General features: G+C 34.1%; 1 protein-coding gene and 1 long non-coding RNA gene across 2 annotated transcripts; both read right to left on the reverse strand.

Annotated features, from left to right (window-relative positions):
* Window positions 1-30452: 30452 nt before the first annotated feature.
* On the reverse strand, window positions 30453-31521 carry LOC107887374 (NAC transcription factor 29-like). The gene is made up of 3 exons (NM_001326739.1): window positions 31356-31521; window positions 30966-31246; window positions 30453-30866 (listed from the first exon to the last, which is right to left on the reverse strand). The coding sequence occupies exons 1-3, from the start codon at window positions 31519-31521 to the stop codon at window positions 30453-30455; spliced, it is 861 nt and encodes a 286-aa protein (NP_001313668.1).
* Window positions 31522-37269: 5748 nt separating this feature from the next.
* Window positions 37270-42333, reverse strand: LOC107887373 (uncharacterized). The gene is made up of 2 exons (XR_001681158.2): window positions 40539-42333; window positions 37270-40465 (listed from the first exon to the last, which is right to left on the reverse strand). It is a non-coding gene; the product is annotated as an uncharacterized lncRNA (long non-coding RNA).
* Window positions 42334-72089: the final 29756 nt, after the last annotated feature.

Consider the following 72089-nt stretch of genomic DNA (forward strand, 5'->3'; position numbering starts at 1 on the left):
GCCCGGTCTTGCTGAATCTTGACTTCTTGGCACTCCTTTCTTCAAGTAGCCCTATTCTATCCCACTGCGTCTGTTCCACTGCAACTTCAGGGAAATAAGGCTAGTGCTTCAACCTGCTCCCCTACTACCTTGGGAAGATAGGATTCGCCATTTTTGATCTGCTCCACTACTGCTTAGGCAGATAAGATCTACAATTTGCTCCCTTGCTACTGCAATCTTCAACCTGCTCTCTTGCTACCTCAGAGAGATAAGGCTGGTGGCTAAAATCTGCTTCCCTACTGTTATGAGGAGACAAGCTCTACAATATTTAGTCTGCTCCCTTGCTACCTTAGGACGATAAGACTACAATCTTCAACTTGCTCTCTTACTACCTCAAAGAGATAAGACTGGTGGCTAAAATCTACTCTCCTGCTACCTCGGGAAGATAAGATTCACCATTTAAGATTTGCTCCAATACTGCTTAGGGAGACAAAATCTACAATCTTCAGTTTGCTTCCTTGCTACCTTAGGAAGATAAGACTACAATCTTCAGCCTACTCCCTTGCTACCTCAGGGAAATAAGGCTAGTGGCTAAAATCTGCTCCCCTACTTCCTCGGGAAGATAAGATTCTCCATTTTTGATTTGCTCCACTACTACTTAGGGAGACAAAATTTACAATCTTCAGTCTGCTTTCTTGCTACCTCAAGAAGATAAGACTACAATCTTCAGTCTGCTCCCTTGCTACCTCAGGGAGATAAGGCTAGTGGCTAAAATCTGCTCCCTTGCTACCTTGGGAAGATAAGATTCCCCGCCTTTGATCTGCTCTATTGCTATATCAAGGAGATAATATCTATAATCTTCAGTCTGCTTCCTTGCTACCTTAGGAAGATAAGAGTACAATCTTCAACCTGCTCCCTTGCTACATCAGAGAGATAAGGCTAGTGGCTAAAATTTGCTCCCCTGCTACCTTGGGAAGATAAGATTCACCATTTTCGATCTGCTCCACTACTACTTAGAGAGACAAAATCTAACTTCACCATGTTACTACACCATCCTCTGAGACATGTCCTGTAGACTTGGTTTTATATGCCTATGTTTATGCCAAATGATTAGGATGCTATGATCGAAATGAATCAAATGCTCCTAACTAGATGTGTTATGAATGATATATGAATGCAGAAATAAGAATGATCCTTTTTTAAATGCTTAAGGTATCATCGCTCGTCATTCATCAGGGCATTATCACTGACGTATTACACTGCCATGTTGTTCGCTGGTATTCTTGACAGAAAACCCAAAGAAACAATCATATTCTACTCAGCAAGCTTGCCCCGCTGTAATTTTAGAGTCTCTTCTACCGTACCTTCTGGCACATAAAGTTTATACCTCCCACTGCAACTTCAGAGGAATAACATTTGGTTTCTTCTATCCATCCTGCTGCAATTCAGAGGTATAGGATTTGTATCATCTTCAATCAATTTAATCTATTACACCATTCCTTGTGTGTAGTGACCAGATGTATATGTTAGAGTATCATTTTTCTCTTCCCTTGAATGACCCCCTTTTACACTTGGGTTGACCTTGCTCATTATTTGTCCAGGTTGTATCATTGACGAAATGTCTTGTCTTTTTGTTCAACCAATAAAAAGGCCCAAAGAGATAACCATCTTTCTCCAATATTTCCAACCCTTAGGCTTGGTGAGTTCTAAACAATAGTCCTGTTTCAGGTTCTTGTATTATTTAGAAGCTTCCAAAGTAATATATGAAACTCCTTTTATGAAAATATTATTAGTCCACTAATCATTATTTCAATACAAAATGCTTGAGAAAGATCATAACAATGGACCAGAAGGAAATTAATTAGGAGTATAGCTCGAAGCAATCAAGGATAGCAAATGCAATTAAGAAGGAAATTTATTGGGAAGTATCTTGAAAAGAAAAAGGTAATCAAAGATAGCAAATTCAAAATAGGTAAAATGGAAAACTAGGTGCCCCAGATATCGCAGCTTGAGCTTCTCTGTACCAACTTCTTGAGGACTATTTTGAGTTCAATCTGTGTTTAGGGGATCCAGAGTACTTTTTCGATACCCCAAGATGTAGCATACTTCTTCATTGTTAATTCAGGCAGAGCAAGACTGTATGCCCCACTTTGATCAAAATTTGAGTTGTCCTTTTCGGGTTTTCAATCAAATCCCCTTTGGTCTCAAGGCGCCATTTACGGGTTTTCGCCTTGGCTTCTCCTTTTCTTTCCTTTTTTTTGATTGATTTTTTATCATTATATATATTGGTCTCAAGGCGCCCTTTACGGGTTTTCACCTTGGCCTCTCCCCTTTTAGGTAGAATACTCTTTATTTATCTCGGTCAATGTCAATGCTCCTCCAGAACAGGCCTTTTTTACTACATAAGGTCGTTCCTATTTGGCATCCACTTTTCTCTGAAGTTCTTTTTGTGTAGGAAGGATCTTCTTTAATGACTGGTCCCGCTGGTGGAATTCTCTAGGATAAACCTCTTTGTCATAAGCCCGCATCATTTGACTGTGATGGATATCCTTCAAATTCGACTGATCATATTGGGATTGGGTCCATTCTGCCTCATCTAACTTTAGTTCTGAAAAGACTCAAAGAAAAGGAATCTCGACTTTAATGGACAAAATGCTTCCATTCCATAAACTAATGAGAAGGCGTTGCCTTGATGAAGGTCTTGGTTGACGTTCGATAAGCATAAAGGGTAAATGGTAACTTCTTTATGCCAATCTTTACAAGTCTCGGCCTTCTTTCACTATGACCTTTGTTTTATTATTTTTATTTATTTTTTGTACTTTTGTTTTTCTTTTTCTTTTAGGCTGCCTTTGCCACACTGTGATATGGTGTCTGATCTTTGAACAGACTGTAAGCTTTTGACATTGCACAGTTGTATTAGATATGATCCTTTCTGACATTCCTTATTGGCACCTGATTTGATTTTTTTTTTGGAATTTGATGACTATCGACTTTGTAACATTAGCATATGAAGCGACTTTCACCCTCTTCGTGAAGTAATCGATGATTGCCAGGATGAATCGATGTAAATAAGACGAGAATGGCCTGATAACATCCATGACCCATATAGAGAAAGTCTGTGAAGAAATGAATGAGGCACATGAATCTTGTCTCCCTAAATACAGCCTAACTGATACAATCCCCTTCCATGGTGGATCAACAGTACCCGAACTTCATGATTAGCATGGCTACCGTGAAACCATTAACATGTGTCCTTCTGATACCTGCATAGACATTTTTTAGCGTCCACGGGTCTTAGTATCCCAGGTATATCTTGACATGATTATTAAAAAACATCCTTGAATTCTTGGAATAACTCAATAATGATTCTCTTTGTCTTTTTAGTGACTCAGGCTCCGATCTTTGCCTCTTGCTCACAATGTCTACTGACCCTTTGTAGAGTAAGATCTGTTTTCCATCTTGTTCTACCATCCTTAACAAATCAGGAGATAAATTACAACCTCTGTCATCTTCAAAGACCTGAAATCCCCCTAAACACATATCTCACCCAAAAAGAGACTCTGAGTCAGTGACAGCGTCGCTCATGTCATTGATATTTGGGGACCTGTTGTAGGTAAGAAGGCAGATTCCAAAGAATAAATGAATCTAAGAATGATTATTTGTATGGTATGATCATGAATGAAGTATAAAAGAATATTACTCTAGATTAGCTCTAAGAAATACAAGGATCTCTTCCACAGTCCCATTATTCAAAACACCCTAAGTACGTAAGGGCAGAAGCTTGGAAAATTCTATTCCCCAGTTTCCCGTTTGGATACATCGTTCAGATTCCCTGATATTCCTTCCAGGCTTTTGACTTGTTCAAGGAATCACAATTCTTTTGCCCACCACTTTAAAATATCGCATTTACTGCATTGTCAGAGTGATTAGGTTCTGAGGAATCATCGAACTTCACAATTCCCATTTCAATGAACCTTTCAACCAACTTTTTAAATGTAGTACAGTTTTCGATTGAGTGTCCTGTTATTCCTGCATGGTACTCGCATTGAGCATTCTCATTATACAATTTTGGGAAAGGAGGTTGTACGGATTCCAAGTAGAACGGAGACACCACATGCACATTAAAAAGATTCTGATAAGCTCCTTATATGACATGGGTATAAGTGTAAACTGTAATTTTTATGCTTGTCTCGGAGGGGCCTGATGATTGGTGGTTACTATCTTCGACTAGACTACAGTAACCGATTTGGAATACCCTTTGCTCATATTATTCACTTCATTTTAATTTCTCTTTTGGGTTGACCTCTTGGCGTTTTCTCCTGCGTCTATTTTCCCACTCTTTATTGCGTTTTCAATCATTTTGCCAGTCATCACTATATTTGAGAAGCTTTTAGTGGCGCTCCCCAACATATGAGTGATGAATGGAGCCTTTAAGGTATTGATGAATAGCATGGTAGTCTCTTTTTCTAGGAGAGGTGGCTGGACTTGTATGGTAACTTCCCTCCACCTTTGGGCATATTGCCAGGAACTCTCATTCGGTTTCTTTTCCATGCTCTGTAAAGTGATCCTATCAAGAGTCATATTCGTAATGTGACTATACTGTTTCATGAAAGCTTATGCTAGATCATTCCATGAATTGATCTGGGTAGGACTCAATTGATTGTACCATTTAGATGCTGCCCTAACCAGACTTTCTTGGAAGCAGTGAATCAATAATTGGTCGTTATTGACATAGCCTACCATTCGTCTACAGAACATGGTGATGTGAGCTTCGAGATAGCTAGTCCCGTTATACTTCTCAAACTCTGGAGTATTGAACTTGGGGGGAAGAACTAAGTCCGGAACTAAGCTCAAATCCTTAGCATCGACTCCACAGTGATAGTCAACACTTTTCATTACTTTAAACTTTTCCTCTAACCACTTGCATCGGTATTCCAATTGTTTTGAGAACTCTACCCTTGTTTTTTCTATTTCTTCATTGAGATTGGGTACAATGGGATTAATTGAGTTATTCCCTGATTAAAGCCTGAGCTGGCTTGGTAATTCATAGGTGCCGAATCACCAACTTGAAGCTGTTGGGACCTGATTGTAATAGATGGCCTTCGTGTGTACATCTCGGGTTGTGTCTGAACATATTTTGGGGTAAAACCCGGGGGGTAGAGAGGATTATCATTCCTAGTATTAACCATAGGGCTTTTTCCTTTTCCTTGCTCCCGAGTCAACAACTGTTTCAATTGGTTCATCATGTTATTTTGGGATTCTAATATCTGGTCCCTCATATCCTGTTGGATCTTAACCAGTTGTTCTTGCATTTGTGTTTGCATCTGTTCTTGCGTTTCTTTTTGCATCTATTCCAACCTTTTTAGTTTTTCATCCATCGCTTTAGTTTTTCTTCGTGTACTGTAAGGATTCGTACTTGGTAGGCTTTTATCGGTTTCCAAATTAATTGAAATAGTTTTTTTAACTAATTAGGGCCCTTTTGTAACATTCAATGCATATGATGAAATGCAATACAAATGCATGAAATGAATGTAAAAAGAGACATTGATTCTGGTTCAATTCTATTAGAACAACTTTTCTAGATAACAAATCTCTTTACATAAAGCGGAAACATGTACAGCCTTGCCCGTATACCCCAGGCGAAGACATCGATCTTGTTCTTCATATTCGGATGCTAAAATCAAATCTTGCAAACTCTCGAAAAGATGTCTCTATTATATCCTTCTTGCTTGATCTAGGCTGCGACTCCTCACTCACTCATCCTCGTGATGCTTGTCAGCTTCTTTAAGTAAGTTAGGACGTTGATGGCTCCAGAATAATCTTTGTTGGCTTGAATCTTGAAGCCAAGTCGTGCACTCCTCTGTAGACTCTCATCCTTCTCTTGTTGTGTTTACTCGGACCATATTCAGATAGTCGTATTGTATTTCACTTTATCAAGAAATTCATTTCCCATGACAAGCTATCTATGTAGCAACTAAATGTGAATCAACACCTCTTTTCTATGATGAAAATGCAATGCAATCATAACCAAAACAAAATAAAACACATCAGTACAAATACATAAATAGAAAATAGGAGCACCTATGTGGTTGACCACTAGAGTTTGGAGCGGCTCTACCTAGGGTGGGCTCTTAGGGCTTACTATATGTGGTTTGGTTCTAAAGAAGGGGTAATTGAACCAGCAGATTCCTCAATCTTCACCCGTTATAGGCTGATATGGGTCGAGTTCAGTTCAGAGGAATACATTTCCCTATGACTATGCAGAGATAAAAATCTCACGAAGACATAGGTACAGATGTATCCCAAAAGCAATCCACTATCTCATGCAGAGGTGAAAACCTCACGAAGGCATAGCTTCTCACTCCCACTTAAAAGGTATAACAGCAACGGTCATGCACTGTAATGCTAGAGTATTCTACGAGACTCAAACCACAACAATCATAAAGTTCACAAACAAATACAACAAAAGAATCATGATTTTTCAAATAGAGTTTTCAACTTTCAACAAAAGGACAGAAAATAATCAATTTTACGGCTTGACTCTCTTAAAGTTCCCAGTGGAGTCGCCAAGCTGTCGAAACCATTTTTTGCTTTGGAAAAAAAATGGGGATCGACTTTGAAATGAAATATAGAGTCGCCACCAATCCTTTTTAGTTTAGGTGTGATCGGATCACCTATAAAACATTTTATTCTATTCAAATATTGATTTTGGCCTACAAAATTCATAAAAAAAAGGGTTCGGGAGTCGGTTACGCGCGAGGAAGGATTAACACCCTCGCAGCGCCCAAAATTGGTACCTTATTGATTAATTAAAGTCTTAATGTCGAAAATTTGAAAAGATTTTAAAATACAATCCCTTTAAAAAATGTTTGGATAACTCGAATTGAACGCTAAGACTCCCTTGTTCCAAAGGAATAAAATGTCATACCCAGCACGTTAGGGTACAATTTTCAAACCCTCGATACCAAGATCATCATATGATTTCCCAAAATTCATGCATTGAAAATTTAAAAGGATATTTGGTTATTTGGTCAACGGAAAATTGAAACCTAGCAAGTTAGGGTACGATTTCTTGAATTTCCAAACATGAAATAGTGCCTTGTTTTGAGAAGTTTTAGAATAAGCAATTATAAAGCCGGCTCAAAATGCAATTATTTGGTTTGTTTGAAGTAAAAATGAAATGACCAATTTTAAACCAATAAGTTGGAAATTTCAATTACAATGCGATACTTAGAAATGAAAGATAAAATTACAAACATGGAACAATATACATGGATAAAATACTATATAAATGAATGACAATAATATGAAAATAAGAAAAGAGCAAGTTAAGATACACACAATAGCAATAAGTTCACATAATACATTATGCAAATATTAACGTTAACATTCAACAACTTATGAATCAAAGGATCGATTTTAAAAGAAATATAAAGCCAATTAACACAAATAAAATGCAACAAGTTTTGAAACAATGATAAATGAGTTTGGAATTAATAATGTGAAAAAATAAAAAATTTGGAATTATAATACATACAATAATTTAAAAATAACTTATATATATAATTTTAAAATAAGTAATAAACGTGAAAGTTTGAATTAAATCAGATGATAAAATAAGTAAAATAAATAATATACGAAGTAGTAATATATCAATGAATTTTAAAACCAATATCGAAAGAAGAAAATTAAAGTAAGTAATATACAAAATAATTTACATTAATTTAAATAAATAATATACATAAATTAAAAAATAGTGTAATATAAATAATATATATAAATAATAATGTATAAGAGCATTTAAATGAATATTATATGAATTTTTAAAACAAGGTAATATAAAAGAGGATTTTAAAATAAATAGCTATATAATAAGACAAATAAAAAATATACAGATGCAAGTATAAAATAACATACTAAAAATGTAGAATCGATAAAAATTATATGTTAAAACAGTTTTTTTTTAAAAAGCTAAGTAAAAAATAAATTAAAAGAAATCAAGAACTATATAAACTAAAATAAACAAACTCAATTGAGATAAATACAAACTAAAAGGGGTAATTAATAAATAAAATAAACCATTGAAACATAATTAAGGACTAAAACCCAATGCGCGCAAATAAAAGAGAATTAAAAATGCAAATAAACCATATCCCTAAAAGAGGCGTTTAAATGAGGACTAAAATGAAATTGACAAAAAATTCCCGGGCAAATTTTTAAAAAATAGAAAAAAGAGAGGAACAGGGGCCTAATCAAACAGCGGCACAAAAGGGAAGGACTAACCACTCAAATTACCCATTTTAGGTAGGAATACGTAGATTCTTACCCCTTTACATGCGTAGATTCTTACCCCTTTACCAAACGACGCCATTCATATAAAGGCTAAAATGGAAATGTGATAAATTGTGGGGTCAATATTAAAAATAAATAAGTAATGAAATAGGACCAGATTGAAGAAGGTAGAAAAAGCGGAGGGACTAGGGGAATAAATATCCCCTTCTAGTAAAACGCGCGGATCCTCCCTATGGAGCGGGTCAAAGAACAGATCAAGAAGGCCAAACAACGTCGTTTAGATGTCTAAAATCTGGCTCCTAAATGGTGTCGTTTTATAACTCTTATATAAACCCTTTTTAAAAAAAAATTCAATTTTGTTTTAGTTTTAAAAAAAACACTTTGAGAGCCTTCCTTGCTCTTTCCTTTCTCTTTCAAACCCCTAGGGTTGGCCTGCGGGTTTCATTAGCACCGGATGTGCCTCCACCTCCATCGTGGCTCATGGCTGGTCACGCCAAACGAGAGGAGTTCCCCTCCTAGGGTTCGATACCCACGCCGGAGAAAGAGTCTCCGACGGTCGAAACCGCGGGTAGATTCTTTGAAACTCTTTCTCTTCCCCCTCTATTTCAAAGAAATATATCTTAAAAGTAGAAAAAAAGGATAGAATATGAATCGTAAACCACCTTTATGATTTCTGTTTGTTTTTTTTATTACTATATGCGCGTATGCGTTCGTCCAAGGAAATACAGGCCTCTGGTATGGCTTTATATGCCCGAATAAAAATTGAATTACAAAAGTTATTTTTCCTCATTTTTCGTTTGTTATTTCTCTGTTGTTGCTGTGCTGTATTCTGTTATTGTGATTTCATTCCTTCTCCCAGGATCTAATGCTGATGTGGAAGCGTATGGAGGTGTAAGGCAGTGAGGAAGCCGTGTGTGGGAGTTACGGCGCAAATGTGACCTAGGGTTTCTGCCGAAAATTTGATTGGTGTTTTGGGCCTAGGGTATTTTGGGCTGTTTGGGTTAATTGGGTTAGATTTAGTTTAGGTTTAGTGCAATTGGGTCTCAAGTCTGGGCCTATTATTTGTAAATGGATTGTTGATTTAATTTAATTTTTTTTTTTTTTGTTTTTGGTATGAGACCGGGCAAAATGGGCCTTCTACATATATCTCAATAATGCTCACTCTCGAGCTATCAACGGGTCTGCTCATACAAGTTGACGGTCATGACGTTGCTACACGGTGCTGCTCACACAAGCTGATGAGAATCCGTAACACATGCTGGATAACTCAGCCACCGGTAGGACGTACGGACCAACACCCAAAACAATAATTACCCCTAATGACATGTCATTCGTATCCTAATCTATTCTGAGGGTTCAACCGGGATTTCCAATGTCGAATCTTCGTTGAAAACGTCTGCAATGTTGTATTCAAAATTTATGCAATATTAAAGTATATAAAACACAAATATGACAATACTTATTACATGCAAACTTACCTCGAATGTAAAAACGACGAATTAAGTCGATTAATCCGAAACTTTGTTCTTTCCTCAATCTAAATCCGTATTTCGCCTTTGTTAATCTAAATGTAATCAAACTTAACTTATTTAATAATTTCTCTATTCAATTTAATGCAAAATATACGTTAATACAATTTTACACATTTACCCCTAATGTTTCACATTTTTACAATTTAGTCCTTATTTCATAAAATCACAAATTCATGCAATTCAACCACAACCCATGCTAGCTGAATTTCAATTAGGTCCTAGCAGTCCATATTTTTCATTTATTTCACAATTTAACCCCAAAAATTACACATTTCACATTAAATCCCTATTTGGACATTTTACTAAAAATCACTTAACAAAAGTTGTTTAGCTAACAACAACCATACATTTTCTATTATTAGACATCAAAATACAAATAGATTCATCAATGGAAAAACCCTATACGTTTAATAATTTTGCAAATTAGTCCCTGGGCTAGCTAGTTTAAGCTGTAACGATCTCTAAAACATAAAAATCAATAAAAACGGGACAAAAATACCTCACCTCTTGAGCTAGGAAGCTTGGCCGAATACAACATGCATCCATGGAGTTTCTATTTTCTTAATTTCGGTGGAGGAGTCTAAACAAAGATGACAACTTTGTTGTTTTATTATTTTACTTATTTATTTCACTAAATTACCTTTTTAACCTTTAATAAAAAAACATTATAAAACATTTAATTTATGTCCATAATTTTCCACTCATACTATTAATGGTTTAATTACAATATAAGGACCTCCACTATTTAATTTCATAGCCATTAATACTTCTAGCTATTAAAACATCACTTTTGCACTTTACGCTATTTAGTCCTTTTTATCAAATTAAACACTTAAACGATAAAATTTCTTAACGAAAATTTCAGACAATCATACTATCATACTGTAAACCTTAAAATAATAATAAAATAAATATTTTGACATCGGACTTGTGGTCCCGAAACCACTGTTCTGATTTGACTAAAGACGAGCTGTTACACCTGTGTGCTAGGCCGTGTGCTAAAACCTGAGTATTCTGTTTCAAAATTTTACAGTGCAGGGGACACACAGCTAAACCACATGCCCATGCGCATGGCTGTGTCACAAATAGCTGAGACACACACCCGTGTCTTTGCCCGTATGGACGAAAATAGGTTATTTTAAGGGCCCATTTCTCACCCCATCTTGGTATCAACATATGCACAACAAAATTCTCATGTATAAGCTATAAAAAAATCTCTAAACAACCAATTTCTATCATATTTTGATCATATAATCACATATATTTTAACAATCTAAGCTATAACATAATGTAATTTATATATGCAACCACCTATATTAACATGCTTTATTAATTCATTTATTGCCCATACCAATACTTATATCAAACATGAAAAACCATACATATATAAGTTGATATGAAACATAACCAAAATGTAATTTTTTTAACATTTACACAACCATTTCAAACCCTATACATGCCATATAAATCATAGTAAGCTTAGCAAAATCTATTGACAAGTTGGATAGTGTGATTCGATGTGTTGATCCAACCTCCTGATTTCTCGTAAATCTACAAGAACATTAAACAACACAAGTAAGCTTACTGAAACTTAGTAAGTTCATTAAGTTAAACATCGATCTTACCGAACTTAATATAATAAATTAAATAGTAAATAAATCATACATTCTCCCTGTCAAAAACAATATAAATCGATGGACACACTTCCTTCAAATCAATATCAATAAAAATCAATAAATCTTTCAATTTCAATCATATACATATTTTACCAATTCTTATTTAATCAAAGAACGACTTACGGATATAAGTACATCGCTTTCTTTGTGTTGCAGTTCAACTATGGTCTTACATATGCATTGCCATGGGCCCGCCATGGTCTTACATTGGTAGTGCCATAACCCAGTTATGGTCTTATCACCAGGAGCCATAGCCTAGCTATGGTCTTACATATAAACACTATCGTGATCTAACCATGGTATTATGTTCATAGTGTCATAACCCAGTTATGGTCTTATCCGTCAATTCATCCTTTACATTAATGCCATAGCCCAGCTATGCTCTTGCATATAAACACTGCCATGGTCTAACCATGGTCTTACGTTTATAGTGCCATAACCCAGTTATGGTTTTATCTGTCAATTCATCTTGAGCCACAAAGCAACTGTACTCAATCCCGCTTTCTACTCAATTTAAACATTCAATTTGATTTCATAGTTTAACAATAATTTTATTTTCAACAATAAAAATATGACTAATTACATTATAACATTCATTAATTTAGTAATTAATCATTAAAATTTAACCATATGAACTTACCTGAGCTGAATTGTAAGTTTGTAGTAGTTAAGGACTATTCTGCTAATTTTCCTTTTTCTCGTTGATCTGCAGGCTCTTGATCTAAAATGTAAAATTATTCATACTTAGCATACACTTCAATTTCAATTCAATTTACAATTAATACCCCTAAATTTTTGAAATTACACAATTAGCCCAACTTTTACAATTTTTACAATTTAGTCCCTTACTAAGTATCCTATCAATTGAGCTTATTTTTATCAATTGACAATTTATTCCATTATTCTAAGCTATCATTGACAATTTATTCCATTATTCTAAGCTATCTTACAATCTTTTATTTATAGAAATTTAATATAAAACCCTAATTCTTTTATTCTTCACAATTTAGTCCTAAAAAACAATTTCTATTGAAATCACTTGATAAAATCATCACATAACAAAATTAGAGCTTCAATTCCATGTTAATTCATCATAAACATCCAGCACTCATCAATGGTAACTTTCAAAATTACCCATGAAATAAAAAACTAATGAAATAGACAATTGGACCTAGTTATAAAAATCTTAAGAACACAAAAATTTCAAGAAAAGAGCAAGAATTGAACTCACTTGTAGTAAAATATGAAAACCAGCTTCTTAAGGGTTCTTCAATGGTGTTTTTGGCTGAGAATCATGAAGAAATTCTCTAGAATTCTCTTTTTATTTAAATTTGTAAGCTAAATTTTTCAATTTTCCAGTTTTCCCCTTATTGCACATGATATTTTTGATTTTTCTCTTCCTTTTAAGTCCTCCCTCAGTTAACACTTGAGCTATTTAGTCATTTTAGAAAACGTTGCTCCTTTTTCAATTTAGTCCTTTTTAATTAATTAACTATCAAACGTTAAAATTTTCTAACGAAACTTTAATACTAACTTAATGAGACTTTGTAAATATTTATAAAAATATTTATAGCTTGGTTTATGAAATCGAGGTCTCGATTCCTCATTTTCGAAACCGTTTTACCTATTAAATTCTTCTAAATCACAAATTACTAATTCAAAAATCTTCCTAAATTCACATTTAACTCATAAATAATAAATAATAAAATTTTTAAACTCACTCATCGGATTTAGTGGTCTCGAACCACTATTTTCGACACCACTAAAAATTGGGTTGTTACTACTCTCCTCTTTTAGGAAATTTTGTCCTCAAAATTTATTTCATGGGAATAAGTTTGGATATTGTGATCTCATCGATTCATTTGTTTCCCAAGTAGCCTCTTCCGAACCATGACGGTTCCACAATACTTTTACTAGCGGTACTCGTTTTTCGTAATTCTTTAACTTCTCGAGCCAAAATCTTCACCCGTTCTTCTTAGTACGTCATGTCTGGTTGTAGTTCAATTTCACTATGAGGAAACACGTGTGAATGATCGAATCCGTATCATCTCAACATTGATACAATAAACACATTATGAATTTTCTCAAGTTCTGGAGGCAGAGCTAATCTATAAGCTATTGGACCGATTCTTTCAATGATTTCATACGGTCCGAAAAATCTTAGATTCAGTTTCCCTTTTCTACCAAACCATAGTACTTTCTTCCACGGTGAAACTTTTAAGAACACTTGATCACCCAGATCAAATTCTATTTCTCTTCTTTTCAAGTTTGCATATGTAACACCCTTTACCTGAGTCTGAGTTGGGATGGGGTACGAGGCATTACTCGACTTAAACATAAGCACATGAGCATAACCAAACATAAAAGTTTGACCAAATTTATAACTTTTCAATAATTGTCTATAAGACCTTAACATTGGCCTACGAGGCCCAAATCATGCTGTGAAAACGGTTCGGGGATAGTCTTAACATTTTTGGAAACATTAAAAAATACTACTTGAAATAGAGGTACACGCCCGTGTGGTCAGTTTGACACGACCATGCTGAAGGCCTGTGTGACTCACATGGCCTAAGCAAAATAGGGACACGCCTGTGTCCCCTACCCGTGTGGATTTATTTTGTAATTTGAACCTACAAGGGTTTTTACATGGTCGCTCACGCGCCTGTGTCCCTTACACAACCATGACACGCCCGTGTAGCAGCCCATGTGTAAAAACCTTGACATTTTGTTTTTGACGTCAGGAACAAACTAGGGGCACACGGCCAAGGCACACGCCCGTGGCCAGAGGCCGTGTCTTTAACACGGCTGAGACATACGGCCGGTCTCTTCCCGTGTGTTTACTACTATGCATACTAACTCTCAAATTTGAGGTGCAGGGCACACACGGTTGGAGAACATGCCCGTGGGGCTGATCGTGTGTCGCATACGGCCTAGACACAAGCCCGTGTGTCTACCCGTGTGGAAAAAATAAGGCTATCTACCAAGCCTTTTTGCCACCCTTACTTGCATTAATTCATACCACATTAAGACAAACCAATTTCATACACAACCACATGGCTAAATCAGCCCCCAACTGAACATTCCACACATTAGGGTCACTCTACTTATTCACAAACAACTTAACAACATTCAAAATCATTCAATTTACTCATTCCTAAAAGAAGATCATCATTTGCATTTATCAATAACCAATATTAGCCACCATCCCTGGCATTATACAAAATGACTCAATAGCTATGACAAGCCACTCGTTTGGCCCAAAATAATGTGATCATTACAAAAAGACTAGTTCCTATACATGCCATAATCAAAAGGATAAAACTAGCTATACCAAATGCTTCAGGGATAGTGTGGTTGGCTTCTCCGATGTAAGGCGATGATCCACGAGCTACTTTGGCGACACTATAAGAAAATGGAAAGGAAAAAGGGTAAGCATAAAGCTTAGTAAGTCGCATGTAAATAATGAAATAACTACAAATTACCATAAGGGATCATACTCCCAAAATAACTCAATTTGTACACAAAGGTGAGGATTCATAAATATTATTTGTTCGTATTCATCTCTCACCAAGCATACAATGATGATTTAATTCACATTTCATACTTCAGGTAAAATACACAAGTGGTCATAAGCATAACTTACTCACTTTCTTTCCTTACTAAACATACAACGTAAATGAAGCTCGTATTTCGTAATTCTCATTTAGGTACCTGTACCACTCACCACATGGTCATAATTTCTCTCATTTCGATATATATGCCATAAATCTCTCGTTGAACCATTTGGAATACTACAGGATATTCATTAGCCCACAAAATGGGATAAGATGCCGACGCCATGTCCCAGACATGGTCTTACACTGGCTATTACGTCAAAGTCGATGCCATGTCCCAGACAGGTCTTACATTGACTTTCATATATCAAAGTCGATGTTGTGTCCCAGGCTGGTCGTACACTAGCTCTTATCTATAGGTGTCGATGCGATGTCCCAGACAGGTCTTACACTGACACACAACAAGTTAACGCCACGTCCCAGACATGTCTTACACTAGCTCTCGTCTCAATGTCGATGCATGTCCCAGACATGTCTTACACTGGCTCTCATAATGTGGCCGATGCATGTCCCAGACATGTCTTCCACTAGCACACATATCACTCAATGTCATGGCAATAATATTCAAATCTAGTCCTAATGTTCAACCGGGAGTCTTTATTACATTAATTTCTCAACATGCATACTCATATTCACAATCAAAACAATTTATATGATATCAATTTAATCACACATCATGACAATATAGTTGCATTATTAACATACAACTTACCTCAGATTACAAAATGTAGGCGACTAGTCGATTTAATCTACTTGCTTGGCTTTCCCCCGGTCTAAGTTTGGATTTTGTATTTCTTGATTTAAAATAATAAAAATTCACTCATTTAATCACTAAATAAATTTAGACAATTAAAATTCACATTTTTGGCAAAATGACCATTTTGTCCCTAGACTTTCACAAAATGACCATTTTACCCCTAAGCCCGAAAATCGATTTTTATCAAATTTATTCATGTATTAATCCTAGCCGAACCCTTCTTACTCTTATAGCCACCCAAAATTCCCATTATTTCACAACATTACTATCTATTTTACAAATACTACAAACTAGCCCTTTTTAGGTGTTTTTCATGAACACCACTTCACAAAAGTTGTTTATTAAACAACTAAGATTAATTTTCTTCCATAAAATTTCAGAAAATGTCATAAATGCTCTCATGGTGAATCTCTAAGCTTTTAACCATTTTGAAAAATAGTCCCCTCAATAAGTAGCTCATGCTAGAAGGGTTTCAAAAGTAGCAAAATCATAAAAAATAACCATCTAAATCACTTACTGGAGAGAGGAATAAGTGGTTGAAAGTTTCAAGCTCCCATGGATATTTCCTGGAGGAAAAAATTAGTAAAAGAAGGAAGAGAGAAAAAAAAAAGATGACAACATTTTCTCTTTATTTTATTTATTAGTCAAATACATCACCTAATGCCAACAACCCTTGATTTTTTTGACTTTCTTTGTCTCAATGGTTAGCTATGCCTTAAAAATTGGCCTATTAGCATATTAAATACCCCAACTTTATAATGTATGGCCATTTAACACCATTTGCTAGCAATTCACAACTTTTTCCCTTTATTTGATTTAGTCCTTTTTCAAAATTAAGCTTCCAAGCGCTAAAATTAATCCATCAAAATTTTCATGCACTCATATAATCATGCTATAACACCAAATTAATAATAAAATAATTTCTCCAACTTTGAATCTGTGGTCCTGAAACCACTGTTTTGACTAAGCCTAAAATCGGGCTATTACAGCATATGATTTCTGATTGTCAGAAGCACCGTTCAAACTGTCCCGAATGATTCGAACCTTATCTTCAATTTCTCGGATCAAAACGACTCCCACTAACTTGGATTCACTCAATTTAGACCAATACAATGGAGTATTACATTTTCTTCCATAAAGAGCTTCAAACAGTGCCATTTTGATACTGGATTGATAGTTATTATTATATGCAAATTCGACTAAAGGTAAGTATCTTTCCCAGCTATCTCCAAACTCGAGTATACAACATCTCAACATATCTTCTAGAATCTAAGTCACTCATTCTGATTGCCCATCAGTCTGAGGATGAAATGCTGTGCTGAAATTTAGCTTAGTAGCCAGAGCTTACTGTAGTTTACTCCAAAACCTTGATGTAAACCTCGGATCTCGATCAGAAATAATAGATGTTGGAACCCCATGCAGTCTTACAATCTCATACACATATAATTTTGCTAACTTCTTAAGTGAAAAGTCTATTTTGAACGGGATTAAATGTGCCCACTTAGTTAATTTATCAACAATCACCCATATCGAATCTTTCTTTCTTGGAGTCATAGGTAATCCAGATATAAAATCCGTTGTGACATGCTCCCATTTCCACTTAGGAATTATGACAGGTTGTAATAAACCTGTTGGTACCTAATGTTCTGCTTTCACTTGCTGACAAATCAGACATTTTGCTATGAACTCACAAATTTCCCTTTTTATACCTGGCCACCAATACATCTATTTCAAATCACAATACATTTTCGTACTACCCGGATGAATGGAATACATGCTACTGTGAGCTTCAAAAAGAATATCATTTTCCAAATTTGAATTATTCAGAACACAAATTCTATTACAATAACATAACATACCATTATCATCAATACTATATTCCGAACTCAGATTATCTTGAACCATCTATCGTTTCAGAACCAATTTCGGATCATCATCTTGCAGTTTCCAAATTTGTTGAAAGAACACAGGTTTTGCTTTCAGCTTTTCTAATACATAACCATCTTCATTAAGAGACAAATGAGAGTTTATCGCTCAAAGTGCAAACAAAAACAGCTTCTGGCTAAGTGCATTAGCCACCACATTAGCCTTTCCCAGGTGATAGTCAATAACCAAATCATAATCTTTTAGTAACTCTAACCACCATATCTATCTCAAATTCAGCTCTTTCTGAGTTATCAAGTATTTTAGACTTTTATGATCTATGTACACATAACATTTCTCACCGTATAAATAGTGTCTCCAAATTTTAAAGCAAATACAATTGCAACCAATTCAAGATCATGCGTAGGATAATTCTTCTCGTGTGGTCTTAATTGTTGAGAAGCATAGGCCACCACTTTTCCTGACTGCATTAATACGCAACCCAAACCATTCATAGATGCATCGCTATAAACAATATACGGTATACCTGATTCTGGCTGAGTCAAAACTGGAGCCTCTGTCAACATCTTCTTCAACTGATCAAAACCCTATTGACACTCTTCAGACCAAAAAATTTCTACGTTTTTCTGTAGTAGTCGGGTTATCGGTGAAGCAATTATCAAAAAGTTCTTAACAAATCCTGCTAAACCCAGAAAACTTTGCACTTCTGTTATATTCTTCGAATTTTTCCAATTCACTGCTGCAAATACTTTGCTCGGATCCACTTGAATACCTTTAGCTGATATAATATAACCCAGAAATTCAACCTTATGAAGTTAGAATTCACATTTACTAAACTTTGCATACAACTGCTTTTTTCTCAAAGTCTGTAAGACAATTGTCAAGTGTTGTGCATGCTCATATTCTGTCGTAGAATAAATCAGTATATCATCAATAAACACAACCACAAATCTATCCAAATAAGGTTGAAAAATCTGATTTATTAAATCCATGAAAGCAGCAAAAGCATTAGTCAAGCCAAATTGCATTACCAGAAACTCATAATGACCATATCGAGTTTTGAAAGCAGTCTTTGGTACATCACACTCTTTGACGTTCAACTGATAATACCCGGATCTAAGGTCTACCTTCCAAAATACTGCAACACCTTTCAGTTGATCAAACAAATAATCAACACGAGGCAAAGGATATTTATTCTTAATTGTGACCTTATCCAGCTGTCTGTAATCTATACACAACCTCAAACAACCATCTTTCTTTTTCACAAATAAGACAAGTGCACCCTGAGGAGACATACTCGGTCTGATGAACCCTTTGTCTAGTAATTCTTGCAACTGTGTCTTTAATTTCTTTAACTCAGTTGGTGCCATTCTGTATGGTGTTATTGATATCGGAGCTATTTCTAGAATTATATCAATTACAAATTTAACTTCACGATCAGGTGGTAAACCCGAAAATTCCTCAAGAAACACATCAGTAAACTCATTAACAATTGGTAACTGTTCTAACTTTGATTTAGAACCCCGAGTATCAAGAATGTAGGCTAAAAATGCCTCACTACCTTTTCACATTAATCACTGAGTTGAAAAAGTTGAAATAATTCTAACAATTTCTTTTAGATTTTCAGACTCAACAATAATCACCTCTTCTGTCTGACATTTCAGATCAATTCATTTTTCTCTACAATTTACTATGGCATCATGCTTCATCAACCAATCCATTCCCAAAATAACATCAAATCAGTAGGGAATTCACAGCCTTTTATTTTCAGTGGGCAATCACAACACACTAAATTAACTATTACACTTTAGCCTAATGGGTTAGTGACTTGAACATCATAATCAGTAGGTTCAATAGAAAATTTCTTTTCTAATGCTAATGCAGTGCAAACATAAGAATGTGTAGACCTAGGGTCAATCAATGCATATACAGTAACATCAAAAAGATATAATATACCAACAATTATGTCTAGAGCTATAGCTTATTCCCTTTCTCGGATAGCATAAATACGTGTCGGCGCTTTAGTCTTTGACCAAGCAGCCTTATTTCTCATATTCGAACGAGTAGCCCTAGTAGCACTGCTTTGACCTGAACGTTTACATTTTTGGAAAGTGGCTATTTGCTTTTCTTTTTGTTCTTCCTCTTCTTTTTGTAGTTGAGGACAGTCTTGAATAAAATGGTCAATGGCCCCGCATTTGTAACAAGCTCCTGCCCTACCTATACATTCACCGAAGTGATTTTTCCCACACTATTTACATTTAGGCTTAGGAACATTTTTTTGACTACCCACACTAGCCGTAGGTCTAGTAGTCACCCCGTAATATTGCTGAGTCGCCTTATTCTTATTTAATCGTTTAGGCATTGAAGTAGCTCGATTGAATTCCTCTCTAGGCTTTTTAGCCAGAAATGTTGAAAATGATTTAGAGGAGCTTCTCTTATAGGATTTTTTATTTCATCTTTCTTTCTGTATTTTTCTATTGTATACTTCTTCCATCTTTTGAGCACGATCTGATCGAACAACAAATTCCTGTATCTCATTACCCCCAATCATCATTCTAATTTCATCGTTCAGTCCTTCTTCAAACCGAATACACATTTCTTATTCGGTTGGTACAATTTTCCGGGTATATCTACTAAGGTATACAAATTATTTTTTGTACTCGGCTGCCAATCGATTACCTTGTCGCAAATCAAGGAATTTCCTCTTCTTTTTGTCTAAATACCTCTTGCCGACATATTTCTTTTTAAATTCACTCTGAAAGAATTCCCAAGTGATTTTCTCTTTCGGCACCATAGCCACTATAGTCATCCACCAATTATATGCTTCCTTTTTCAGTAAGGAAACAGTACATCTCAAATAATCATTAGGGGAACAAGCCATTTCTTCAAAAACTCTTACTGTGTTCTGAAGCCAATATTCAGCTTTGACTGGATCATCATCTGACCTACCCCAAAATTCTTCGGCCCCAAACTTTCTAAGTTTTTTTTATAGGATTACACTTACTGGATTCAGTTACAGGAGGAGGTGGAGGTACAACCAGAGGCACTTCGGATGGTATAGCAAGGGGAGGAGGTTGTTGATCTTGATTTCTTTCTTACATAAATTCATTAAACCATTGATTTATAAACCTATAGAACATATTTTTAAGTTAGTGTTCTTGAACTAGAGAAATTGGCACATTACTACTTGTCCCGTGCTTAGATGTTTGAACTCTACTATTACCTTCGTCATCTTTAGCATGTTTGAATCTATCTGACATCTTTACAAACTATAAGAAAAACAAGGGTTAAATCAGATCATACACATCACACTATCACAGATTTATATGACATGTATTTCTAAACACTTTATACACTATATTTGTTTTGAGACTCGGCTAAACTGAAGCTCTAATACCAATAAATGTAACACCCTTAACCCTTATCCGTTGCCAAAAATAGGGTTACAGAGCATTACCAAACTTTAAAGACTAATTACGAATATTTCATTACCTTTATTACACAAATCAAGAATCAATCATATAACACTTATATTGTCCCTTAGATGGACCCTCGAGGCCCAAAATACACCTTAGAAAAGAATCGGGACTAAATCGGACACTTAGAGAATTTTTCCAATATTTTAAAAATTTTTCTTAGGAGTAGGGGACACACACCCGTGTGACCGGCCACACGGCCAAGAGACATGCCAATGTCTTAGGCCGTGTGGGCATTCAATGTGAAGCACATAGCCATGTTCCAGCCCATGCCATAACCCGTGTAACTCTCTGACTTGAGCTACACAGCCAATTACATGCCGGTGTGCTAGGCCATGTGCAAAGTGCAGGGGTCACATGACCAAGCCATACGCCCGTGTGCTAGGTCGTGTGCTAAAACCTGAGCATTCTATTTCAAAATTTTAATGTGCAGGGGACATACGGCCAAACCATACGCCCGTGCGTATAGCCGTGTGGTCACACAAGGCTGAGACACATGCCCGTGTCTCTGCCCGTGTGGACGAAAATAGGTCATTTTAATGCCACTTTTCTCACCCCATCTTGGAATCAACCTATGCACAACCAAGTTCTGTCATATTTTGATCATATAATCACATATATTTTAACAATCTAAGCTAGAACATAATTTAATTTATATATGCAACCACCTATATTAACATGATTTATTAAGTCATTCATTTCCCATGCCAATACTTATATCAAACATGACAAACCATACATATATAAGTTGATATGACACATAACCAAAATGTAATTTTTTTAACATTTACACAACCATTTTAAACCCTATACATGCCATATAAATCATAGTAAGCTTAGCAAAATCTATTGACAAGTTGGATAGTGTGATTTGATGTGTTGATCCAACCTTTCGATTTGTCATAAATCTACAAGGAACATTAAACAACACAAGTAAGCTTACTGAAGCTTAGTAAGTTCATTAGGTTAAACATTGATCTTACCGAACTTAATATAATAAATTAAATTGTAGATAAATCATACATTCTCCCTGTCAAACACAACATAAACCGATGAACACACTTCCTTCAAATCAATATTAATAAAAATCAATAAATCTTTCAATTTTAATCATATACGTCTTTTACCAATTCTTACTTAATCAAAGAATGGCTTACAGATATGAGTACATCGCTTTCTTTGTGCTGTAGTCTAACTATGGTCTTACATATGCATTACTATGGGCCCGCCATGGTCTTACATTGTTAGTGTCATAAACCAGTTATGGTCTTATCACCATGAGCCATAGCCTAGCTATGGTGTTACATATAAACACTGTCGTGATCCAACCATGGTCTTACGCTCATAGTGTCATAACCCAGTTATGGTCTTATCTGTCAATTCATCCTTTACATTAATACCATAGCTCAACTATGCTCTTGCATATAAACACTGCCATGGTCTAACCATGGTCTTATGTTTATAATGCCATAACCCAATTATGGTCTTATCTGTCAATTCATCTTTAGCCGCAAAGTAATTGCACTCAATCCTGCGTTCTACTCAATTTAAACATTCAATTCGATTTCACAGTTTAACAATAATTTTATTTTCAACAACAAAAATATGACTAATTGCATTATAACATTCATTAATTTAATAATTAATCATTAAAATTTAACTATATGAACTTACCTGAGTTGAATTGTAAGTTTGTAGTAGTTAGGGACTATTCTGCTAATTTCCCTTTTTCTTGTTGATCTACAAGCTCTTGATCTAAAATATAAAATTATTCATTCATTAGCATATACTTCAATTTAAATTCACTTAACAATTAATACCCCTCAATTTTTTAAATTACACAATTAGTCCAACTTTTACAATTTTTATAATTTAGTCCATCACCAAATATCCTATCAATTGAGTTAATTTATTCCATTATTCTAAGCTATCTTACAGCCTTTGATTTATAGAAATTTAATATAAAACCCTAATTCTTTTATTCTTCATAATTTAGTTCTAAAAATCAATTTCTATTGAAATCACTTGATATAATCATCACATAACAAAATTAGAACTTCAATTCCATGTTAATTCATCAAAAACATCCAGCACTCATCAATGGTAACTTTCAAAATTACCCATGAAATAAAAAACTAATGAAATAGACAATTGGACCTAGTTGTAAAATCTTAAAAACACAAAAATTTCAAGAAAAGAGTAAGAATTGAACTCATTTGTAGCAAAATATGAAAACCAGCTTCTTAAGGGTTCTTCAATGGTGTTTTTGGCTGAGAATTATGAAGAAATTCTCTAGGATTCTCTTTTTATTTCAATTTGTAAGCTAAATTTTCCAATTTTCTAATTTTGCCCTTACTTCACCTAATTTTTTTTCTTTGCCTATGCCTTCCAAGCCATCATCTTTGGGCTAATTTGCCTTTTAAGTCCTCCCTCATTTGACACTTGAGCTATTTAGTCATTTTAGCAAATTTTGCACCTTTTTCGATTTATTCCTTTTTAATTAATTAACTATCAAAACGTTAAAATTTTCTAACGAAAATTTACTACTAACTCAATGACACTCCGTAAATATTTATAAAAATATTTATGGCTTAGTTTATGAAATCAAGGTCTCGATTCCTCCTTTTTGAAACCATTTTACCTATTAAATTCTTCTAAATCACAAATTATTAATTCAAAAAATCTTCCTAAAATCACATTTAACTCATAAATAATAAATAATAAAATTTTCAAACTCACTCATCAGATTTAGTGGTCTCGAATCACTGTTTCCGACGCCACTGAAAATTGGATTATTTCAGGAGATATGTAAAAATTAGAGATGATTCCATATGAAATACTTTTAAGAATATCTCTAACTGTTTTGTTCTTGAGTTTCCAGATCATATCTTCGAGACATGGTAAGAAGAGATTGTGGGATCAAGTGAGACTGAAAAGGCAAAGGAGAAAGACATGGAAGATGGCACGAATTGAAAGAGGGAATTTTTTTTCTTAGTATTTATTTTTAGGCATTTATATTTTTCTTTTCTTAATTAGTATTTTGCTATCTCACAATAAGTAGGAAATTATAGACATGAATAAAAGGCTCAATGCCTCCCTTAATAGAAAGTAAAGTAATGTGGTAATATGAATGAAAATGTTGAGGATTGGATTGTTAAGAAAGACTTGGTACTTAAGCAGTCTTCTTGACTCACTTCTCTTTTCTTTCAAACCTACCTGTGTTCAGTTCTCATTCATTACTTTGTTTACACAACGAGGACATTGCTTCTTTTTAAAGAGGGTGAAGGGCAATATTTGCATAAATTTTAATTTTTCTTAAGTATGTTTCAATGTTTACACATAAGTATGCTAAAATAAAATGATGTTCAGAGAAAATTTTTGTTCATAAGTTAGCTCAAATGCAAGTATGATTTCTAATTTTATCTGAGTTTTTTTATGTTATCTTAAGTTATGAAATTCTTGTATGTTCTTAGGTCTTATGCAGTCTTTGCCATGAAAATTTAACTTCCTTGGAAATAGGCATGCATGAATGTTTAAGTCTTTAGAATTGACTTAGTAACTTTCTTGAGGCAAAATCCAAGGAGGCATAAGAATCTAAACATGATATAGGCACATTTTCTTTGGATCGTTTGAGCCTTTCAAGCCTACCATATTAATTTAAGCGTTGAAACCTTAGTTTGAGCCTTTAAGCCTATTTTATTGCTATTCACCTACATTATAAGCCATATTACCATCTTTTTTAGTTTTATATTATTTTTGTACCAATCGTAACTATATTTTTCTTGGTGATCAAAATTTGAGGAAAAATTTAGAAAGATGTACGTGTTCTCCATTGTTTTGACCAAAAAAAAACTCTATTCAAATGTCGAGCAAAAATAGCAAAATAAATACTCAAATATTGAGAAGTATTGTTGGGCATAAGCGTCAAATTAATTGGAGCGAATTGCTAAGTTCAACATATGAGTACCACTAATTAAACCTTATGATAGTTTTGTCTCAATTGATAGAGAAACTTTGTTGAATGGTGAATGATATATATGACCTATAAATTCATGCACTCTATGATTTATGTTAGCATTTTCTCACACTTAGTATAAAATCTTGAAATAATGTTTGCACATAAGTGATTTATCAATAAAAAGAGTTTGTGACCATAACTTTGTTGATCTATGATTATGTGCAAAAGTTGATTCTACTTAAACATATTTCAAGATTGCCTTATCAAATTTTTTGTTTTACATGAAACATTACCCGAGACGAGCAATGGATTAAGTTTGGGGGTTAGATAAGTCTAAATTATATAGACTTACGTCACATATTTTCACTTAATATTTGACCAAATTTGAGTATATTGTTAGCAGATTATATGAATTTTATTCATATTAAGACATTGAACATGATTTTAGCAAGTTGTAATTTTATTAATTTTTAGAGTTAATTTTGCATAAAATTAAGTTATATTGTTACATATTTAATAAAGTGCTTAATATATTGCAGTGGGACCATGGAATTGACTAACATGGGAGCAGATTAAAATGTCACACATGAACAAGTCATATGGGTGGCTAGAGCATGATTGGGTTCAAATATTTTACCTTGACCCAAGTGAAGTTGGTTGTTGAAAAGAAATCTAATTGTGTCTTAAATTGGGTCACAAAATCATCCATCAAGGGGAAGAGAAACCCAAATTTGGCAAGTATCATGAGCAGCCCAAAATTAGCTTTTGAAGATTTATTTTAAGGTCTTTGCACTTGAGAAAGAATTAGAAATCAGCTTTCAAACATTGCCCAAAAATGCTAGAATCAAGCAAGAAAATCAAAGAAAAAATTAGCCACTCTTCACATTTTATGGCCAGCAAAGAGAGGGTTCATTTTAGGGATCCCTCAAGCTATTTTTAGCAAACTCTCAAGCTCTCCATCCACTATAAATACCACTATTCACCCCTCACCCCTCACTAAACTTATCCTTCAATTCACAACATTTCTCATCTTTCTCTTCTCTTTTCCACGCATAGGCCTTCCCATTTCCCCATCCCTTTAGCTAGCACTTTCCCTTGAGGAAAAACTCTCTAGGCTGGCCACCTTGAGGAGCATTTTGCAATCACAAGAATCTGAGGAAGCCACCACGATCGATCTTCGGGGAATTGCCGAATCATCAAGAGTTTCTTCTTCCTTAAATCTTATTTTGTTTATTCAATATGTTTGCAATTTGTTTTGATGTTTTTCCATTGACAATGATGACTTAATTTTGTTTAGTTAGAATGATTACATTAATTTGATAAAGTTTATTTTGATTCATAATTGTGATGTTTTGTGCCTTAAACATTCATGCTTCCAATTAAAATCATGTATGTATTTCATGCATTAAAATATGTTTGAATGCATTAGAATTAGTTGATCGATCCTGACCAGATGACAATTAATGAACGCAATAATTGGAAGGTGCATGCTTAATTTATATCATGATCTGATTAAATTAAAGGTTCGTAATAACTCGGGAGAGCTCTATTACCTTGCATAACTTTAGGTTTGTGTGATTCAATTATTTCAAACCTGATCCGCCCCTGTTACTTAGCATAAATTCTAAGGAATTCTTAGTTAAATTATGACATTGGTTTATGGATAGTTTTTCTAAGTATAAGATTCGATTGAACTTATATGAGATTTCCAGTTAATGAAAGATCGAGTTGCCATGGAATATTTTTCGAGCATTGTTAAGTATGATGAAAAATGAATTAAGTCGAATGTCGTAATTATTCTAGCTTATTCATATTATTGTTGTTAAACTTTTGAATTTGCTGCTAAACCATCTCATTTCATTTATTGCATTTAGATTAATTCATTTGCATTTAATTAATTTAATTTAACACCTACCAATCAAAATTATTGCGTTTTCTTACCAACTTGTAATATTTAATTTTGCAATTATTTGATTAACATATACAGTCCCTGTGGATACGATAACTTTTATACTTACTTATCACTTGATAACGACTATGTATACTTGCATAAACCTACGCGTTACAAATACTGCTTAGTATTAGTTAAAAGTTAGATAAACAGTGAGTTAATATTTGCTTCCATTTCGTTTTGCGTGCAAGAAAAATTAAGGACTATACAAAAAGGGTATTAATGTAATTAATGGACATTATTATTAAATCAATTTAATCTTACAAAATAAATTACCGCTACTTTATGGCAAAATAACAATATATAAAACTTATGTGTAAATAGCTCTATTAGTGTCATCTATTTATAAGAAGAGATTAAAGAATCCTTGTTGAATAAGTATAATTTCACATAATATTATTTAAATAGAAAACACTCACTTAGACTAACTGAGAGAGGGGTGCGTGACACATCCTAGAAAATATTACTGGGGTTGTTGCCCTTTCACATTTATGAGGGGTAGTATTAGACATCTAAAGTATTGAGTCTAATTATTTATGCTTCTTGAGACTTTGACCCAATACTTTATAATTTAATTCAATCTAATATTTATTTTTTATCTCTAAAATAAATATTATTTATTTTATTAAATAAATAAATTAATTTCTCAATCAAATAATTTTCTCAACCCAATTCTAATTCCGTTAAAGTCATGAAAACTTTACCGTAAAAGAATTTGTGAGGAAATATATTTAATTTTTATATTCAATGGATTCATAATGACTAATAAATTTAATTCCGTTTTCGAACTTCTATTATTTAATTATAATTAATTAAATAATAATTCGAAAACTTTAAATTAGTTCTCAAGTCATTTCTATACTTAGTGAGAAAATGCATTCATTTGTGAATGCAATTGATTTCTCTAACTTCATCATTTGTATTCATTTATATGTTCATTTGATTTTGCATGCAATTCATTTCTAGTTTCAACAAGCTAGCAAAGGGATCGGTTGAACATATGTAATTAATGTTCAAATAATTTATAAGTAAGTTTTAACTTTTCGCCTTTTAATTATAAATTTATTTAGTCAAAGTTTTAACTTTTCGCCTATTAATAATAAATTTATTTAGCCACAAAGCTATTTAATTAGTGCTCGTCCAATGACCTTACCACTGTTACCCTCATAGGATGTCATAAGTCTCTTTGGGATAAATTTGTTTTCTTAATATGATCTTATTTTATCGTATAGTAACCATTACATCTTCTTTCATGAAAGGCAATTACTATCGAATAATAATCAAGTTATTCATCTACTAATACAAGTTGTCTTTCCATATTACGATCCAACTACATAATACCACTCAGTATTAGTTAAACATTACATAAACAATGAGCTAATATTTACTTCCATTTTGCTTTGCATGTAAAAACATTGAGGACAATATACAAAAGGATATTAATGTAATTAATGGGCGTTATTATTAAACCAATTTGTTCAAAAAATATAAATATACGAAACGAATATACTACACTTAGAGCATCAGATACAACATCATCCGCTCCAATACCCAAGACAAGGCATCTCTCTAATTGGACTTGATAGATGACATATTAGTATTTCAATTGGTTTGCTCATTTTCGATTAAACTAAGGAGATATTTATATTATCTACTAATATAAGTTGTCTTTTCGTATTACGACCCAACCACATAATATCGCTTAGTATTAGTTAAACGTTAGATAATTAATAAGCCAATATTTAATTTTATTTCCCTTTGCAAGAAAAACCGTTGAAGATAATATATAAAGGATACTAATGTAATCAATAAATATTTTATTAAATTAAGTTATTTGAAAAATACAAATATACAAAAATGAAAATACTACAGTAAAAACACAAGATCCAACACCATCATCATTTCGAACACTCTTAGCTATAGGTAGAGTGCTCCCTCGATAGATAATTCATTCAACTCCAGGCGGAGGCATATCCACTTTGAGATAAGAACCAACTATATGCTCTCAACATGCTTTATTTTTTCCAAACACCATTTCATATTTGACATAGGCATCGCACAAGTTTCAGTGCTCCCATAATTATCTCTTGTAACGAAATTGAAACCAATAGATAATACTGATGAAAGACTTAAGTTGGAGTCTCATTCTAAACTCGGAAAAAGGAAATATGATAGGAGGCACTTAGAGGATTAGGCTTAACTAGTTAAAAGCAGAGTCCTCAGATTCCATTCTTGAGTATGACGGCTGAATAACCTATTCATTGCAAATATCAGCATCAAGTGCAGCACAAGGACAAATTTAGCCCTTGCATTTTTATATACAGAGCAATTCTAGACGCATCTTTGACCACCCCCAGCCACCAACTCCCCCATTTAATTGTTTTGTTTTGGATAAGTAAGTGATGCAAAGCAAGCCAGCTATCCCAAAAGTCTGCCAATAGTTTCTAACAACGGTCATGCCAATCTTGTTCCAATATTTTGTCATCTCCTCTGGTCTGTACCTATCCATCTCTAACCAATAATTAAATATCAAAATTGTTACTCATTAAATATCTTCTTTCTTCGCATCATCATTAGCGTCATCTATGCTTACATTCCAAATAAACTTGCTATTTTTGTAAACGATAAACATTATAGTAAACAACATTCTACACGTTCAAATAGGGATTAATATGATATATTTAAGATTTTATGTTTAACTTTGAAGAAAAATTTTCAAGTAACGATGAGATTTATTTATTTTATATGGCCATTTGTTTATTTATTTATTTATTTTTTATAATTAGAGGAGAAGAATGAAGTTACTTTAGATCAAACTCAGATTCTAATGCCTACAACATAATTCTCTTGTCATTAAATAAGTATTATATAAGTATTATGGAATTTGTAATTCCTTTAACCGGGTACCAAATAATAATACTTTCCACATTAATTTAATTGCACTTGTTTTTGTTTTGTTTGTTCTGTTGGTGAAGCCTTATTTCAGTCTATAATAGAAAGCAAATAACCCAGGGATTCGTACGAACAGAGTTAGGTTAAAGGAATGGGTTGTATTAAAAATAAAACATGTAGCCATAATCATCTGATTTGTAAGACTGTTTATTGTTTTGATCATAATCAATCAATATCCATTTAATAAAAATAGAATTGGCTTTCAATTTGATCATCATCGTTTTTGTCTTTTTGCAAATTTCAAGCAAATCATATTACAAAATTCATCATTTTAAAATATCTAATCTATCAGCTAACAGTTTTTACACACACATTTCTTTTTTCTTGTGAATAGACCAATCCAAAATTTTGTCAAGGTGAAAACAGTTCAGTGGAGATCTATTACTGAAATTGATACAGCATGGGATTCATATATACTTGCTGGTTTAAGAACCCACTCTCATTCACTTGAAGCTTCCCTGAATCAGTGTATTGGTAAGGTATTTCTTGTAGCTGAAGTTTCTCAACATGGTCACCTGTGGTATTACTGTCTATGGTGTTAGGGAAATAGTCAAAGCTGGAATTGTATGTATTTTCACCCAAAAGTTGGGAAATTGGACCCATGTAATCCAATTCCAGTAGTTGAGGAATCGAACTATTTGTCCTTGGGAATTTCAACATTTGTTGGGTTTCACTAGCATCATTGGAACACTGTGTCATGTGAATTGGGGCATTTGATTCTTCCACTTGTTGATCCAAACCTCTTCCCCCTGGGTTCTTCTTCTTGTAGATTCTGCAGAGGACCCAATCATCCAGCTGAAATTGTAAAACAAGCCCTGTTTCCACTCAGTTTACTTCTATCATCACAACAATACTTGGAAATATTATTAATGACCAAAAAGAAGACAAACTTACTCTCATGGATCCATTTTGCTTGGTGATTTGTTTACGTGAATCATTTAACCGATATTCATGCATAATCCAGTCAGTCTTGAGTCCCTTTGGTGGCTTGCCCTTGTAGAACACAAGAGCTTTCTTCACTCCAACATATTTGGAACCACTATAAATGGCTTTGTCCGTGCCCGTAGCCTTCCAATACCCTGACACCGTCGCCCTATTCGGTCGAACCCCATTCGGGTACTTCCTATCTCGAGGGCTAAAGAAGTACCATTCCTTTTCACCAAACTCTGCTTTATCTTCAACATCATATGCAGAAATAAAAAATAAAAAATAAAAACAGTATAGTCAGTACTCAGCAGCATAGCATAATAAAATAAGGGAAAATAAATTTATAAATAGACTAACCAGGCAATTGCCATGGATCAAATTTGTAGATATCAACTTCTGGGATAATTGAAACAGGGCATGGCTTTGATTTGGCCTGGTTTTTAAGGTAGAAGGTGATCAATTCTTCATCTGTAGGGTGGAATCTGAAACCTGGAGGAAGGTCAGAGCTGGTTTTTGTTTCCATTCTATTCAAAAAGAAGAAAAAGGGGATTTGAAAAGAAAGATGGTTTAAGGGTGAAGAGGGGCATAGGAAAAGAAGGGTGTTTGAAATGTTTGCAAGGAGAGGGCTACGCCTTTTATGGTTGCAGTATTCTTGTCGTATTATTGTGCGGGAAAATGGAGTGTGATTGGGTGATGCCTTGACTTTGAAGGAATTTAAACATCGTAAGAAGATCAACTGCCACAACCGGTGAGAACGTGGACAACACGTGCCGCTCTATCTACACAATTCCTTCATTACGCGCTCTTCTGCCTGCCTGCCTTCTTTCTACCTTACCCAATCAAATAACGAAAAGTCTTGTATTTCCTTTGGGATAATTATCCAATGAGATACTTGCACTTTGTATATATCCAATAATTTATCACTTTTTTTTTATATAACTAACGCAAACTCTAAAATGTTTAACTGCAAAGAAAATGTTTTTTATTTATTTATAATAGTATACTAATTTATTAAATAAATGGATTAATTTAATTTGATTTTATAGTGGAGTGAGGAGAGTGAATATAAAAACAATTGGGGAATGAGTCATGCAAAGGTGGTATGGAAAGGAGTTAAAAGAGCGACACGTAGTAGTGGGAAAAGTGGTAGAGTAGGATAAGTATGGTATAAATTTTTTAAAGGAAAGAAAGGTAGACCAAGGGATGGGAACAAGTAAAATAAGAAGAAGATTGTGGTTCTTATCTTAGCCACCTCACTAAATGACCCCTTATTTCGTGCTAATCCTTTACATATAAATATATACTAATTATCAATTTCTATTTTATACGTAAGAATTTCAAAGATAGAAACACCACGTGGCAAGTTGACCTTCATTAAACAGACTTTTAGAGTTTTGAGGTATATTCCTTAATTATTACGATTTATTCGACATGATTGAGTTGTACATAAAAAAGGATTCAATTCCTAGCAAACCAGCACTCATGATATTTTTACTCACTAACAGTGAAAGAGAAAAATGGAAGAATATGAGAGAAAATCCGACATTTTGTTTTACAACAAGTAGGAGAAGATACCGCAAGTATTACAACATTTTGCTAAAAAGCCCGACTCATTAAAAATGGAAGAATATGAGAAAAAAATCCCACATTTTGTTTTATAGCAAGTATGGAGAAGATACCGCAAGTATTACAACATTTTCTAAAAAGCCCGAATCATTCCTTATTTAGCAATACGAATATTCAAAATTCAGGGTTTCTTTTAACGAATATCCCATTTTATATCATTTCTCAAAATAGCAGGGAGGGCTGGATCCCCCAAGCACTGTGTTTTGAGCATGCTACTTAGGGGATTAGACCCTCCTCCATTCTTTTTATTTTTTATTTTTAAAACACATCCAACCAACTAACTATATTATTCAACATCTTCATCTTATCTAAATTATTCTTTGAAAAACATACGACCAAGTGTGTCATCTACCTCTCCCCTTATCTTCAGTAACTAGGAATTTTAGATTGGAGGTCAAAACTTTTAAACAAATAAAAAAATTTATATAAATTAATGCATAATTTTAGTAGATTTTTTAAAAATATTTTTCTATTTATGTTAAACATTTAGAACAAATTTATTTAAGCCTTCAATATATAAAATTTTTCATGAAGTCAACATATCACTAGTAATTTTTTTCATAAAAATAAACATCACTTAAATACTTTTTAGTGTCATGAGAATACAACATACCGGATTTTCAAATACAAAATTTACAATAATTATAATAGCAACAATACATTCTAAATAAATAAAAAATACTAATTTTTTAATCAATCCTAATTTTTTTATGCTCCGTTCGAGAACTTGGATTTAGATTTTAATTATTATATAAATAGTAAGAATAAGATGCATATATTATAGTCAAATTAGTTGAAAATTAATCCAATATATATTAGAAAAATATAAAAACGTGGATTTGTCTTAATAAATAGACCTCTAGCAAATCTATGTTTATGAGAAATGATTATGAATGTTACATTTCTAAATAGTTTGCTAGTCAATTTACATTATTTTTTAAATCTAAATTCTGAAAACCTAGTTTCCAAACGCTACTTCAAGGGTTTGTATTAATCAATCCTAATTTCTTTAAGGATTTGTATTAATCATCTTCCAAAAACTATTATACATTCATGATGTTAGGAGTCTCATATAAAATAAATAATCTCAAAATCATTCAATAAATAATAAAAAAAAACTAAATCTTGCATAAAAAATTTAATCTATCATAAGAAAGTCACAATATTAATTTTTTAGATATTAATCAATAAAACATGAAAAGAAAAAGATGAGTTGTTACCAAATTTGAAGAGCAACATGAAAGTATTGAAAGATTGAAAAATTATCTTGTAAAAATTCTAGAGACTAAGAGAATAAAAAAATAGAGAAAAAAGTGATGAATATGGGAAGAAAATAAAAGAAATTGTTGGGTTTTAGTAGCTCAGAGAGAGATGTTTATTTTTATATTAAATCATTTATTTTATAAAATAACTCTTTTTTTAAAAAATTGTGGGCCTTTTTCAATTTTTTGTGGGATCCTTTTTAAATTTTTATGTGAATTAATACATTAAATATATAAGAAATTGTAAAAAATATTACAAATAATATTTATTTTTTAATTTTTTGTGGGGTCAATTGACCCCATAAGCATCAACGTGGCTCCGCCACTATTTGTCTTCAATGGTTAGGTATTTTTGTAATACTCTATACCCGACTTAATCATCGGGTCTGGTACCAAATGCCATAACCCGAATAATTTAACAAAAACTCTAAACGGATTTATTTATAATTTGACACTGTCAAATTACAAAAATAAATACTTCAGCTATAATCCACATCATCCGAGAAATAAATTCTTTCAAATTTACTACCTTTTCAAATCTAGCAGTAGTTACAATTCTAAATTAAGACTTTAATATTGATACGTCCAATTTAATCCCCGAGGTGTGACCTCTAAGGGAGCCTTATAGGGCCAATGCAATTGTCGAGCTAATGCGACTTGGCCTCCGAGCAAATCCTCCAAATTTGTTATGATCTCCTTCGCAGTACGAAAATTCTCGTGTTGCTTTTGCAACACACTACTCATGCTTGCTAACATATAACGTCAAGCAATCGAGTCAGAATCTCTCCAACGATTTCTCGCTTTAGGCTAAGCTTCAGTTGGGCACGTTTCGTTAAGAACGAATTTGTGTTTATCACGACTAAAAACTATCAGAAAGTTTTGCTTCCATTCTTGAAAGTTATCCCCATTTAATTTATTCTCAGTAAGAATGCTAATAAGAGGAGTAGGAGACATATTTGAACTGAAAAAAATAAAGATTTCACTAATTACTATCTTTTTATTAAGAAAATATTTTTCATTTTAGCAACATATCAAGAATGCAGTATGATGCATGCGTCTTGTATTAAAACCTTAAACAAATATTTTTCCATTGCTACGATCATTCTCACACCCATCAACCATGTCGCACTGGGGTATCATGATTAACTAGCAAGAACATGGATTACATCCAATCAGTTCGTGAATCTTAATTCTCAAGACTCCACATGAAGTAACGACAGTTTAACATTTGGCCATCATCTCTAGCTAAAATATCGTTTCTTCGGAAACTATTTAATAAGAGATGATCTTGAGTGTGTAACCATTGGCTCAACACCCATCATGAACATGCTTTCATTTGTGAGTCATCTTGGGACAATCTCTCTGAAATTCATGCATAATTAGTTGTCCTTAAAAGGAAATCCCATCTAGTGAACCCACATGAAAAAATTTACCTTGGGGTGCGACCTGGGTAGGAACTGGCTCGAAACTTTATCATGCTATCAATTAGGGACCATCAATAGAGGCCGTAAGTCTTTTTAAAAGACCTTATCCCACTCAATATTTTAAAAACAAGCAAGGTTTTTAATCCCAAATTTGAAGAATGATCATACAATAGTCCTAGTGACATTCTTACCTAATCTAAATGACAAACTTTCAATATATGCATGGCATGCTATGGCAATAATATTCATTCACAAGAATCAATCAATTTTAAAACAAATAATTTTGATTCTCCATAGTTTTTCTTTTAAGGGAAATACCGAAGAAATGAATGCGAACTATACACCAGGTTAGGTCCCAAGAAAGGGAGGTGAGTCAAATTTGACCACATAAAAACCAAAAATTTCCTAGCCAGAGTCAATCCTAAACATGCACATTCTCATTACCTCATTTCTCACGATTATCGAAATATTCTAAATCTAACTTCGGCAGTTGTATAATAGTTGATTCCTTATTGAGATTAAAGACATGCAAATAGGGATATGTTGCTCAACATGCAAAAGAACTATAATGTACAAGAATATGAAAATAGAAAAGCTTAAAAATAGATTAGTTGAGTGAATTATGACATTTATTTTTACTCTAATTCCATGCAAAAAAATGTACCTAGCGAGCAATAAAGAAAATTAGAAGGGAAAGGGGACAATCGTGCTGTATAATTTTGATGAGGTGATTAGTTTGTAGTGGTAATTATGAGCAATTAAAAGCATTTGACTCAAGTAAAGAAATAGATACGAAATACCCATTTTTAGTACATAGGAATCAGGAAATGGATTGAAAGTATAGGGAGGTGATTAGGTCCTACTTTCACAAGGAATTTCCAATTTCATTATTTTATTTTTCTAACCAACTTCTAAATTCTAACTAGTTTTAATATTTTAAATATTTATTTTTTAATTTTTTACATACCCCTATACAACACTTATCGACTCTCTAACCCTAAGATAAAGGTAATATATTATAGATTTTAAATTATTTTTTACTTAATTTACATATTATAAAAGTGATTTAACCTAACATAACTTATTATCTAAGTTAAGCTTTTATTATTAAATTTATAGATTATTTAGACCGTGAAACCAAATATATAAGGTTAATGCTAATATGCAAATAAAAAAAAAATTCTTGCATCATAAGGGGTATTGTACCATTTGAGAGAATGATGCCATACACAAGTACCATAGATAGCTAAAAATGTGGCAGAGAACGCATTTATTGTTATAAAATATATTTATTATATTAACAATATCACCTTAGTATAACATAAAAAAATGTTTGATTGTACAAGCATGCTGCGTATTTCATAACATCAATCATAGGGGAAATTTGAAATTTATATGATCCACACTTTGTAAAGTATATGGAAGAAAGAGATCTTGATAACCTTAATTTAAATTCAGATAATGATGAACTCGGTAATCTTGATAAGCCTTTTTGGTTCCCTATTTCCTTTCACCGGTGAGCTTCTTCTCTTCTACACCCATTTTTTCTTCTTTTCATGTTTGATCATCCATTTCGTTGCAAACCCATCTTTAATTATGTTTATTTACCTGCCTTTTTTTCCTTCAGACAATGACAAACCCTAATTTAAGGATGAATCTATGGTTTTTGCCTTGAACACTTTTAGCAGAACACTTTTACTCAATGGTTTTTTCCTTTTTCCCTTCAGGTTTTAGGACTCCATTTTTTAATTTTTGGTTATGTTATAACTTTGGTGAGTTTGTTATAATTATAATTATATAATTTTTCAACATAGTACGATTATTACATTCTTGCTAACTTGGTTGATTTTGAAGAGATGATTACATGATTAACCTATGTTGGGTTAATATATATATATTGGATTTTTTGGCAAGCCAAGATTCTGTTATGAACAATTGTGCGTGGAAAAAGAATAATAATGCAGGAGGAGAAGGTAGTTGATAGATTTAGAGAAAGGAAAAATATTCCAAGGTTTTTACATGCCTTTTCATAATTGATGACACCATTATTTATAGTCTATTAACCATTCAAAACAAGACAAAATCCGTTAGTGCTTTAGGTGGTCTCCTCTCTCAAATTTCTCTGCGTTCAGCGGCTGGTGCAATGCTACTCACTGGTGGGTCCTGGTTCTCCAGCTCATTGGTGTTGATGTGGATTCCTTCATGTTTTTGCTCGTCCATAACATCATCCCCTCCAAGTGTGGGAACGTTGTCCTCAAGGTTTGGCATCGGATTGACGGACTGAGGTTCCCCTGCATCGATTAACAATGGAAGCGGAGTAATCTGCTGAAGTGGTTATCCCTTACATGGTTTCAGCTGAGAGACATGAAATACGGCATGAATGCGTATTGAATCCGGTAGGTCCAACTTGTAAGCTACGGTTCCCACTCGTTTGAGTACACGATAGGGACCAAAGAATCGAGGATTGAGCTTGTGTTGCTTCTTCAAACGTAGCGACAATTGTCGACACGGCTGCAACCGTACAAAGGCCCAATCTCCCTCTTTTAATTCCAGCTCTCAGCAATGTCTATCAGTTTGCATTTTCATCCTATTTTGTGCTGTGAATAGATTCTGCCTCAACTCTCTTAACAGAAGATCACGTTCATTCAAGTCATGGTCGAGCTGGGTATTTGAGGAACCACCATCCGTATAACTTACTATTGTTGGGGGTTCGCAACCATACAACGCCTTGAACGGTGTCATGCCTGCTGAATCTTGATAAGCAGTGTTATACCAATACATGGCTTACACAAGGTAACTTTTCCAGATCATCTCCTGCCATGCAACTAAGATACATCTCCAAACATCAATTTAGGGCCTCCGTTTGGCCGTCCGTCTGTAGATGGTATGCAGAACTCATACACAAATCAGTGCCCTGGAGTTGAGCCAGCTCAGTCCATAATTCACTGACAAAAATTGGATCTCGGTCGTTAACGATGGAACGGGGTATCCCATGAAGTTTCACCATACCTTGCACCATTATTTTGGCAATGGATTTGCAATCAAAGTGTCTCAGCAAAGCAAAGAAGTGGTCGTACTTCGTGAGACGATCGACAACTACCATGATGGCTTCCTTGCTATTTGACTTTGGTAGCCCCGTGATGAAATCTATGGATATATCTTCAAACACTTGTTGGGGAATGGGAAGGGGTTGGAGTAAACCGGCCGGGGCTAAACTGTCACTTTTCATTCTTTGACACACTTGACAATTACGGACAAAAGAACGCACATCATTGTGCATCGCTTTCCAATAAAAATTCACCGATAGTCTATTGAATGTACGTACGTTCCCTACATGACCTTCCATAATTGAACTATGAAATTCCCTAAGCAGCACTGCGCGTAAGGCAGCTTCCTTAGGCACCATGATTCTGCCCTTGTACAATAGTAGCCCTTCCTGCACTGTGTACTCAAAGTGTTCATTATGTCCAAAAAATATTTGATCCTTAATTTTCTTCATTTCTGCATCACTATCCATTGTTAAGTGAACATCATCAAGGATACCAAACAAGGGTTAGGAAAAAGCCATCAAACTAGTATTGACTTCCCTTGATAACGCATCTGCCACTGCATTAAATTGTTCGGGTCGATAGCGTATTTCAAAATCATACCCAATTAGTTTGGAGAGCCATTTCTGCTATTTCAGAGTTTTGATGGTTTTCTGGGTCAATTCTCACTGTGATTTCTGGTCTGTCATGATCACAAAATGTCTACTTAGTAGATACTGTCTCCATTTGCCAACGGCTTGAGTAATCGCATACATTTCCCTATGGTAAGTAGAGGCCTTTTGCATTCTCGGACATAGTTTCTGACTGTAATAAGCCAAAGGTCAATTTTTTTGTGTCAAAACTGCCCCTATTCCCACTCCGGAGTCATCGGTTTCCACTACGAACTCCTTAGAAAAATCGGGCAGGGCCAACATTGGAGTCGAACATAGCTTAGTTTTAAGCAACTCGAGAGCTTCTTGTGCCTTGGTAATCCATTCAAAGCGTTCCCCTTTCCGTAGCAAATCTGTTAAAGGAGCACCCAAGGTCGAAAAACTTTTGATGAACCACCGATAGTACCCGGCGAGGCCGAGGAGTCCTCGTAGCTCTTTCACATTGGTCGGTGTAGGCCAAGCTTGTATCGCAGCCACTTTACTTAGGTCCACAGCTAACCCCTCCTTAGAAACTATATGGCCTAAATATTCAATCGATGTCTGCCCAAACATGCATTTAGATTTTTTAGCTACAAAACCATTCTCCTATAGTACTTTCAAAACCCTCTTTAAGTGTTCCAAATGGGTAGACCAATCACGACTAAAGACAAGGATGTCGTCAAGGAAAATGAGGACAAAATTACGTAAAAATGGCTGAAAAATGCCATTCATGGTAGCTTGAAATGTAGATGGTGTGTTTGGTAATCCAAACGGAATAACACGAAACTCGTACTGGCCGTCAAGAATGCGAAAGGCCGTTCTATACACATTGTTTGACTGCACTCGAATCTGATGATAACCTGCCAACAGATCCAACTTAGAAAAAAATATGAACCACCCAGTTCATTGAATAACTCGTCGGCAGTGGGAATTGGGAACTTATCTTTGATTGTGATGGAGTTCAATGCTCAATAGTCAACACAAAATCTCCACGTTCTGTCTTTTTTTTTATTAAAAGCACCGGAGATGAGAACAAACTATTACTCTTTTGAATCAATTGATTCTCAAGCATTTACTGAACCTGGCATTTAATCTCCCCCTTTTGAAAATGAGGGTATTGATAAGGTCGCACATTTACTGGTTTAGCATTTGGAGATAAGGGGATGGAGTGGTCAATCTCTCTCGGTGGTGGTAAACTTCCAGTAGACTCAAAGACCCCCGCAAATTCCTGAAGTAATTACTCCATATCCGCTTGCTCCACCTCTTCACTCTATCCTGTGGTACTCCCCATCTGTAATTGGTAGAAACAAGCCACAAGACTGGTATCCCTCATTCGTCGCAAAGTTTGAATCTATACCAGAAGAGGTCCCATATCGGTGTCCCTTTGCCAACGATGGATAGTGTCATGGAGACGAAATTCCAATGTAAGGTTGGAAAAATCCATAGTGACCAGCCCCAAAGTAGTCAACCATGCCACACCTAAAACCATTTCAGTGCCCTCAAGAGCCAAAAGATAAAAATCTGTAGCCAAAATAGTGTTCTGAACCCGAACCTGTAAATTTTCAATGCACCATTCCGTCCGCAACTTCTTCTCGTTCCCCACCAATACCTTGAAATTTAGCATCGCAGTAACATGGAGGCCTAAGTGACGAGCCACTCTCGATTACACAAAGTTATGAGTGCTTCCACCGTCGATTAGAATCCTCACGGAGTGGCCTTGAACAGCCTTGGTGACGCTCAAGGTATTTGGAGTATTGTAGCCCGTTAGAGCATTAAGGGACACCAAGGAGTGTTCCCGATCGTCAAAGTTTCTTTCATCACTCTCGAGATTTTCACCAGCCCTGTCTGGTTGGTTATCATCGGAGGCAGCATCCAACAGGAAAAATTGCGGTTCTTTACAGCGATGGCCTGGAACACACTTGGCATCACAGTAGTAACATAACCCTTTGGCACGTCGAGCCTGAGCCTCTGCGGCTGAGAGTTTGCGTGGTTGAGGAAACGCAGGATTAGGAGCTTTGGATAATTAATCGATGGGTGGTGGTCGGCTAGACATATTATGTGGACTAGTAGGAGATATCGGTGGATTGAGTAGAAGGGGTGCTGTCTTAGGCCCAACACTAAGACCCATTACCGTTTCATATCATTCAATCTGGCCTCATGAAAATGGGCTAAGGTCATTGCCTCACTCATGGAGACTACCCGATTGGATAACACCTCTTTTTTTATATCCGATTGGAGACTCGAAATAAAGCACTGAGTTAAAAAAACCTCAGGAAGATTGGTCGTACGCAGAACCAAATCCTCAAAAAGAGTCTGGTATTCTACCACTGTTGCTGTCTGAGTAAGTTTTGTGAGTTGACCTTTCGGCTACTCAATTTCTATCACAGCAAACCGTTTGCGGATAGCTTCAATCAGATGATCCCAACCAGCTAATTGTCGTTGACGCTGCATCCACCTGAACCACTTCGTGGCAACCCCATCCATGCGAAATGACGCCATTGTCACCCAATAGTGATCCTCAGTATTGTAAAAGTCGAAGAAGTCCTGGGCTGACAGGATCCATTCCTCTGGGTCTTGGCCGGTGAAGAGGGGAAGCTCGACTGAAACTAGTTTTGGAGAAAAAAGAAACCCATCATCGAGGTCAACCTTAAGTTTCCCTTTGCCCCGAATCGCTTTGGTATCACTCGATCTGTCCTGAACAATTGTTGACTGAACCGATTGGCCCAACTGCAATGTGAACGCAGAGAATTAGCGTAGAACGTCCTGAAGAGCTTGCTTGTTTTCTGTCGCAGTGGCTTAAAGCGCTGTTAACAATTTTTCATGGCGAGAGGAAGTCTCTTGGAGGGTTTTGATTGCCTCTGTGTTGTTCACCATAGCTCATTCGACTCTCAATGAAAGCAACAATCTGTTATGAACAATTGTGCGTGGAAAAAGAATAATAATGCAGGAGGAAAAGGTAGTTGATAGATTTAGAGAAAGGAAAAATATTCCAAGATTTTTACATGTCTTTTCATAATTGATGACACCATTATTTATAGTCTATTAACCATTCAGAACAAGACAAAATCCGTTAGCGCTTTAGGTGGTCTCCTCTCTCGAATTCCTCTGCGTTCAGCGGCTGGTGCAATGCTACTCACTTGTGAGTCCTGGTTCTCTAGCTCATTGGTGTTGACGTGGATTCCTTCATGGTTTTGCTCGTCCATAACAGATTTTAGGAGTTCATCAATAATTATAGAACCAATTGTTGATAAGAAAGTAATTGAAGTAGTTAATTAGACAAAATGATTGACTGCCATAGAAATATGTAGTTCATTGCTAAAGAATATTCATTTCAATGAATACTAATATTAAAACTAAGTTATATGGTGATCTTACAATGTTTATTGAATAGTTTTTCGAGAACTAACTTGGTGAGGAAAAAAGTATGCAATTACGCCAATGTTCTATTTTTAGCCAATTTGCAATCTTTAGGAATATAAACAAAGTTAATGCCAAACTTGCTCTCAAAACTGAACTTTTCCATGATTTGTTTTGTATAAGAGACAATTTTATTCAATTTTACTCCTATTTAGACATTTTTACCTTAAATTATTGCAGTCATAGAAATCTCTTCGTCTATAAATAGCTATTTGTTTTAAAATTGTTTCAGTGATTTATAAACTGTGCAGATTTCCAAAATTTGACGTGGTTGCCTATTTTTCATCTTTGTTTTATGATTACATCTTTAGCATGTCTTACTTTTTATTAGTTTTAATTTATATCGTGTAATTTCTTTTAAGATTATTCCTATAGAGAACAAATTAATATGCCTTTCGGTACTTTCATAACTTGTGCAGAAAATTAAATTTGGATGGACAAAGATTTGTAATGTTGCTTTAAAGAATTTGGATATGTAGTTTTCTGGAGAAAAGATAAACCCATATTTCATAATTTTTTTAAAATATTAACTTTGATGGATAGTGTGAATCTTAGTCTAGGACAAGTAGCCCTAGGGCTTCCCCACCTGTAAGAATTATTCAACAGTCCACTGGTGGCTTTCGTTTCAAAGGCTGCTCAGAATAATTATGGACAAATGCAAAGTACAAAAATACATACTTTCCCCTCATAAAATATTTTTGCAGGAAGGTTCCTACATCATTCGTCACCAGTGTCATAAGCAAGGTTTCATTATACCCATTTTATATATACACCAGTTATGATTTATTTGGAAGGCTATTTTACTTTGTTTTGTATTTTCTTCTGTTAAATGAAAACATTCATAAGCATGGATTGATGGATACATCTAAATATAATAGTATTAATTCTAGATGGAACATTCTTTGGTGTTAATTATAAAAAAAAATGCTTAACTTATATAATTAAGGGTCCATTTGCAGTATGAAGCTATAAAATTAACTTCGAAAAGGTTAATTACCTTTGTAATTTTTTTAGTAAAGAAATAAGGATCCAAAGTTATTTCTGAAAGTTTCATAGGATAACGTATTTGACACACAAATATTAGTAGTTGGGAAATTGTATTAACTAGATAGTTAGGCTTCAATTATAATACGTTTACCATTTAATAAATGGATTAATATATTTAGCTGAAAGATACAAGATTATATTTATTATTATATTATTATCTCTAGGACTGTGAAGTTACTTTCAGCTGAAACTTTATATTGTCCGCTCTATTAATCTAGTAAATCTCTAATTAGCTCTAAATGAACATATCTTTGAGTTAGCTTGAAATACCCTTAACCGTTCTCCATCGTCGAATTAAGGTCACGAGCATTACTAACAAATCAAAACATTTAATTACATCATAAACAATGGTGCAAGCTAACTATTATCATTTATTATACACGAGCAGATCATGACAATCCAATACTTTCATACTAGAGTCTTATACAATCGAATAATGAATCATGCTATGCAATGCTAAACTTGGTCTTCCACTATCTACACTCTTAACACTATTTATCCCCTCTTGAAAGTTAGAAGTTGGATACGTAACAAGACTATTCCAATTATTAGCATCAGAATATTGTACCATACTCCGACTACTACTATTACTACCTTTGATGATATTAGTAGAATGACCTACTTTACCTAATTCAAGTTTACTATTTCATTCAAAATCAGAGTAAAAATACTTTTACAGTCCTTAATATAAGTCTACCGGACCCTAAAAATAGCTTATAAGCATATAGGGGCTAATTGAAATAAGTTTTGAAAGTTTAGGGAAAATTTCAAAAATTCTAGAAACAAGGGTCACACGACCGTGTGGCCATGCCGTGTGGAACACCCCAACCCATGTGACTTTCAAAGTTGGGACACACTGCCATTTCCCAACCTGTGTCCTTGCTCGTGTAACTCACTGACTTAGGTCACACGGCCGTGTCGCAGGCCATGTGCCAGACTGTGTGGCTCTTGACATGGGAGTGTGACTATCCTACACGCCTGTGTGCTATTTCACACGCTCGTGTGCCTAGGCCGTGTACCTCTCGAATTAATCTCACACGATGTGTCGCAAGCCGTGTGGAAACTGCTCCTATACTGCTTTACAACACATTCAGGGCACATACCCATGTGTGTTGCCCATGTGTCACACACGACCATTTGACAGACCGTGTCCTACGCCATGTGTACCTAAATGTACCTTAAAACACAATTTTACCCAATTGTGTTTACTTGGAAACTAAGCATCCAATTCACCAGTCATTTAACCTATTTAAAACGCAATTAAACATGCTCAAAACAAACCAAAACAACCATCCTAAGAGTCTAACCAATGTACCCTCATTGGTACCACATTTTATATCTTCAAACATATTAACAAAGCATCAACCATTCAAAACTTTCATTCATACCGAACTTGCCAAAATTGAACTAACATTTAGCTACTTAGGCTACCAAACTTTAAGCTAAAACACATACTAAAACATTAAGCTCAGCTATCATACCAAACATAGACTCAACCACAACCATATATACAAATAACCATTATTTCACTAGAAAACCAAAATATCATCACATTATAAACAACATCAACCAAAGGACCTCCTAGGTACATGCTATTACAAATTTAAACATTACCACACTTGAATGCTGAGTTGTAACACCCCTTACCCGTGTCTGATGCCGGGACAGAATACGAGGCATTACCAGACTTAAACATACAAATACATGTAAAATTGGGCTGTAAAATTTCAACCAATTCAAAACATTCAAACACATGCATATCGTCCCTTATACAGGCCTATAAGTCCCAAAACATACATTGGGGGCTGTTCGGGACTAAACCGTGAACTTCCGAAAATTTTACAACTCTTAGGAAATTTTCCATGTCTAGGGAGTCTCACACCCCTGTGGGTAGGCCATGTGGTCACACACGCCCATGTGGCTCGGGACACGCTCGTGTCCTCAGCCCATGTAACTCTCTGATTATGACGTCAGCAACGAAATAGAGTCACATGGCCAAGTCACACGCTCGTGTGTTAAGGCCGTGTCCCCTACACGACTGAGACACACGGCCATGTCTCTACCCGTATGGTCAACACTTAGGCTATTTTCCAAGCCCTGGTCAACCATAACCCTTACACATTTATACAACATCAAGGACATATAACATGGCATCCATTCAATGATTAAACATCTTCAATTGGGCCACAAACATAGCATTTGCATGTCATCATACTTGTTTTTCTCATACTCATTTTATATCAAGTCTAGACATACCAAACCATATTCATTTGGCCTTGTCATCTTCATTAACATCATTAACTAACTCTAAATTTACACTTTTATACTAAGAATATGGTTACATCTATTGATCAAATTGCATCCATCAAATATACATACCATATCATACATCCATCGGTATCAAGCCATCACAACATGCACATCATCAAAACATTAAAACAGTCAAGCAAAATCAATTAAGTTTACAACCCAATGATCAAATATAAGTCATATCTCATGGCTCTATATAAATGAATCATTATAAGCCAACTCAATTGGCCAAATCATGAAACACATATCATAAATTACTAAGTCTCTATACATGCCACTCACTTGAAAACACTTAAGGTTTATTAATACCCCGGCTTGATAATTTGATAGTGTGATGCTGCCTCCAACGATCTACAACCTCAAGCTAACCTGACAACACTAAAAGAAATGGAAAGGAGAGGGGTAAACTTTATAGCTTAGTAAGTCCATATGAAAACAATAAGCAATATGTCAACATGTTTCTCAAGGTAATACAATCATAATTACACTTTTACTTAAGTTCTGGTCAAGTTGTCTTCTCGAGTTATAGTTACTAAATTATTTATATCTAGAGCTACAGAACTCAAAATTAAGATCCGCTAATTTTCCTTGAAACTAGACTCATATATATTCTTACCATAAAATTTCCAAAATTTATGGATTAGCTAATAAGTACAGTTTATTCTTCAAAGTTAACCCTGTTCTACTATTTGACAGCTTCGACCTTCCTTTACTAAAACTTAATTATCTCATAGTACGAAATTCGGATAATGTTCTCGTCTATTTCTATTGAAAATAGAAATCTATAATTATTTTTTAAAAATTTTTAGTGATTTTCCAAAGTTAAGAAAAGGGAGTCTGAAATCACTCTGACCCTATCTCACAAAAATTAAAATATCTCATAATATGAAATTCTTTTGCTTACACTGTTTCCTCTATGTGAAACTAGACTTAATAAGCTTTAATTTCATGTCTTATTCAATCTCTAATTCGATTTCCACAATTTTTGGTGGATTTTCAAAATCGGAATACTATTGTTGTCCAAAACTATTTTAATGCAATATGATGATAACTATCATAAGTTCATTTTCAACTAATCATGAACTCAACATTTCATGAATTCCATGTTCAGTTACACAAAGACATAATAACATAACCATAAAGATTATTCATCATTCAAGCCTTTTTGCATACTTATCATATGTTCATATATATATACACATATACATAAACTTTCTCACCATAAGTCATTCTTCATCAAGGCATTGCTCATGAGTTTAGCGTACATACTTGTACTACTCGTAGTATATCACATAACAATACCTTCTTTAACATGCCCTCTTTGGGTCTTTCATCACATTATCCATTGCATTACCCGTTGAACACTCGGAGTACTATTGGATACACAGAAACTTGCACATAAGTTCCACATAAACATACGTAGCTGAAGCTACCTCATATCTTGCAAAGCTCGCAATGTAGCTACTCACGGGCTTGCTCATAGAAGCTATCGATCAAGGTGTAACTACATGGGCTGCTCACAAAAACTGTCAGGTATCTGACCACTCAAGGATTACCTAGCCACCGGTAGGACACACAAGACCATTGCCCGGAACTCAATCACATGTATCGCATCCATTATGAACTCGGACCACTCAACAAACTCGGATGCCACATATATCACGAACTCGGACCACTCAACGAGTTCGGACTTCTTAATTCCTAGTGACATGTCACTTGTATCCTAAACTATTCCTAAGGTTCAAACAGGGTTTTTCTCACTTGCACATTACACCTCTATTGCATTTGCTCGTGACGTCGTGGATAGCGACCATAATATCATTCATGCTTACAATAGTACCAATTGCCCATTCATAGCATAATAAGGCATAACTCAAATAGCAAATAAGCTTTTAAGAATTTACATAACATATATCACATATTTCATATATCACTTGTCATGTATCATCATTTTCTTTCATTTCATGTAATATTCTTCCATGTCATATTTTCACATCATATACACCATTCCATCAATTTTTCCAATATATTAAATCATATAATATATGCAATAATAGTAAGGAATATAATTCAAACATAACATTGCATTATTATTATCATACGAACTTACCTCGATTTGAGCACAGCTAATTATTCCATTTTAGTCCATAATCTCGTACTTTCCCGATTTAAGCCCGAATATCAATTTTCTTAATCTAACATTTCAAATATAACATATTTATTACTCACATTAATCAAATTGACCCAAAAATCATAATATAACATATTTATTACTCATATTAATCAAATTGACCCAAAAATCATACTTTTACAAATGCATTTTAACCCTTAAATTTTCACATATTTACAATTTAGCCCCTAGGCTCGCAAAATAAAATTTATTCAATTTCTTTGTACTTTAAGCCTAGCCGAACCATTTTCATAACTATAGTAGCCCACAATTTCCACTAAATCACACTTTTATGACAAATTTTATAGCGTTTACAATTTAGTCCTTTCTAACGTTTTCATCGAAAACTACTTAGTAAAAGTCGTTTAACACACAACAAACATTCATATTCCTCCCTTAAACATCAAAATACACACATATAGCATGTGGGTAAATTTTCAAACATCAACCCTAGCTTAAATAAATGGTAGAAATAACTAGATCATGTTACGAGGATTTCAAAAACGTAAAAATCATTAAAAACGGGGCAATAATGGACTTACTATTGAGCTTGGAAAGCTTGAACAAAACCCTAGTCATGGATTCCATGCAAAATTTGGCCAAAGGTTAAAGATGAGCATAAATTTGGTTTTTATTTTCCTTTTTTATTATTTTAATTACCAAATGACCAAAATGCCCCTAACTTAAAAATATTCTATTTCACCTATTTCATGTCCATTTTTGTCCAACAAATTAACCAATAGTCTAATTACCATATAAGGACCACCAATTTAAAATTTCATAGCAATTAGACACCTCTAGCTTCTAGAACTCAAGTTTTGCACTTTTTATAATTTAGTCGTTTTGACCAAATTGAGTGTCCAAACGTCAAAATTTTTGAACGAAATTTTCATGAAATCATCACGTGAAATTGTAGACCATAAAAATGTAAAAAAAACAAATTTTACTGTGTCGAATTTGTGGTCCCAAAACCACTGTTTCGACTAGGCCTTAATTCGGGATGTTACATGAGTCTACAATAAGCTGAAATGTACCTAACCTGCGCATGAAAAACAAAACTGTACACTGAGTCTAACTCAGTGGTATTCCTTAATCCGAACAATGTAAACTTGATATGTGTAACACCCCTAACCCGTATCCGTCGTCGGAATAGGGTTTCAGAGCATTACTAGAACTTTCAGAACATTTTACAAATAATTTATGTAAATTACTATTCATTAATCGAGATCATACAAAATGTCCATTGATTGGACCCTCGAGGACCAATACGAGCATTAGAGTCGAGTCAGGACTTAATCAGAAGCTCTAAGTATTTTTCACAAAATTTCAAAAATTTTCCAAGGTGCAGGGCTCACACGCCCGTGTGACCTTGAGACACGCCCGTGCTGCAGGTCGTGTTCAACCCCTCTCTGACTTGTGCATACGGCCATGCCACACACCCGTGTGCTAGGCCGTGTGGTTAATTAATCCAATTCGAAATTAAGTGCAGGTTTCACACGACCAAAACACATGCTCGTGTTCTAGGCCGTGTGGCACACACGACTGAGACACACGTCCATGCCTCTGCCAGTATGCTCACTTCTGAGCATTCTGTTTCTCAAAATTAAGGTGCAGGGGACACACGGTCTAATTACATGCCCATGTTACCAGGTGGTGTGTCATACGTGTCTGCTCGTGTGGACAAAATGAAACCATTTCTAGCTTCATTTCTCACCCAAAATTTCACCCAAGACCTACACTTGAAACACACAACCAATGCCTACCATTTCAAGCATTCAATTTAAGCACATTTCATCATTCAACATAGCATACTAATATATGCATATGTGTTTATAAACTTACCTTGGATTAACTTAAACATTAACAACATTTGATCACATATACATAACATATCACATATGAATATATCATTATAACCTACTTAATCATACAAAAATAAGCCATTACTAGCCATCCCAATGGATAAGTTACAAAATATAACACCCCATACCCGTAACCCACGCTAGAGCGAAATACGAGGCATTACTTAACTCAATCTCATGCACACAAACATTCCCTAAGCCATCGAGATTTGATCCAAATTAGAAATTTTTCAATTTCTACATAAAACTTCTTGTTATGGGTCTACGGGCCCCAAATCAACCATTGAAAGCTATTCAGAATCAACCCAGGTGCTTAAACCCTCTATAAAAAAATTAACTTTGAAACAGGGCACATGCCCATATAGAGGGGCAACACGCCCGTGTGGCCATTTCAACATGGTAGTGTTGATGGCCCGTGTGGCTCACACGGTCTAGGTAATATAGGGATGCGCCCATGTCTTCCACCTGTGTGGAATTAATTCTAAATGCACACCTACAGGGGTTTTCACACGACCTGGCACACGTCTGTGTCCTAGCCCATGTTCAAAAACATTGACATTATGTTTCTGACGTCAACATCCCCAAAATATCACACGGCCAATGCACATGCTCGTGTGCTAGGCCGTGTCCATCACACGGCTGAGACACACGGACGTGTCTCTGCCCGTGTGTTTACTATCATGCATAGTGACTTGAAATTTTTACGTGCAGGGGACACACGGCTAGACCACACTCCCATAGGGCAGACCGTACGTCACATACAGTCAAGACACACGTCCGTGTGTCTACCCGTGTGGACAATATAAGGCTATTTACCAAGCCTAGTTGCCACCCTTACTTACACAACCTGCATAACAACAACCATAATCAAGATAAGACTATCCCATGCAACCAAATCAGCTACAATAAACAACATTCCATTTGTGCATTTTACTCATCTATGAAAATAACATCTTTGCATATAAATCAAAATGAATATTAGCCATCATTCAAGGCTTAATACAAAATGAAGGGTTCCCAACCCAAGCCAACACATTTGGCCAGTTTTCAATGACACAAAAATATCAAAGTCTAAGCCCTATACATGCCATATTCAAATATATAAATCAAACTATACCGAAAGCTTTGATTGATAGTGTGATCGATAACTCTGACTTCCATTTATCCTTGGGCTAGATAGGAGGCACTATAAGAAAATGGAAAATAAGAGGGACTAAGCATAAAGCTTAATAAGTTGCACATAAATAATTATACAACATGACTTTGCCATTCATCAAGAAGTATCATAATACAAAAATGGCATAAGCAAAACTTACTCATCAATAGTCAATACAGCTCATATAGTATATACTGAGCTCACATTTCATACATACCAAATAGGTACCTCTGTCACTCACAACAAGGTTATACTTTCCTTGTTAACTTGAAATCATGCTTTTACCGTTGAACTATTTGGAACATTATCAGATACTCATTTAGCCTCAAACATGGGTGCAGCTACTGATGCCATGTCCCAAACATGGTCTTACACAAAGTATAGAATATCTGTGTCGATGCCATGTCCCAGATATGGTCTTATACTGACACATCTCATAGCCAATACATGTCCCAGACATGTCTTACACTAGCAGTCATCTCAATGTCGATACCATGTCCCAAACATGGTCTTACACTGGCTCCCATAATGTGGCCGATGCATGTCCTAAACATGTCTTACACTATCTCACAATAACCCATATGTTATGGCATGAATCTCCGATCTATTTCTTAGGTTCAAACGGGAACTCTACTATCTCTATTACCATCATGCTTTCTCAATTCCACAATCAAGCAATTCATGCTATATTAATCTCAAGTACAATTCAACACATACATTAACATTGTAGTTGTATTATTTACATAAAACTTACATTGGATTACAAAATGTGGCGACTAGTCGATTTAATCGATTTGCTTGGCTTTCCCCTAATCTAGGTTTGGATTCAGTATTTCTTGATCTATGATTACAAAATGCACTTATTTAGTTACTTTATCAATCTAGGCACTCTACAATTCATAATTGGGTAAAATGACCAATTTGCCCCTAGACTTTTGCAAAATGACTATTTTACCCTTAAGCCAAAAAATCAATTTTTATTGAATTTCTTCATATCTTAAGCCTAGCCGAACCCTTTTTACTCTTATAGCAACTCCAAATTCCTACTATTTCACATACTTAACATCTATTTTACAACTCATGTAAAATAGTCCTTTTAGGTGTTTTCATGCTAACACATTTCACAAAAGTTGTTCATAACACACCCAAGACCTATTTTCTTCCATAAAAACTCAGCAAACATTACAAATCCTTTCATGGAAAAACCCTACACTCTTGATCATTTTGCAAAATAGTACCCTCATTTGAAAGCTCATGCTTCAAGGGTCTCAACAAAAAAAGTCATTAAAATCACTTACTTATGAATACTGAAAGTTGCTAAAATTTCAAGCTCTTAAAACCCCATTTCTTTGCTGAAAATTTTGGTGGTAGAGAAGAAGATGAGAAGGTGATATCATCTTTCTGTTATTTTATTTCTATTTTAATCAATTTAGCCACCAAACCCACCAAATTTAGACTTTTTGACCAAGTTTGTCTCCTATGGCCGGCCATGCCTCCCTAAAGGGTCTAATTGCCCTTTAAAAGACCCTCAATTTAGGATCTCTAGCTATTTTGCACTTTTAGCTATCAAAATAAGACTTTTTTTATTTTATGCGATTTAGTCCTTTTTCTCAATTGAGCTCACAAACGTCAAAATTAACTCACCAAATTTTTCCTACACTAATATAAACATGCAATGACTCCAAAATAATAATAAAATAATTTATTCAACTCTAGATTTGTGGTCTCGAAACCACTATTCCGACTAGGCCCTAAACCAGGCTGTTACACTAAACATCAATTTCAAGCCACTATTGGTCAAGTTGTCCTATACCTGCCATTATGCCAAAATGATTTTACTATGTGTACCCAAAATAAGCTAGATGATAGTATGACGATGCTCCAATGATCTTCTAACCTTTGCGAGCCTCTGAGCACTATAAAATAGTGGCAAAGTAAAACGGAGTAAGCATTACATGCTTAGTAAGTTAGTATAACGGAAACTAAACTTAGCAATCCCCTTTATTAAATCTAAGCATACAATAATAAGTTTTCCATCCATTTGACTAAATTGCCTAAACATATGCATCCAATCAAACATGTTAGTCACCAAAATTATTCATATAAATCAAGTACAATAGACGAGCTCATCATGCAATATTCTTTCAAGTTATTAACATTTCATCTTATAATTCTCATGCCATATCAAGAGTTTTGTGTCCATTAAATCATTGAAATTCCGATAGATGTTCAAGTAGTACACTAGAGGTGTACGATTCCATAATTCGTCAATTCTTGTACGAGGGTACCTATTAGTGCTCTTAATCAAGGAACACACTCTTGAGCCACATATCATGTAACAGGATTACCAGTCCAGGATAAATCCTTTATATAACAAATGCTCAAGAGAGTTCAATTAGGATTACCGTCCAACCTAAACCCTAATCATAACGTATACTCGAGAGGTATTATATTAGGATTATCCATCCGGGCTAAATCCTTTATATAATAAGGTCGGTAGGATTACTCGTCCGCAACAAATGCAGGACCTTATTCATTTTAGGAAAGCGCATATATTCATTGGAATTTAATATTCAATTAGGACTTAACCCTTTTTCACCATATCAAGCATGTATTAAATTTCTCATTATAGCATTTAAGTAATGTACATCAACATAAGTCACATTCCATACAATACAACATTCAATTAAACATATTTACATTCCCGATTAAGTTACAAGAACTTACCTCAACACTTGTTCGCGTTAGAAATCTACTGATTCGAAACCTTTTCTTTTCCTCAATCTAACCTTGAATTAATGTTGTCCGGATCTATATAAATGAATTTAATCATCAATTTCACACATTTCATATTTAAATGGACTCAATTTACGTCCTAGGAAAAATTACCATTTTGCCCTAAATTTTCCATAAATTTCGAATTCGTCCCTAAGCTCGGAAAATGAAACTTGTGCAACTTACTCCCTATTCCAAGCCTAACAAAAATCCCATTACAAATTTTACAGCACTTGTATTCAGAAAAATTCAAAATTTTTCTTCAATTTCACAAGTTTACATTTTAGTCCCTAAATTAGGTTTCCATCAAAAATCACTTTGTAAAAGTTGTTTATCTATCAACAACCTTTCATTTTCTACCATAAATTTCTAATTTTCAACATATACATCCTTGACCTATTTTCCATACTTTGATAACTTCTCAAATTAATCCCTCAAATAGAGAGATTAAGTTATCACGGTTTCAAAAATATTAAAATTACTAAAAACAGGACAAGAAAACTTACTCAATTAGGCGTTTAAAGTTTTCTCTCTCTCTCCTAGGGTTTCCATGTGTTTTTAGCTTGAAGATGATGAGAAAATAAGATGATATTTTCTTTTCATCTTTTAATTAATTAAGTATTTTAAAATTTCCAATTTAGTCCTTGCCCTTTTTCTATATTTCCATGGGTGAGTCACCAAGAATCTACATACTTTTCTTTAATGGTCTAATTACCATATAAGGACCTCTAGATTTTAATTCCATAGCTATTTAATCCTTATAGCTACTAGAATCCAACCTTCGTATTTTATGCGATTTAGTCCTTCTCGTAATTGAGCACTTAATCGATAAAATTTTCGTATCAAATTTTTCTCACGACATGTTAGTCATAATACAGACCATATAATAAAATAAAAATAAAATTTTTTTTCGGATCGGATATGTGGTTCGGAAACCACTGTTCCGATTTCACTGAAAAATGGGTTGTTACAATATGAGTAATTAAAATGTAAGAATGCAACAAGAAATATTATGAACATATGTTTCAATTCAATAATATAATTTTGCTCATTCTTTATCGATATCTACTAGATTCCACATGTTCTAGTACATAAAAATGGCATTTCATATAGCATTTGATAATTTCAACTCATGCAATGGCACGATTTATCTCTTTGTTCAATACATGAATTCATTTCAATATTCATATCCCATTTCTTCATTTCATATTCCATTTCCTGTCTTATATACATTTCTCATCCTTTCCATATCAATATCAACACATAAATTTTATCATTTTATTTCCCCTATTAACACGATTCAAACTCGGACAGATACGCGGATCCAACTAACACACCAGTTTGGCACCCAATGCCTCATTGGATAAATCCGAAGTAATAATTGGGGCCAGCACTATCTAAGTTGATACACAGTGTCTGATTGATTAAATCAAAGCAAATTGGCACCCAGTGCCTCATCGACTCTAGGTCGAAGAAATCTCTGAACTCTTCCTATACTATGACATGTCATCTATATCCGACTTAGCCCGAAATAGTTAATAGGGTTTCATTTCACTTTTAATACATCGAATGTTCCAATTTCACATATGTACATCATTACACATATAAGTATATATTAAATTTGATAACAATTATAATTACTCAATACACATATTCATAAGAATACCACATTTCTCGATACGCATAATTTGTTCATTGTAATCATCAATTGATTCAATTTAGCCCAAAGTACAAGATTTCTCACCTCAATTACTTACCATATGCAAACAATTCAAAATGCAATAATTTTTAATTTAATTCAGATTATAGAAACACAAATCGTATATTCCGAGCTACTCAACTTCGACCTTGTCTTTCTCCTTCTTACTCAAGGATTCCAGAATGAGTTTTCCTACGGAATAAAATAATTACAATAAAGTAATAACATACCACTCAATTCATAAGAATTTCAATTTTTCTACTATATTTTGTTTATTCTTAAATTTAGTCTATAACAGCCCAATTTTGGGTCTAGTTAAAATAGTGGTTTCGAGATCACAAATCTGGAATAGAAAAATCCATTTTCATTATATTTTTATGGTCTGCAGTTTTATGGAACTATTCTGTAAAAATTTCGCTTGAAAATTTTAACATTTGGGCACTTAATTTAGTCAAAAGGACTAAATTGTAAAAGAGCAAAAGTTGAGTTCTACATGTTAGAGGTGTCTAATTGCTATAAAATTTTAAATTGGAGGTTCCTAAATGGTAATTAGACCATTGGTTAAGTTTTTGGACAAAAACGGATATGGATAGGTATGTTTCTAAAGTTCTTCATTAAGGGCATTTTAGTAATTTGGTAATTAAATGAATTAAAAAGCCAAATTAAAAGCCAAAATTTGTCCATCTTCTACCCCATGGCTGAATTTCACATGAAGAAACCATGACTAGGGTTTTTCTAGCTTCCAAGCTTGATTGTAAGTCCGTTCTATCCCGTCTTTAATGATTTTTACATTTTTGAGATCCTCGTAACCTAATCTATCTATTTCTACCACTAATTTAAGAAATAATCAAGGTCTAAAATTTTACCCATGATGGATATTTGTGTATTTCGATGTTTAATGGTAGAAAATGCATGTTAGTTGTTAGATAAATGACTTTTGCTAAGTGATTTTTGATGAAAATGTTTAAAAGGACCTATTTGTAAAAAGTTGTAAAATGGGTGTTAAAATGAAAATAAAAGAAAATTGTGGGCTGATATAAGCATGTATAAGGTTTGGCTACGCATGGGTATTGAAGAAATTGAGTACATTTCATTTTACAAGCCTAGGGACGAAATTGTAAAAATGTTAAACTTTAGTGACAAAAATGTAATTTTTGTCATAATGCGATTTTGGGCTGATTTGAATATTATAATGATTAAATAAGCTAAGTTTTCTATTATAGATCAAGAAAAACATAGTTCGAACGATGATTAGGTCCATTTCCTACCATTTTGTACAAAGGTAAGTTTGTGTGTAAATAATGCAATGTTATATAATGTATTTAACGCTTAATATTGTATAAATTGTATTATTGTTTCTATGGAAATATTCAACGAAGTTTCGACGATGAGAATATCCCGGTTGAACCTTAGGAATAGTTTAGGATACAAGTGACATGTCACTAGGAAACCATGTGTTATGTGATCTATATGAATCTGGGTGCTGGTCATGTATGTCCTATTGGTGGCTGGGTAGTCCGGCATGTGTTGTAGATCCCTGACAGCTTGTGTGAGCAGCCAGTGTAGCTACGTCTTGACTGGCAGCTAGTGTGAGCAGGCCCGTTATTAGCTCGTGTGCGAGCCCTATGTGTTATAAAATATGAGGTAGCATTGGCTACATGTGTGGCACTTATGTGTGAGACCTTCCGTGTATTCGATAGTATTCCAATTGTACAACGAGCAATCCAAAGAGTATGTCAAAGATGGCAAAGTATGTGACTATGTTACGAAATGGGTACGGGTATGGACATAAAGTTTATAAGCATTGACTTCATGATATTGCGTGTTCATGGTTTCTATGAGAACATTTTTGTGAAAGCCTTCTGATTATTGATCTATACTTGTGTTTTATGAAATACATAGTAAATTAGGTTTGCGATTGTGTAATTGCCTATTAGGCCAAAATTGAGTTATAGCATAATATGTTTGATTCACACAAATTGTGATGTATTAGATAAAAGAAAAAGGAAAGGTTGGCATAATTGCCTATTAAAATGATTGTGGGAAAATATGAGCTTTAAAAAAATGAAAGACGTTAAAATATATGTTTGATATGTGAATACTCATAATTTATGTGTATGTTTATTATGAGGTTGAAATGATTGGTTGATTTTGGTAATCTATGTAATGGAAAGATTATGGTTGTTAGGCTAAGGTCGAGACATATTAAATTATGCCTACAAATTGATAAAGCAAACAATATGATTGGATAGATTTTAACTGTGAGATTTATAGAAATTTATATTACCTTATGTTTATATTGTTAAACTTCGTAAATGATTGGTAAGAGTTGCTTATTATTTTCATACGGACTTACTAAGCTGTATAGCTTACCCCCTTCCTTTCCCATGTTTTAGAGTGCCGTAAAGCTAGTTCGAGTTGGAGACTGCCGAAGATCCTATTACACTATCAGGCTATCATTTTGGATATTGATAAATTCAAGTATTTAAAGTTTATGGCATGTATAGGGACTTGGTCTTTTGGTCATATGTATTGGCTTATAATGGTTCATGGTTTATTTTGTATATAGCCTTGGAAGTTGGCTAATGTTCGTTATGAGTATATTTATATTAATGTCATTTGTGAATGTGAAAACTTGCATAATTTGATGTGGAAAGGTTGATGTTTTAAGTATGTTTAAAAATGGTATGAGAATGACATGTTATTGTCTTGGTTTTGATTATTTGGTTAGTCTTCATACTTGAGTTTGTGCCATGTGATGTTGAGTAGATATGTGCAAGTGAGGGTGGCAAAATGGCTTGGTAAATAGCCTTCTTTTTGTCCACATGGGTAGACACACGAATGTGTGTCTAGGCCGGGTGTGACACACGGTCAGCCTCTTGGGCATGTGATCCAGCCGTATGTTTCAGCCGTGTGAAGGACACAACCTCGGGACACGGGCGTGTGTTTTGGCCGTGTGACTTCAATTTGTTCTTGGGTGACAAACAGAGAGTTACACGGGTTAGAGACACAAGTGTGTGCGACCACACGCCACATGAGCGTGTGGCCCTTAAAACATGAAAATTTTTCTAAAGTTCACAGTTTAGTCTTGAATCACTTCCAAAGCATGTTTTGGGCCTCGTAGGCTCGATTTAGGGATGATATGATTGGTTGTTGAAAGTTTTAATTTGATGCCAAATTTATGACTCAGAATTGTATGTCTACTTGTGTTTAAATATGGTAATGTGTACCCTTTTCTGGAGTTGAATACAGGTTAGGGGTGTTACATAGTCCCTAAATCGAGACTAATTTTAATCTTACATTTAACCTCAAGTTTTTATACCAACTTCACTCTAAGCTAATTTAGCTTCCTAGTTTTCAATTCTGCCCATTAATTTCAAATTTTTCTCAATTTAGTCTCTATAGCTCAAAATCAACAATTAATACTACAATTTAATCATTTTCCACTTCTAACTTAAAAATCTATCAATTTAACCCCGAGTAGTTAATCTATTCAACAATAACAACATCTAAAATCTTAAACAATACTAAAAATTATAGCATGGGTCGGGTAACTCTAAGTATCAGGATTCTAAAAACGTAAAAATTACTAGAAAAGAAACTAAATTGACTAACCAATTGAAGTTGAATGATTAAAAAGTCCCTAGGTGCCATGCGTTTCTATCTTCTCTACTTTCCCAATTTCCTTTTCTTTGTTTTGCATGTCAAGAATAAAAGAAAGGAAACAATATTTTGTTTTGTTTTTAATGCACTAACTATTATTATTATTATTACTACTTAAATATATTAAGTTAACATAACATATCTATTATATATATATATCATCCTATAAATGGAAACAAGGGTATATTTACTTATTTAGACCTTTTTAATTAATTTCAATCTATAATTCAACTTTCAACACCTACGTGATTTATCCTTATACCTTAATAACTCCTAATTTCATGAAAATTACTTATTCGAAATTTAGATCACTACTAAACTTGTAACACTCTCAACTTGTATCCCTTGCTGGAACCGGGTTACGGAGTATTACCGGAGTTTACAGATCAAACAGAGAGAAGTTTCAAACATTTCATATTATCAAAACAATCATCAAAACATCATTTTAATTCAAATTATAAACATACCAAATCTAAATCAATTTTGCCTAGTCCTTGAGCACTTAAACATAGAATTAAATTCACATGCACCTATCTAGATTTAGTTCAAGTTATCATGCCATAATATGGCTTCAAAAACAAACACATATTTATATGTATAAAACCGACCAAAATTAAACTTATAACCTCATTTACAATCAAACCACAAATTAATTATTATTTAGACACCCTAGGTACATGCCGACACAAAGGATAAACATCATCACATTTGAGTCCGGGATCGTTGTTGGATGCTGAATCAGTGATCAAAAGTTAAGCATCTAACTTGCGCAAGGAAAACAAAACCATACCATATTTCTTTTGTTTCACAAATATCTCAATTCTCATACTTGCTATATAAATAGCTTTTCACAATTTCTTTCACATTTCATTATGCCATTCCATGGTCATTTCATGAGTATATAACTCATATATTCCATATATTTGCGACATATTTCACATTCTATTTTCAATTCACTAATTCACTTCCATTTATCATACCATACAATTTCAATATCAATTATAAAACTTTATTATTCATTTACCTCTATTAACATGACTCAGACTCGGACGGATACACGAATCTAACCAAAACACACCAGTTTGGCACCCAGTGCCTTATTAGATAATTCGAAGTAATATTTTGACACCCAGTGTCTCATCGGCTAAGCCGAAGTAAATTGGCACCCAGTCCCTCATCGAATTAATCTGAAGTAGTAAATTGATACCCAGTGTCTCATCGACTCAAAGTCGAAGAAATCTCTGAACTCTTCCAATCTTATGGCATGCCATATATATCCGACTCAGCCTGATACAATTAATAGGGTTTAATTTCGCATTTCAAATATAATCAATATACAATATTGATTTTTCATATAATCACATAATTACACATATAATCATTTCAATTCAAAAATCAATCCATTCAATATATATATATCTACTAATTCAATTCATTCAATCAATTATCAAAATATCAAGTACTCACCTCGACACTTACCATATACATTAAATAAAAATTACAACAATTAATAACTAGCTTCAAATTATAGAAATACAAACTAGGAATTCCAAGCTATTCTACGTCGACTTTATCTTTCCCCTTTTTAGTCGAGGATTTCGGTATGACGTAGCTAGGGAATTAAAAAAATTAAAATTCATTAATACAACATAATTTAATTTCATATTAAAAAATTCAATTTTTACTCAATATTTGCCTAATTTCTAATTTAGTCACTAAACCGAGACTACCTTTTATTCTTCACATTTAATTATTTATTTCCATGGAAATTCCACTTTAGACTAAATTCAACTCCCTAATTTCACATAAATTCCTAAATTTCAAATTTTTCACAATTTAGTCCCTATTACACAAAATTTACTATTTTTTTTACAATTTAATCCTTTTCATTTCTAACTTAAAAATCTATCAATTTAATCCCTAATGCTAAAATTATTCACCATTAAAAACATTTAAAAACTCAAAAATTTCTAAAATTTTGACATAAGCCGGGTAGTATTTGATACTGGGATTCCAAAAACATAAAAATTACAAGAAAATGGGACTAAATGGACTAACCAAATGAACTTTGAATAATTGAAATCCCCTAAGACCTTCGTCTCCTTCTTTCTCCTTTTTTTTTCTTTCTTTCCCTTCCTGTTTCGATTTTGCTTTTGTTTCTTTATATTTCTTTTTCTTTCTTTATTTGTTTTATTATTATAATATAATATAATATATATACTTATTAATTAAGTAAACATATTTTATTATAATATATATATATTAAATTTATAAATATTTTACCTTATGCTGCCTCATTAAAGAGCAATGGCATAATTTCTTCTTTAGTCCCTTTAATTTTTCTTTAAAATCTATAATTCAACTTTCACCCTATATGCAATTTAGTCCTTATACCTAATTACTTTTAATTCAAGCAAATTCACTAACTGAAACCTAATTAACTGCACAACTACCTTCGTAAATATTTATTAAAAATATTTACGAGTCTGATTTATGGGAATGGAGTCCTAGGAATGCATTTTTTTCATTTGGTCCTTTTTAATTAATTTACTAACAAAACGTTAAAATTTCTTAATGAAACTTTAATACCACCTTAATGACACTCCGTAAATATTTATAAAAATATTTACGACTCAATTTATAAAAGACAAGGCCCCGATATGTAGCATCCTGAATTAGGGCCTAGTCGGAATAGTGATTTTGAAACCATAAATACAAAGTAGAAATAATTATGTTATGAGCATTATAATGCTTGTGTGAAAATTGTATGGAGAAATTCTATGTGAAAAGTGCTTAATTTGACTTTAATGACTAAATTGTAAAAAGTACAAAACTTGAGTTCTAGATCAAGCATGAAACTGTAATTGAATTATTAATTAGAGGTCCTTAAAGAGTAATTTGAACAAGTTCTAAAAATTTGGACAAATATGCGCTTTATGTCAAAATTTGAAAGAATAGTAAAAAGGGTATTTTAGTCATTTTGTAATTAAAAGATTAAAAAGGGAAAAATCAAGCCAAAACTTGTCCATCTTCTTCATGCTTGGCCGAAAATCACCATGGAACCATGACTAGGGTTTTGTCACTTCCAAGCTCAATAGTAAGTGCTCCCAAGCCTCGTTTTTAATGTTCTATGCATTTTTGAAGTCCCCGTAACATGATCTACTCATTTCTACCCATATTTTTAGCTAGGGTTCATGTTTAAAATTTACCCATACATGACATGTTAGTATTTTGAAGATTTATGGAAGACTATGAAAGATTGAAGTATGTTTAGCAACTTTTACTAAGTGATTTTGCATAAAAATGCCTAAAAAGGACTAAAATGTAAAATTTGTAAAATAGGTAGTAAATGTGTGAAATAAAAGAGAAATGTGGGCTGCTACAAGAGTAGTAAAGGTTCATCTAGGCTTAAAGTACAAGAAAAATCAATACAGTTCATTTTACTAGTCTAGGGACCAAAGCGTAAATATGTGAAAGTTTAGAGGTAAAAATGCAAATTTGTAAAAGTATAGTTCTGACACTAATTTGAACAATGTGAGCCCTAAATAAGTTATATTTGAAATGTTAGATCAAGAAAACTAAGATTCAGGCTTAAATCGGGAAAGTACGGGATTATGGACTAAAATGAAATAATTAGCCGTGCTCGGATTTAAGGTAAGTTCGTATGATAATAATAATGCAATGTTATGTTTGAATTATATTCTTTACTATTATTTCATATATTGTATGATTTAACATATTGGAAAAATTGATGGAATGGTTAAATGATGTGGAAATATGACATGGAAGAATATTACATGAAATGCAAGAAAATGATGATACATGACAAGTGATATATGAAATATGTGATATATGTTATGTAAATTCTTAAAAGCTTATTTGCTATTTGAGTTATGCCTTATTATGCTTTGAATGGGCAATTAGTACTATTGTAAGCATGAAGGATATTATGGTCGCTATCCACGGCATCACGAGCAAGTGCAATAGAGGTGCAATGTGCAAGTGAGTAAAATCCTGTTTGAACCTTAGGAATAGTCTAGTATACAAGTGACATGTCACTAGGAATTAAGAAGTCCGAACTCGTTGAGTGATCCAGGTTCGTGATATATGTGGCATCCAAGCTCGTTGAGTGGTCCGAGTCCATTACGGATGCGAGCATCTAAGCTCGTTGAGTGGTCCGAGCTCATAATGGATGTGATGCATGTGATTGAGTTCCGGGAAATGGTCTTGTGTATCCTACCGATGGCTAGGTAATCCTTGAGTGGTCGGATACCTGACAGCTTTTGTGAGCAGCCCGTGTAGTTACACCTTGACCGATAGCTTTTATGAGCAAGCCCATGAGTAGCTCCATTGCGAGCGTTACATGTTATGAGTTAGCTTAGGCTACGTATGTATATGTGGCACTTATGTACAAGTTTTCCGTGTATCCAATATTATTTTTCGAGTGTTCAACGGTTAATGCAATGGATGTGATGAAAGTCCCAAGGAGGGCATGTTAAAGAGGTATGGTTATATGATATACTACGATGAGTACAGGTATGTACGATAAACTCATATGGATGAGCTCGATATGTGGTATGTGGTTGACTTATGGTAATAATGCAAATGAATGAGTTGCATCTATGAGAATGAATTATTATGAGAACTTGTGATAATGAAATTATATTTATCATGACTAGATAAGTGATGAAATAACTGATGGTTATAAAGAAGGTTTTTAAGTCAATTTGACTTGAATCATGATTTGCTACTCTCCAACAGAAATGAATTATTATATGATGTTAAGTCCTTGGAATTGGGATATAACGATATACATGATTATAATGTAGTTACTATACATATATTGAAATAATTATTCAAGAGTTGAGAAGTTTAATTATAATGAGATTATGATTACTTGATTGAAATCAAGACATGGTAAAGTAAGACTACAGTCAAGAAGAATGAACTACAGTCAAGAAGAATGAACATTAAAATTGTCTATTTAATAATTATAAGAACATATCGATGAAGCAGATCAATGCATGTAAAGAAATGCTTAATATTTCATGCGAGCTTACTAAGCGTAATGCTTATTCCCTCCTTTCCATTTCTCTTGGTATTGTCAGGTTAGCTCGAGGTTGGAGATCGTCGAAGGCAGCATGACACTATCAAGCTATCACCTTTGGGGAATTGATGAGTCCTAATCATTTCCAAGTGAGTGGCATGTATAAGGACTTAGTTATTATGATATGTGTTCTTATGGTTTGGCCAATTGTATTGGCTTATATTAACTTGATTGCATATGGCCATGAGATGTGGCTCATGATTATTATGGTTTGTAAGTCTATCTATCCATGCTATGTGCTATTATTATTGAGATGTGGTGTGATTATGCTTGTTGCCATGAATGATTAGTGCTATGACACATGTGCATGATGAATGCTCTTGACCGATCGAAATGGTCATAGCCAAGGAGTAATTGTGTGTTATGGTGATAAGATAATAAAAATGCCTTGAACAATAAGGCTTGATGGTTAAGTTGAGATTAATTAACAAGTTGATAAACATAGCCTAAAGGTAAAAGTAGTCATCAAATTGACAAGGTTAATTGAGTATGAATTGGTGTGTTTAGATGTGACATAAAATGAGCATATGGAATACATGGATGATGGCATGTAAATGTATAATTATGCTTTAATTGAAGATGTTTATTCATTAAATTGATGCCATGTTGTGTGCCTTTGATGTGTATAAGAATGGTTGGGTTCAAGAGTAGCAAAAGACTTGGAAAGTAACCTAAGTGCTGGCCACACGGGCAGAGACACGACCGTGTGGTTCAATTTTGTTTTGCTGACGTCATAGTCAAAGAGTTACACGGCCTAAAGGCACGGGCATGTCAAGGGCACATGGGAGTGTCCCTGTGTCCACACGGGTGTGTGACCCTATTTCATGGAAAAATTTGCTAAGTTTTTCCAAAACTTTCTAAGATTCCCAATTTAGTCCCTAACTATTTCCAATGCATGTTTGGGGTTCTCAAAGGCCCTTGTAAGGGACATTATGCATGTGTTTGAATGATTTTGGTGTGAACAAAATTTTGTAGCTCGGTTTTGCATGAATGTCTATGTTTAAGTCTGGTAACGCCTCGAACCCTGTCCCGGTGTCGGATAAGGGTAAGGGGTGTTACACGATATCTCATTTTCTAAAACCACTTGAACTTAATAAATCACTTACATAACATAAATTATCAAATCAAAAACCTTTTTAAAAATCACACTTGTCTCGTAAATATTAAATAATAATAATTACGAAATTACTCGTCGGATTTGGTGGCCCAGAAACTACCGTTTTCAACACCACTAAAAAACAGGTTGTTACAACTCTTCCCCCCTTACAAAAATTTCATCCTCGAAATTCCTTACTTGGTACAAGCTTGATGGTCACTAAACTAACTAAAAATAAACAAAGGCAAGCGAACCTATTGAATAATAGTATAGCTAAGGTGAGTTAGGAATATCGTATCCACAAGGACTAAAAGTACTAGTAATGACTGTTTTTCTATTATTTAGCTGATAAATTGAAGGAATTGTTTTTAATCTAAATTTAACTAAATTAATTACTAAGAACGCAATAGAGAATGAATTAGGAAAAGTAATCGAATAAAACAATGAGATGGACAATACCAAAGAAAGAATCCACCTAGACTTCACTTATTATTCTGAATCTGAATTAAACGATTTATTCACTTGCGCCTTGACCCATAGAAATCCCTAATTTATGTTAATATTTCTTTCGAGAATAAGAAAAAATGACTTTACGTTGATTAATTCAAATTTCTTTCTAATTAAAACTCTTATTGTCGCATTAACTCGATCTATGGATTCCCCTATTAGATTGACTCTAATCCGGTAGATTTATGTTGTCCTATTTCTAGGATTGCGTGCAACTCCACTCAATTATACTAGATCTACTCTTAAACAGAGACTTTTGCTCCACTAAAATAAGCACATTAAACATGAATTAATATCCTAAAAATATTAAAAACACAAAATAAGCATACATAATTGAGAACAAGAACCAAGTATTTATCATGTAATTCAGAAATCAAATGATAGTATTCAAATAGGTTTCATCTTTTCTAGGTATTTAGGGAATTTAGTTCATAATCTGGAATAACATCATCTCAATGTTAGGAAAACAACAAGACATAAAGAAACCCAATAAAAATTCTAAAGAAATTGAATGGGGATCTTCAATCTTGAAGGAGATCCGCTTCTGAAATGAATCTGATGTGTTCTTCAAGACTTTTCTTCATTCTTTTCTGCGTCGCCCCTTAGGCCCTCTTCTACTTTATAAACTTTAGAATGCTCAGAATCCCTAAATATTGACTTTTTCGATTTAAAAGAGAAAAAGGGTGCGAAATTGACACAGGCTGGCACATGGACGTGTGGCCAACTCGTGTGGAAATGCCCAGGCCGTGTGGATATTGAAAACAACTTTTTTTGGCCTGTTTTTCACTCCTTTCGCTCTCCTATTCTCATTTAAGTATAGAAACATGAATTTAAAGTATCAGGAGCATCAAATTCACTAATTTACATAATAAATCATCCAAAAACACATCAAGAATGGGATTAAAAACATGTTACCTTTATATCTTATCAAATATCCCCAGACTTAAGCGTTTGCTTGTCCTCAAGCGAAATCCTCAACTCACAATTAAAATTAATCTTTCTCAACTTATAATTCCCATCAATAATGTTTCGAAATAATTCACAAATAATCATACATTGATAATTCAACTAAAAGAGCATTAAAGATTCAAACAATCTAAGTCGAGCATTTTTTTCACACATGAAAACATTGGTATTTCCCCTTATCTAAGTAATTACCTTTAATAAAAAAATGACAAGAATTGACATCCTTACTAAAGATTCACTCGAATCACTCAAAGTGTTTAAAGTTCAAAAATAAGCACCCAATAGTCAAACATGAAAGGTCATTACCATAGGCTTGCATGAAAATCAAATCTCCACCACTATAAAATGAGATGAAACACAAATCAAAAGGTCTTTAAGAGGTTGTAATGGGGCTTAGGTTAAGGGTGTGGAGAAAGGCTGAAAAAGATGGTTAAAATCGAGATCAAATTGATAAATTTCCAAACTAGAAAAATAAACAAATGTAAATTAAAAACAATTACATCAACCAAAAACTATTTAAGAATAAAAAGCTTCTTCCCAAACTTTGAATTTAAAGGTTCAAGTTCAATTAACATAGAACTAAATAATAATGTATTATATATATATTTCATTTTTCATCAATTTTTTAGAACAATAAGAAATAACTTAACAAATGAAACAAAATAGCATAGTTAGGCAACTAACCAAATCAAATCTCGATAAAAAAAGAGTCAATAAAATAGGGAAAATTCTCAACAGATCAAAAGAATAAGTTATGGGTTAACATGAATGGGTAAATAAAAAAATGGTGTATTATGCTCAACGGGGTTCACTAAGTATTAATTATGAAGGTAGGCTTTTTATGGGATGAGTGGGTTAAAAACTAAGTGCCTTTATCATTTTAGTATATCAAATCAAAGGTGTGGTCTCGACGTGCATAATCGAAGCAAGTTCTAGAATAGCAAATCAATATTGACACTCATAACCAATAAAAAAATGAACAAGAATATGCTTTAAAGGCTCAAAATCTCACTAAAAGTTATGGTTTTTGATGTCAATCTTGCAAATCTCAAACTTCAAGGTAATACCTCAATTCAAGGAAACAACTTAAAAATTTTTAATGACTTATCATGCTTGATTCTCTCATGTCTTAAAGTTTAAACAATCAATGCACAAATACCTATGAATTTAATCCAAAACATATCAATAAAATTCATAAATTGATAGAAGTTCATTCTAATAGTAATATGAGAAAATTACTTAAACACAAGACATAAGTCAGAGATTTTCTAATAATCATATAAATAACTTCCCCATACTTAAGATGTACATTGTCCTCAATGTACAAACATAAATATTCATAGTATAATTAGAATATTATAAGAGAGGGAGAGAATTAAAACTACCCTAGAGATTGGATGAAATCCCTAGAATAGTGAAAGGAGGAATTGTAGACAAAGCTAAATGTAATGCATGATTCTGAGCAACTAATAAGAAAATAAACACAAATGGTGAAGAAGATTAAAAGGTTACTAACCAGATTAGAAACAACCATAATAAACAAAAATATAGTTCAAAAGATAAAAACAAAATAAGTCTAAGAAAATAAAAATAAACATAAAAATAAAAATAAAAATAAGAGGAAACAAATGGACTCAATGGTCCTCATCATCAGACATGTCGATTTTGTAAGCCATCGACGCTGAAAAGGAGATAAAGAGATGCTGACATATCTGCTACAGTGTCATGTCAATGCTGTCGAATCTCTGAATGCAGTACTGTTCGAAGCGAGTGAACCACTTGGGGAGGTCCGCTAAAGTAGCAGTAGAAGGAATAGGGTGGTGACTCGAAGGTGGAGGCTGTGGTGGGTCCTCGTGATTAAGAGGAACATCATTAATGAAGTCCTCGAGTTCATTCTAAGGGTCAAAATGAAATAATTTATACTGGAGAGGATCCACTCCACAACGCCGCTCGATCATCCTCATATGAATCATGCTCGAGATACCCTGTGGGGACATCTGGATGACAAGAGTAAGTGTAGAGGACTGCTCCGGTGTGTCGAGGAGACCGAAGTGTCGAGTGAGGCGAGTCACATAACGGCCTAAACAGATGGGGCCCTTCTTGTAGCGGTCAGTCTGATGGCGGAAGGATAAAGCGATGAAGTATGCCAAAATAAAGATATGTTTAGTGGCCATGCTCCATAAAAAGTATGCATCATGAGTACTAACGAATCCAGTGCTATGCATCATGAGTACTAATTGTAATGGCCTAAATTCAAGGTTATCGGAACAATGGTTTCATAATCATAGATCCGATTTAAAGAGAAATTTATTTCAATATTTTTGCTTGAAAATTTATATGATAGGAAAATCGTATGAAAATATTGATAGGAAAATTTTATCGATTTAGTGATTAGTTAGAAAAAGAAATTATTGAAGAAATTGGGTAAAAAAAGATATCGGGACCTCTATCTTGTAAAACCAAGTCAAAAATAATTTTATAAATATTTATGAAATGTTATTAATGTGGTATTAAAATTTCGTTAGGAAATTTTAATGTTTGGGTAGTCAATTAAATGAAAAGGACAAAATTGTAATAGGTGTAAAAGTTGCTAGAGTGATTAAATAGCTTAAGAGTCTAATGAGAAAGGATTTAAAAGGCAATTAGACCCAAAAGTTATTTGGGCTGGACGGCAAGGGTATGAAATCAGCAGAAAAATTTATAAATTAAGGGTAAAATTGGAATATTGCAAAATTAACTAAATAAAACTAGGACTAAATAGGAAATATCTAGATTTCTCTTCATTTCTCTTCAATTCCAGCAGCTAAAAACGCCATAGGAGGGTTCTCTAAGCTGGTATTTCATAATTTTTGCACCAAATCCGGAAGATTCAAATACGAAGCTAGATTGAGGAAAGGAAAAAGTTCGGGATTAGTAGATTTTTATTGTTTACAAACAAGTATCAAGGTAAGTTCGTGAAACTTGAATTATATTCTTAAATGCTTGAGATTGTATATTATTGATGTGAATATGATTTGAGTGTTCATTGTATGAAAATTAATGAAACATTGATATATTTGATAAAATGGGAAGAAATCCCGGTTGAATGAAAGGAAAATTCGATGGATCTCTGAAAAGGAAAAAAGGATATAGCCCGGACGGGTGATCCTATCCTGATATAGCCCTCCCGAAGAATATGTGTAAAATGGATTTAGCCCAGACGGGTAATCTAAATTAGGGTCTGAATTTAGCCTGGACTGGTAATTCAGATCCAAGCTCATTAGAGTAATTGTCGTTGCAAGGGATTTAGCCTGTACTGGTAATCCCGACAATACTCTATGAGTTTATATTGCAGGGGATTTAGCCTGGACTGGTAACCCCGCTGCAAGGTTGAAGTTCGCGGGAGTGTGCTCTCTGAAATGGAAATGTGTGCACATGAATATGAATTGACAGACCCGGAATTGTACACTAAAAGTGTACCTTTGAAAATCCATCAAAAATTCCAAGAAATTCAACGGGATAAATATGGAAAAATAACAAGAAAATGGAAATCATGGTATTGACGAGCTCATCAATCATGGTATATATTATTGGTACATGGAAATTATTGTACTAACTTGAATGTTGAGTTTGTGCATATTAGGGTAATAATGCATTGAATGGATATATGGATGTTTATTGTATTGTATTGAAAATATTAGGTAAGTATAATTCTTGTTACATGAGCTTACTAAGCACGAAATGCTTACCCCGTTTCCTTTTTCCCTGTTTTGTAGTGTTAAGAGGTCGGAGGTCGGATTTGGTCGGACACATCACACTGTCAACCTAAGGATTTCGGTATATAAAGAAACTTTATTTTGGAAATCAATGGCATGTATAAGCTAACAAAGTAAATGTTAACGTGAAATGAATGTAAAGTTAGCCATTAGTATGGTTAACAAACCTGGTTATAGATATGTGATGACGTTATCTTATATAAATGCATGAATCTATCATGAAAATATGTTGAATTGATTTGGTTGATGTGGATTGGTCTCGATTTAATATTACAAGGAAGGTTAGATATTTATAAAAGGGCTATATTGAATTAAAAAAATTAATTCGTAAACTCCGGTAATGCCTCGTCCCCTATTCCGGCAATGAATACAGGTTGGGGTATTACACTAATGACTCCAGTGCTCTCTCTCCGACCAGTCAAAATGTGAGCTAAAAGGACATGTAGATACAATAAAACTGGAGGGAGAGAAGTAGCCTTCGAGCGGCAAGCGTCATAGGGTGTCTGACTCATTGTAAGCTCTATCCAACAATGAGATGGGGTGTAATAGATGTGCCGATGTAGATAGAGAAAGTTCTCAGCACTCATGAACTCCACAGTGTAGAGTCCCATAGCGGCACTGAATTCAGGGACACTCATTTGACGCACCAAATACCAAGTCAGAAAGTGATGGTGCCTGGCTCGTCATGAGTCGTCATGACCTGCTATAGAAGAAATGTCGTATAGAACTTCAAAGTAAGCTCTATGTAGGTAGGCTCGACAATGGTGATGAATCTGTCCTACGGAGCTGTGGTAATAAAGGCGCGAACATCATCAGCTAGTCAAACTTGCTCCAACGCGGCCCAATCAATACACCAGCCTAGGCCGAGGGGGCGTTATTTAAGTAACTGAAATAGATCCTCCTAATGGCCCGCAGAAAATCAGAGATAAGGGAGGCGGGCATCGATGTAGGAGCTCGAGGAAGAGATCGCACCAGAGGTCTTCCGCTTTTTCGAAGCAGGGACGGCGACTTTAAACTTGTCGCGTGTGTTCGTCATAATATGCCTGCAATAACGCGATCAAATAAATCAAATTGACAAGTCAACATAATAAGAAAGCTAATAAGAAATAAACATCCAAGTTCAGTTCAACAATTGGAGCAAATAAAAAATTGACTTATAAGCAGAATGCTACTACATAGTATAAAACTAAGTAAATGATCAATATAAAAATGAATAAGCAAGCAGAATATGAATAAAATAAAAAAGAAAATGATCATAAAGAATAATAAATGCAAAATACTGCTGATGTCCAAAACTAAGTTAAGCATAAAAATAAAATTATCAGTAAAAAACTAACTAAACAAGAATAAAGAAATAAGAATAAGTAAAATTAGTACTTAAAAAAATGATAATAAAAATAATAACAGTAAAAATAAAGAAAGAAAAATAAATAATTTGAAATATAATAATAAAGAAAAATAAATATTAATAAAATAAAATAGATAACAAAAGGGTGTACGAAATTGGCGACAATGAGGGTCTTGTGGGTGGCTGGAGATGCGCGCGGCAGCTGGTGATGAGGGAAGGCCAAAT

Source organism: Gossypium hirsutum, chromosome A03, assembly GCF_007990345.1.
Source record: "Gossypium hirsutum isolate 1008001.06 chromosome A03, Gossypium_hirsutum_v2.1, whole genome shotgun sequence".
In the NCBI taxonomy this organism is placed as follows: Eukaryota; Viridiplantae; Streptophyta; class Magnoliopsida; order Malvales; family Malvaceae; genus Gossypium; species Gossypium hirsutum.

What these genes read in the sequence shown, in the direction of transcription:
- LOC107887374 (NM_001326739.1), bottom strand. Translation starts at nt 31,521, where the DNA reads ATGGAAACAAAAACCAGCTCTGACCTTCCTCCAGGTTTCAGATTCCAC. An exon ending in TGATCCATGGCAATTGCCTG is followed by an intron (nt 31,247 to 31,355) that starts GTTAGTCTATTT and finishes ATGATGTTGAAG; the next exon opens with ATAAAGCAGAGTTTGGTGAA. An exon ending in AGCAAAATGGATCCATGAGA is followed by an intron (nt 30,867 to 30,965) that starts GTAAGTTTGTCT and finishes TTACAATTTCAG; the next exon opens with CTGGATGATTGGGTCCTCTG.